Here is a 72,089-nt window from a genome sequence, read left to right on the forward strand (position 1 = left end):
TCCAGGACGGAGTGGAACAAGCGTTAAGAGTGATGGGTGGGGGTCAGAGTCCTGCATACGAGTACGCAGGATCCTCCGTGGCCTGGAAATAGAAAGGACATGTTGGAGAGTTACACTTGTTGGCCAACTTGCCGGAGTGGAGACCCAGGGCATGCTGCAACAAGCTGAATTATTTTAGAAATAAAATGACTTTCTAATGGAATGAGTATAAAGAGTTAATAAAGCTGTGACCGATCCTCACCCATCCAGTTGTAAGAGTTACATTATTGTATTGTCAAGGAAAGGGGGGCGGTAGGGGGGCTGAGCGTCTGGGTTTGGTTGGGGGTCCCCACAGTCTGCCTAGGCTAGATGCATTTAAAAATTCTTATTAGATACATAGGCGGTGCAGCTTGCTTCGCAGCTGGGCTACTACGCCCAAAGTATTGCCTAGGCTAGATGCAGTTAAAAATTCTACGCTGACTAGCAGACACTGAAGATTTAGAGCAGACCTCTGAGCTCTTCAGACTCAACCATCTGTGTTACCCCAAGCCATAGTGTATCTAGTTTCTTACAGTTAAAAAGGGGGGGGAGCGACCCAACCCACCTGGAATTGACGATGCCAACGTCACGTAAGACACAGCAAGGGGACTCCAAAAAGAGTCTCCATTTTTTCCCAAAATTGTGGCACAGACACCACTTAACCCTAGCCCGCCCTGTTAATTGTTTTCTATTTTCTGCAAGATTACTTTAGTTAGAATTTTGAAACTCTAGATATATAGTTGTTTGTCATTTGAGTTTGAGTTATTCCATGTTATTTGCACACGAGCCTAAAAGGCCCCAGGTATATGTAAGTGTAGATTTTTATGGTCATGCGTTCTAGGGTTAAGTGGCATCAATTGGCCCACAGTTGCTTAAAACGGTTGGTGAGGTGATTTTACCAAATCCTCAAGGTTTTAGTCTCCCAAGGATAACACAGGGGTAGAAAAGTCCTTGCGAATCCATGATTTGTTCATTTTTATGAACGTGAGTCTGTCTACATTCTCAGTGGACAGACGTGTGCGCTTATCTGTCAGCACACCACCAGCAGCGCTGAACACACGTTCAGAGAGAACACTGGCTGCAGGGCATGACAAGATCTCCAAGGCGTGAGTGGCGAGCTCCGGCCATTTTTCCAGATTGGAATACCAAAATGAGCAAGGGTCCAGTGACACAGTCATGGATTCGATGTTCACTTGGAGATACTCCTGCACCATCCTCTCTAGGCGTTGACTATGTGTCAGACTTCTTGTCTCCTGTGGCCTTGCAAAGGATGGTCTAAAAAAGTGGTGAAAAGATTCCACAAAATTGCTGTTACCAGCAGATACTGTGTTACTGTTACGGTTTGAGTGATGAAGACTCGACAGTCCCACGGTTGGCAAGTTAGAACTGTGAGATTCACTACGTGCACCACTGGTGTTTTGTGGAAAAGCACATGTAAGATTCTGCAACAGCGTCTGCAGATACTCCTGCATGCGTCAATCCCTTTTTATGGCAGGAATTATTTCGGCAAATTTACTTTTGTACCGGGGATCTAAGAGTGTGGCAACCCAGTAGTCGGGATTACTTCGAATTCTGACAATTTGAGGGTCATGTTGCAGGTAGTGCAGCAAGAAGGCACTCATGTGTCTTGCGCATCCAGGAGGACCAAGTCCTTGTTGTGTTGGTAGCGAGGTAAGAATCATGCTTCCTTCCTCTGCCCTCTCCCCTCAACCTCGCACAACAGAAATGTGATCAAGGTCTCCCTCATCTGATGAGTCTTCCATGCCCATCGCCAGTTCGTCGTCCACTTCTTCCTCGGCTCCTGCACCTTCCTCAACAGTTTGGCTGCTACCATGCGCCCTGGTTAATCCCTCTCCCCCACCCTCCCATGTCTGCCGCCTTGGTGCTGCCAACCGTCTGGACCTTGGAGATGTTATCCCTTCCGCATACGACTCCTCCTCTACTTCCTCCACCTCCTCTTGTCCCACCACCTGACTCTGAATTCTGTTTAGTGTGTGCTCCAGCATGTAAATCACCGGAATAGTCATGCTGATAATGGCATCGTCGTCAGCACTAAACATCTTCGTCGCCATTTCAAAACTGTGCAGAAGGGTGTGTGGCGCCCCTGAGGGTTCAGTCGCCACAGAGTTACTGCATCTCACCCAGAGGTGTGGTATCTCACCCTCAGGTAAGGAAGGCATATGGCTCGGGACCCTAACACCTGCATCCAACACATACCCGCAGTGGGGGTAGGGCAAGATTGCTCCTAAGGGAGAGCACAGTCCCAGGTCCCTAGCTGGTGGAAGGGTCCTATGGAGTGGGTGCTTAGGGGAGCAGCTTAGCGGAGCACATGACAGGGAGAGTATAAATAGGAAGCTATCTTAGAAAGAGCAAGCCAGTCAGAGGAGGAAAAGTGACAGGAGCAGAGGCTCGGCATGAGCTCTGCTCCAGAGGCGGGCCTAGCCTGGGAGGCCCAGGACTGAAGGAGAGAAGAGAAGAGTGGGAGCAGGAAGGCTCCAGGAACCGAAGGGACCCTAGGGCTATGGGCCGTGCAGAAGGCCACCCGTACTACTGCTGCTACCAGGAGGTAGAGGGGTCAGACCAGATAAGGGGAACCGGTCCCTCAACTAGCAGAGAAACAGCAAGGCTCAACTAGAAACCGGAGGCTGCAGCATTTCATGTACTGCAGGTAAAAGTCCACACCAGTCTCACTAAGAAGGTAGCCACATAGGACCCAGGGGACGGAACACAAGTCGCCCGCCAAGGCCCGAGGATACCGGATAGAAGTGTCACTGGGTGTGAGGTGCAGGTAGAAGGCCAGAGAAACGACACACAGAAGGGGGTCCTGCTAAGTACTCCGGAGCTATCTGGAGGTGGACTGAGCCCCTCACTGAGTACGCACAGCACGACGGGTGAGATTGCTCTGGTTCCTGTAATCTGGACTGCAACAACTGTGAGTAAAGATCTTGGGACTGCATCACACGGACTCTGTGTTCATTACTGACTCCCTGCACTACAACCACCATCATCCACCCACACTGCCCTCAAGCTACACTCTTCCTGTGGTGAGTAATAATACCATTGCTGCAAAACCACCAGCTTCAGAGGACTGTTCCGCAGCGGCGGCCCCTTTTGCCCCACTCCAGAGGTGGCGTAGTCGGACATTATAAAACCCATATATACAAATTACCCTTGGATTGACCGCCCTGGATCACGGACCGGGTCACCGCCACAGTGACTACAACCCCCAGCGTCTACCGGCCCGGCTCAGGGTACCCCACGGCCCAGGGGGCGCGTCAACTTCATAGGTCCCTGATCTGAGACCACTCCTGCAGCGTGATTTGCCCCACCTCTGGATCTCGTTGGCCCAGGCTATACGTCAGAACGTATTGCACCAGGGCTTGTCGGTGCTGCCACAGTCGCTGCAACATGGTCAGAGTTGAATTCCACCGTGTCGGCACATCGCATTTCAGCCGGTGAACTGGCAGGCCCAACGACTTCTGTAGAGATGTAAGTCATTGAGCTGCGGGATGCGAACGGCCGAAGTGAGCACACAGCGACCGTGCCCCCTGCAGAAGGCCATCTAGTCCGGGATAGTGGGCTAACAATTTATGGACAACCAGGTTCAACACGTGAGCCATACAAGGCACGTGTGTGACATTGCCCCGGCGATGCAGCATTGTCGCACACGGCCTTCCCTGGTTGCAGGTCCAGTGGAGACAACCATTCATGAAACTGGGTCTCCAGAGCTGACCACAACTCCTCAGCTGTGTGACTCACATTTCCCAGACATTTCAAAGTAAACACTGATGCCTTGAGCCCTGCTGCCAGCATAGTAAGGAGGTGTGCAGGATTCCTTCTGCGCAGTAAGTATGCAGGTGGCATTACCAGACAGGCTTTGGGTGCAGGTGGAGGACCGAGAGAAGGTTGAGGAGGCAGAAGCAGTGGAGGAAGTTCGAGATAAAGAGGATTGACGCACAACTCGTGGGGACGGTAAGACTTGGACAGCAGCCCCTTGTCTTGCTGTCACCATAGTTACCCAGTGCCCAGTCAGCGACATGTAACGCCCCTGTCCATGCCTACTCATCCAAGTGTCTGTGGTGAAATGCACCCTGTCACACACAGAGCTTCTCAAAGAAGCGGTGATGTTGTGTGCGACATGCTGGTGGAGAGCAGGCACATCTTTCTTTGAGAAGTAGTGCCGACTGAGCATCTGGTACTGGGGCACTGAGACGGACATAAGGTCTCGAAAATCCACTGTGTCCTCCAGGCGGAAAGGCAGCATTTCTGTAGCCAAGAGCTTGCAGATGGTGAAATTCAACCTCTTAGCTTTCTCATGGCTAGGAGGAAATGGTCTTTTACTTTTCCACATCTGAGGGACCGATGGCTGGCTGTTGTGCTTAGACGGGGTTGAGTAGGATGTCCCCGGAAAACTGCCGGTCTGTGAGGAAGATGCAGGCGGACATGTTAGATTGCCTTGATCCAAAGCTGGTGCTCTCGATGTCAGAGAGCGCTCAACACCAGCAGGTGTTTCCACTTCCCAATGAACTGATGACCTGCCAATCACACTGGCTGTTGCAGGTAAAGAGGTGGCAGGTCTGCGTCCAAAAACATGTGTGACTGCTGTCCCCCCAGTCACAGAGGATGAAGAGGCCGCGGATGCACAAGATGGGGCAGACGGTGGTTGGCCCAGCCTGCTAGGCCGCATTGTAGCTCAGTGAGCTTCCCACTGCAACTTATGCTTCATATCCATGTGCCGGTTCATGCATGAAGTACTCAAACTATGGATTTTTTGGCCTCTACTTATGTTTTGGTTACAAATATTACAGATAACACGAGTTGGGTCATCCTTATCATTCTGAATAAATGCCCAGGCTATGCAAGGCTTAGAGCCCATGCGACCTGAAGAGCCACTACGACTTGTGGTCAGAGGCAGAGTTGTGGTTGAGGATGCAGTTGTTGACGTGCTTCCAGTACTCCATCTGTGTCCAGGAAGGCGCAACCTAACCTCGTCGTCAATAGCATCTGTGACGCCCCGCTGTGCTTGGTATCACATATCCTAGAAGAGTGTATTGATGGAATCCTCCACAAGAGGCCCCCATAAACATTCACACATCTCCATCTTCCACCTCAGACCAGCAGAGGGAACCCGTTAGGGATATAAATAGGGAAGGTGGAGCTAGGCAGTTCAGTTCCTCTGAAGAGTTCCTGCAGTAGAGAAGCCTAAGAGAGGTCAGTCTGCAGTGGAGCTCAGTCTAGTCTAGAGAACTCAGTTAATAGTTCAGCAGTGGAGCACGAGGTTCCTGCTAACTAGATTCAGTAAGGCATAACCGGAATCCCTGGAGAACTACAAGTCTCAGGATGGCTAAGGTGCTGATACGTAACAGAGCCAGGAGACGCTTAGGCCCCGCATAATGGGAGCGTGAACTCCAAGAGAAGGCCCTACCACAAGGTCAGCCAGCGCAGGACAGAGACAAAGTTAGGCCTAGCTCCAGGCAGGTCAGAAACTTACTACGCAGAGGCAAGAAACAGGAGGCCCTACACCCGCTCATTGGGGAGGATCCTGATATTCACCCTTCACCCTACAGTGCTCCGGGATGTGCCTGAATTTCCTCCAGTAAAAGGTACTGAAGTGACTACCGTGTCCGTTCCCGTTCTTGCTCTGACCCAGCTGGGTCTCGCCTGTCCTGCATTCCCCCTGCATACGCTGCCCTGAGTCCTAGCTCCACCTGTGGGGAGCTATACCATCGAGCAGCCTTATCACGGGTCTCAGTGGACTGCTGCAGTGCTGGTGCTTCTCACCAGATACCACAGGTGGCGTCACAAACTCTTATAAAATTAACAATTATCCACTCTTTTAAAGAGTGACCCCAGGGTACGGGCCAGGGAGCCGACCACCGCGACATCCCCAAGGCCAGGCAAAGGCCCGGGTACCGAGTCATCACCATGTAAGGTGCCCCAGCGAGGTAGTCGTGGGCGAGCTGTAGCCCCCTCTCGCTATGGCACCCTACAGACAATACGTGTCCTCTCTCTGAAGTGTGGCTGTGTATGTAGTGCTCTTCACTTACTTCACGCCATCCGATCGCGGCTGTCTCCAGGCAATTTTCTTCTGGGACCAGGGCAGCAATAATTTCAGAGGACACGAGGTTCTTAACCAGAACTTGGACTTTACTTGGGGAAGAGGAATATTTACAGTATTTACAGTCAGATATAATGGATAAGGCCCGACAGGTAATCATCTCCCTCACAGGCGCCGTTAACTGCTTCAGCCCTGGTTCCCTCTTTAAGCGGAGCATCTCTGTGGCTATAATTCCTGGCCCTAGAGACTCCTCTGTATTAACAGTGAACGGATCCGATATCTCTCCCCCACGTCTTAGCTTGGAGTACTGTTTAGCTTCCTCTGCTGCCTGCAGACCAGAAGTGCCCCGTGTCCTCACTACGCTTTGGTGAGTTTCTACGGCGAGCGAACAGGACTCGTGCTCTTGCGTGGGGAGAACTGCGCACTGGGATCTCACTGTCTGAGGGTTCGGAGCTCCCGTCTACCCTAGCAGCCACTATAGTAAGGCTGTCTCATCAGGTCGCAATCCCTTCTTGTACTACTCTATCACTTCCTGATTCAGGAAATTAAAACAGAGACTTTCCTAATATGCCCACCCTCAGTGAGCTGTCATCACAGAACCTTAACCCATCACTGTCTATAGCTCGGCTAGCAGACTCATCCTGATATCTGCACCCCGAACAGTGGCATCTTGTGGCTGTTTACAGGTACTACAGCCCAGAAGGAACTATACCAGGAACAAGTTCTATATCTCTCTAGGCTTGATAAGGGCACTAAGTTCCCCCTCTGCTCTACCAACCGGACCACTAAAGCTAACCCCCTTAGCTTGGCCTACCACAGTTGGGGAGGTCTGTCTTCAGGAACTCTTCCTTTTACTCTCTCAGTCTCAAGGGAAGGCTACGCCCTTCCCCACTATTACAACCATCCCCTGGGCTAGTCACATCCTCCTCCACCTCCTCCGTTGACCTCATCGACTGGCTGACTGTGGGTTGACAGTAAGTGGGATCTCCAACCTCGTCATCATCATCCTGTGTGTTATCACACTCGTCGTCCTCAAAGCCAACCTCTTCCTGCCCTGACAGAAAAGTCAAGTTGTCGCTCCAATCAGGTATTTGAGTCTCCTCATCGTCTTCATCATTGTCTCCACCAACAGGAGTGACAGTTTGGGAACGAGGGTCTACATTATGCTCAGAACCTTCTTCATCTGGTCCTGGATCCGACTTATAAAGATTCTGGGCATCAGTGCAGATCATTTCCTCGTCTGGATTAACAGAAGATCTGGAGCAGACTTACGTTTCCCAGGCTATAGTATGAGTAAACAGCTCTGCAGACTCAACCATCTGTGTTACCCCATACTCAGACGGGCCGCTGGAGACTTGGGAGCTGTGAGGAAGCAAGTGCGATTGGGGTGACACCAATGAGGACTGGAATATTTGTGATGTTGAAATTGAGGTGGAGGAGAGCCCACTTGAAGGAGCACTTGATATCCGCTGAAGCACCTGCTGTTTTTGTGCCTCATCTGGAATTTGTAGCAATGGGCGTGTCCGTAAGAAAGGGATCGTATCACATTGTCCACGAAAAGAAGTCGACATCTTAGCTTGGCTGGAAGATGGTCTTTCTTCTGCAGATGTTACCCCCCCCACTGCGGGGGGGCTCGACCCACCAGCGGACAGGCACCAGTATTGGGAGAGGGGGGCTGGCCGTCAGGGTCCACCGCGGCTCTGGCACAAACCCGGTGACACGGAGGTGGCACGGGCAGGAACGAACTGGCCGTGTCGGCTTCTCACTTTTTGGATTTTAGAAGGGCATGACATGCCTATATCTGTGTCTCCCCCTCCTTTTACTCCTCCACCTCTTTTCTTTTCGCATGACTATATGTACTTATCACTTTTCCATGTGTTAGTTATGTCTTCTGAGCAGTTTGTCAGCTTTTGGACACCTTTGAAGGTGTTTTCTATGTGTTTCTGTGTGTTTTTGTTTGCCTGCCATTGGTTTTAACGGTGTTCGAAGGTGTTCGACGAACAGTTCGACGAACAGTTCGGCGAACACACGGGTGTTCGACGAACCGAACCGAACTCGAACACTACGGGGGTGGCTCAACACTAGTGAGGAGCAGCTGTAGAATCACACAGAATTACAGGTAGTGTGAGAGTAAAACACAGCACTATTCATGTTATCCTAATAGTTTATGAAGGTATGGTCATTACAATAATTTTTTATCTTCCTGGAGTACCTATTTAATGGTGCTATATAAGTAAGTAAAATAAATAAAATAGTACTGTAAACACAAAGGATTAATGGAAATGTACAAATACATGATAAAAGCACAACTCCATAAATGTCTACTGCATTGTACAATGCAATGCATCTGTGGCGCCCCTGAGGGTTCGACCGCCACAGGGATGCTGCACTTCTTTAATGGAGTGTAGTGTTCCTCCTCTGAGGTAAGAACAGTGTGATGGTCAGGACCCCACCTCCACATCCAACACCACACTTCTCCCACCAGAGGGGGCTAGTAGGCACTAGGTGCTGCCCCTACTGGAGTTGGGAGACTGGGGAACCAAGAGATAGGGGAACCAGTTAGTGGGTGAGGGTGGAGGATTCACATTTTAGTGACACTGTAAATTTCATATTTAATACACAGCCATCTTGGTTCTTGTTCTTTTGATTGTATCTCCCTCCCTGAGCGTGGATCCTGTGTGGACCTGCAGAGGTTGGAGGCACGGCCCTCGTACCCTGGCCTTGGGTTGAGGGTCAGGTTGCAGATAATGTATGTCTCAACCCGGTCAAGGACCATGACCAAGAAGGCCCGGAGCTTAGGAGTGTAGCTCCACCACAAATGGATCCCAGGGAGGATGCAGACGGAGCGGTGTACGCCACCTGTCCGGCTGCAAGAGGGGTACCGGCCCCCGATACCTGACCTTGCTACTCCACGTCCTGGTCAGGGAAGCCCGGTAGGCCCAGAGGATCCCACCGGGTAACGGAAAGAGCGGAGCTGCCACCCGTACCCTTTTTCTGAGTGAAGTTCAGAGGGAGACCCGGCCTATCTACACACACACAGACAGGAAAGGAACCAGTCTGAAGTCTAGGAACACTCTGTTGCGGGGTCCTGATTTAACACTGGACTTACTCGGAGGTTGTCGGACCTTTGTCTGTGGTGACCGCAGAACTCCGTGAGGAGCAGGGAGACACCTTACTACTGCCATCTCCATCGTGAGTAAAAACCCTGGAAGTTAACCCCTATGGCCTCCGGACTCTTATTCTGCACTACACCGCACAACGCAGCACCAGACCTCCTAGACTACTATCCCCTCCATCCTGTCCCTCTGCCCTGAGGCCCTGCTCCGCCTGTGGGGAGTAGTAACAACGATGGCTGCGATAACACCATGCCTCAGCGGACTGCAGCAGCGCTGGTGGCCTTCACCAGGTGCCACAGGTGGCGTAGTCGAGATCAGCCACTCAACCCGTATAAGCCCGTACCATCTCTTTTTTTAGTGTGACAGCCCTGGGCACGGAGCGGGTCCGGGCCACGGCTGCACCCCATCTACATCACAGGACCCGGCTCCGAGTCCCCCAGCTCCCAGGGTAGGGCTTACAGAAGGCGAGCGTCGTCCGAGTCACACACATCAGCAATGAGTTGACGCCATCAAGCAGCATTCTATTGCAACTTTATTAAAATAACGGAAGGGCAGGAAATACAACCTTAATAATAGAATTGCTGTCCTGTCACATGATAGGCTTGCTTGCTGTCAGCATAATGTCAGTGGGTCTGTATACTGTCGAACTGGGATTTCTTTGGTCTAGCAGAGAAAATTATTCTGAAGGGCAACCATATAACTATATAGAGTTAGTGCATGTCCACTTTTAATTGCACTTTTAACTTAAAGTAGGATTGTCTTATATGGCCCATATAAGACAATCCTATGGATATACCTGTCATATAAAAACCATCCACTATTTTCGCTCCTTTTAATCTTCAGATGCTATAGCACTGTCATAATGCAGAGTCTCCAGTCTATCACTAATATATTTACCTTCACAATACTCTTCCCTGGCTCCTGCTTAGTGATTGATACATTTCTCCCTGCCAGGGCTAATGAGCCTAAAGACAGAAGAATGCTGTGTAAAGCAGCACTGGGATAGACAAGAGATCCTGCACAAAGCACTCAAAAAGATAAGCAGTGGGGCCTACCAGCTACATCACTGCCCTGCTGCTGTCTTCTGTAAGGGTATGTGCAGACTCTCCGGAGCCGGCTGCGGCCCCGAGGCGGCGGAGGAGCTACCTCTGGCTTCAGCTCATAATGCAAATGAGCGCCGGCCTCTTTTTTTTTTCTAATATAGATTAGGTCTATGGGGAAAGCCTGCATGCAGACCCTCAGGAGAAATTGACATGCTTCGGTCTGGAAAGATGCGCTGCATGTCAGTTTCCACTGGTTGACCATGGACGCATAGTGGGCATGGGATTTGTATAACTCCCAACCACGATGCTGTAACATTTGGCCGCTGCGAATTGCATGCAGCGCACTTGCGCTGCATCCAATCCGCAGTGAACACTAATCGTGTGCACATACCCTAAGGCAGATGTTTTTTCTGTAGCAGCTCTCTATGCGTAGAGAAGACATGCAGAACAACAAGGTGGGATGAGATTGATCATTTCACCCGAAGAACATTTTTGTCATTCATGTGGTGATCAGCAGCCTATTTAAACTACACAATTATCTGCAAATGAGTGTTCGTCGGAAAGCTCATTCACTATTGTGCAGTATAAATGCACCTCAGTGACAACACTAGTGCTGACTTGTACCTGTCATAAAAGACCTATCTGCTTTTTTGGCACCTTCCTACCGTCAGATGCTATGGCCTTCTCATAATGCAGAGTCTCCAATCTATCCCTAACAGATTTCACACAGTAGTCCCCTGACTTCTGCTTGGGATTGATAAGTTTCTCCCTGTCAGCAATAATGAGCTACAGACAGTAGAAATCTGTGTAAATCAGCATTGGGATAATCAAGAGATCCTGCACAAAGCACTCAAAAAGGTAGGCGGCGGGACTTAGGTAAGGCAGACATTTTATCTACAGCAGCTCTCTATGCCTAGAGAAGACAGGCAGAACAACAAACAATGTGGGATGAGCTTAATCACTTCACCTGAAGAACAAGCATTTTGCTCATTCATCTGGTGATCAGCAGCTTATTTATACCACACAATTATTGTCAAACGAGCGTTACTAGGAAAGCTTGTTCACTATAATCATGCAGTGTAAATACACCCAAGTTACAACACTAGTGCTGGCTAGAGATGAGTGAACCTGAACTTAACAGTTTGAGATTCGTACCGGACAGTTAGTGTCCTGTGTTAAACACCGACCCTCCTTCTCCCGTAAGTGCTCTGCAATGTTCAGAGTTCCGGGGGAAGTGACAGAGAGGGATATTTTTTTTCCAGATTCAAAGTTTGGGTCTTCATTGCTTTCAATGAGGTTTGGGTTCTGGTTCAAGTTAGGGTACAGTTTTGATACCAGTACCGAACTTTCGACTAAAGTTCGGGTCATGTACCAGAACCCGGACTTCCATGGGTCCGCTCATCCCTAGTGCTGACAGATATCTGTAAAGGACATGTCGAATTAGAATCTGGTCATTTTACAATTCCAGCTTTGGGCTTGTAACCTCTTATAAAGATCAAATAAATGTAAAAACATGCATTACTTCACCCAAATGCAAATATTTGTAGGGCTGTAAAGAACGGACTTGTACAAATTTACTAAAGGAAATATTCAGAGGCAACATGAGACATTTTTATGCAGCTGATCTAAGCAGTTAATAGCTATTTACATTACTATGATGTTTTAGTTACTTCTCTTCCTCTTAAAAATTGTTGTCATACTGTAGCTAGCTACTGCTGGAGAGAGCAATTTTGTAGAGTACAGATAAATCCCCAGATCCAGCATAAAAAGAAGCCTGGTTTCTGGCAAATTTATTGAATTGATGTGAGTTTCATTTCAGCAAATATATGTAGAGGACAATTGCCACACAAGCTTAATTGCTATGCAACAGCTTAGAATTCACTTAACGAGTTCCTGTGTGCCATGTTACGCAATTAGCGGAATGTGCCATATGAATCACATTATGTATACAAGCAAATAGCTAAATCAGAATGTTTGACCTGCTTTGTAAAAAGGTACCAGGGACAACATCTGGTTCTTATGGCACACTGCCACATGCGAGTCATACTTGCAGGTTAATTATTGGATAATGTGCATTTCATAGCAATTTGCCAGCCTTTCAAAAAGAAGAGCTCAACGAGGCAGATGTTTCTGTAAGAGTTCATTTAGACGTTTGACAACTCCATAACACTTTGACAAAGAAAGAAGTCTCCTCTTGAAATGCATCATTGCAAAGGAGGAAATGTTCAAAATGGAGGCCTCGTGGAAGGCAATGTGTCATAAAAATTTCTCATTTGATAAAGATTGGGCTGCTGCCATATACTGATGTCTTTTATACTTACACCTGAAATATACATACTTTTCTTAGAGAGGATATGATTAAAATGGTCTGATATGATATGAAACTACAGTTCTAGGCTGTTACTTTATTGAAAAACTTCTAAATGTGACAGCATTCGGAGTGTTAGATCTGCACGTTAGCATGCCCGCTTCTTTTTATTATCTGCTGTTTGCCAGGATTTGTAAGTATCATTCTCTCTTTTGCTGCTTACTGGACCCAAGCCTAGTCAATTTACTTTAGCTCACTGTGGCACTTCACACTTTCTTAAAACACTAGGCTTTCCAATTTTGAAGAACATTTATAGTATCAGAATAATTTGAAACAGGTGCTTAAACGTCTTTCTTGCACTATGCAACAGAAGGCTTATGTATTTTTCATTATACACAGAGACAAAACACAGTACTTAACAGAATGACCATCTGTCTCAAAATTCATTGTGCTTAAAATGGAAGGTGAAATAAAGTTTTTCATTTTAGATCATCTTGATATCTGACTTGCAAAAGAAAAGACATTAAAAATGGTAAAGCAATAGTAAAGTTTTGCGAAGACCTAGAGATTGAGTATTGTCCCTCAGAGAGAATCATTAAATATCTTACATTATCTGCAGACTTCACTGCTCTCATACTAAATTATCAGTTTTTTTTTTCAAACCATGACGACTTTTAGAAATACCTTTGAGGGAGAGTTGGGATTTCTGTAACTGAGTTTTTGTAAACGTGCCCTCAATTCCATAGACTGCACCTTATTCCCAACCCTAAATGTGGATTAACAGGCTGAGCTTCATAGGAGGTCCTAATTCCCCAAAGGCCTCATTCAAACATTCATAAATCATGTATGTGTTCATGACTTAGAACACATACTCATTAAAGTTTATGCTGTTATTCACATAATCATGTTTTTTTCGGGACTGGGTGTCCACAAAAAAAAATCATGGAGACCTATCACAGATCAAAATTATCCATACACGTATATGGGTCCTTGAAAATTCTTGACAGCACACGCATGGCTTTGTACTTTATTTATATATTTTTTTCATATGTGAAAATCAATGATGAAACACTGATAGTAAAAACTGAAATACAGACCAAACACTGATAAAACTCGGATCCAAAACATTTGTGAAACTATGACTGTTTTTTGCGTATGTGAATAATTATGGACTCTCGAATGATTTTTTCTATAAATTGGTAAAGCATCATATTAAAGTTACGTTTACATAAGCAGATTTGTTCACGAGTGTAAGTAAAGCAAGTCTATTGACCCTCATTTAAAGCCCTTGGTCGGTGCAGACTATATAGGTCCCCATAAATGAGACTGTTGTCTGCTGATCTTATGAACACTTGTTTGGCTCATTATAAGTCCCTGTAAAAGGGCCTTTTATTTTGATGATGAAAGGAATCTGTTATTTTAATAGTGATCTATATCTTAAACTAGTTATCTGTGATGTTTATATCAATGGCTTATGCTTTGGATAGTTCACCAATATTTGATTAATGGGGGGACCAACACCTCGCCTTCCTGCCGATCAGATGTTGTGGAGCTGCATAGCATAACTATGAATCAATTGGTGGCTTATGTGCAGCATCCTGCCGCAGCCACTATACAATTGATGGGATTGTGCTGTGCAGCTCCACAACTGAGGTCAACCGGCCACCATCGGCTCCAGGAACAGCACACCCACAGACCAGATATTGATGACATATCTAAAAGATAAGCTCTTGTGAAACTACAAGTTGTTCTAGGAGGTGAAACCTCTGTGCTTCGGTGCAAGGAGCGACCAGAGGGGCGTGACTAAGTGCCTACTCGGACCGAACCAGGTCACACGGCGGCTTAGTCGACTCCGTGAACCAGGGAGGGACCGGGCAGGTGAACCAGGTGCCACTCTGATACCTACCTTGTGTGAGAACAGGTGACTCCCACGGGTCAGATGACAGGAGCTGACTGGTGCAGCGGATGAGCACGGCAGGAAGGCTGGCTGGTGGTCTGGGTAGATAAGCAGGCAGGTACAGCTGATAGCCAGACAGGTGCTCTGGGTAGGCAATCAGCCGGGTACGGCAGATAGCCAGACAGGTACTCCGGGTAGGCAAGTTGGCGGGCACGGCAGGTTACTTGGAAGGTGCTCTGGGTAGGCAGTCTGGTGGGCATGGCAGGTAACTGGCAGGTGCTCCAGGTAGGCAGGCTGGCTGGCACGGCAGGTAACTGGCAGGTGCGTCAGGTAGGCAGGCTGGCGGGCACGCCAGGTAACTGGCAGGTGCTCCAGGTAGGCAGGCTGGCGGGCACGGCTGTAGACAGACTGGCGGGCGGGACTGTTAGACAGACTGGCAGGCAGGACTGACAGACAGACTAGCAGGCAGGACTGACAGGCAGCGGGACCTGAGGGCTGAGGAAAGTGTTAGCACACAAACAACAACTTTGCACAGGCACCTCCATTTTGCCCTAAGCACAGCGTCCGGGAAGCTACGCGCGGTGCGTGCCACAGCAACAGCAGAGGAACAGGAAAACGCCGGACCGGGACTGCGGCGGTGAGGGGAACGGCGTCTCTGCCCAACAGGAGGCAGAGATGCTGATGCTACACAAGTTCCAGCATTGCAGGAACGCCACAGAATTTCATAGCAGGCAGGCAGTATAATTTTATAAAAGTTAACGAACCAAAGGTTACAGAAAGCTGATCTAAAAAGGTCTTCAGATTTGGGTTATGAAGCTACATTCTCTGTGTTTTGCTTGTTATTTTCATTATTCTTGAAGCCAAAGTTCATAATAAAAATTATTAAAAAGGTCTCAGCCTGTTATGTACTTTCCTGAGTGCTGAACTGACATGCCCCACTGTTCTTGCATGGTTACAGATGTTTCTTGCAGATCCGTGAGGCATAAAAGCTATTATATTTTCTTTCACTATTCTTCTTCTGTACTTTCCTTGTAAATTCTGTCTAAAGGTCTGAGACCTTGAGGGGCAGCAAGGTGAATAATGAAAGCTAAATGCAAACTGATACTCTGAGCAAACAGCGGAAATGTTGTGTTTCTCGATTTTGACTTAAATAGTTGCTCATAAATAAAATCGAATGGTGGCCATACAATTCCAATTGAAAGAGACATTTTCTTCTTTGACATTAGTAAGAAAAATTGATTTTATTTTACTTTTATATTTAACATACTGTAGAAAGGTAAAAGACAGCATTATGTTATTTGCTATAGTAGTTCGTAATAGATAGAAGTAGATATGAGCAGATCTTTTTAAATTCAAATTTTCAATTTCTGCATCTCAATGCTGTATGTGACTGTATTGAGCCTATATTAAGCTCTTCAATGCAAACACAGTCTTAGGTTCAGGTAATTGGACTACTATTACTATCTGGCTAGATAAAAACGTCTGGTGACTGGTGGTAACAAACAGTCTATTCAATAACACACTGCACTAACAGACTTTTTAGGCAACTTAAATTAAAGCATAAGTTTTGAAAGTGAAGAAGTAATGGCTTCTCAACTAGGAGTGAATAATAAACCCTTTTTGGGAATTCTCATCGAGTTTGCTATAATTTAACATTACAAAGGCCTTTTATTAAACTGTACAAAAATTATAAATTTTTTAAGCAACAAGAACAGACTCCTTGCTGTGAAAAATCAATGGCTTGTCAGAAAACTTGTGCAAAAATCTATACCTATTTTGGGAGCCGTTTCATGTTTGTTTACCCTCAAGAGAATATGTTCCCGAACAACAGTAAAGTATAGTGAAACAACACACTGGGCAAGCACAGGAGATATGACTAATGGTCAGTGATACCACCAGAAGCTGCATGGTAGAATAATATGCTGGATCAAGAAAGGAGATGTCTGGCAGTGTAGGGCCAGTTTAGGGCCAGAAATAACAGCCCAAAAAGCAGAAGTACAGTATAGCTGGACATGACAAACTAGGAGTAGATGCCCAACTGAGTGATGCCCATTGGCACCAGAGGCAGTAAAACTGCAGTAGACAACAATGAACAGTGAAGCATGAATGAAAGTCAGTATTGATCCATACCTGATTCATTTTAACAAATGTAAGGTTTTCCACATTTGTGGCACATAAACCGGTCCACTTGAATGTGAAAAAGTCACCAGCCATTGTGAATATCTTCTCTGACAGTGCACTGGATGCTGGGCATGACAGTATACCCATGGTGAATTGGGGAAGTTTTTTTTACCATTGGTCTAATTTGCTGACAGAAGTCTATAAGATGGGGGCTCAGGGACAGAGACACAGGACCCAGTCTAGGTATGGCTGAACCTAGCTGTTTAGGCAATGCATCTCTGTTTGCTGAAATGCACCAGGTTGGCTCAATGGCAAATACATTATCTGGTCCATCATGTCAAATATACTGTAGCTGCTTCTGCTGCTGCCTTTGCCTCTTGTTGTAGACCTAATGCTGGCACAGATAGGGGTGCATTTTGTCTTTTCAAGATCAGAGAGGTTTCCCCTGGTCAGTTGTTTAGTCAACAGGCCACCGCTTAATGAAAACTTTGCTGCGTCAATTTGGACGAATTCCCCCTCTTTGCCTGTCATCCCACAAATATTACAGCATACAGCTTTCCATGGTCACCAGCATGATTGAAGACCCATTGGTTCATTGTAATAGCACCACAGCAATGGATGATTTTCATGGTCTGAATCATCATCATTTTTACTTTGACTGTCAGCCTCATCGCCTGCTTGTACCAACTCTATGGCACCCTCTACATTCACCTGCTGCTGCTCTTCCTACTTCTTTTCCTCTCCCTCCTCCTACTCCACATCCTGTAGGATATTAACATGGAACTTGCAAGACCTTAACAAACACTAGGTGGCAATGAACATGCAAATTGCTTTTGTTCCTCCATCTCCCCTTGCATTCTGGTATTTTTTCCAGGATAAATTGGAGGGGAAGGATAAAGTTGATTCCACATTCGTCCATACTGATGAATTTTGTCGCCTCTTCAAAGGACTTCTGTAGGTGTCACACGTCCCTGATAATGGCAGATCTTAAAGTAACCCATACTCCTGTTTGGCTGCTGCATGTACAGTCCATCACTGCTTTACAATGATCCTACAGTCACTTCTACATATGCAGCATCGAATTCCAGTGAATTGCGAATTCACAAATCAGGTGGATTGCTAGAAAACCATTATGTTTTAGTAAAGCTGAGTAAGCGTGCTTTGCCATGTAAACTGGTTGAAATGAACAGACACTTTACTGACCATAGCCACCACCTTGCTCAAGTAGATATAACTGTGAAAGAAATGCTGAGCAATTGATGATGATGTTGTTTATGATAACATCAACAAATTACTAATTGAGTTTGTGACCTGGTTAACAGAAAGAAAAGTGAAGAAAATGGAGAGAATGACAATTTAAAGCTCTGATTGCTGCGGGCATGCTTTTCCCAAATGTGCAAGTGATGTAGCACCATGTGCTGATTGAAAGCCATAATTCCTAGTCCATAAAAGCCAGGTCTTCCATAGCTTACTTTCCTCTTGCAGAGCCTGTTGACTGCCAACCAGTCATCTGGCAGCAATGTGCAACAGATTTCTCACTCAATAGATGCCTATACATATGACTCACCAACACAATGACCAGACCTTTTAGGTGCTGTTGAGCGTCTTCCACCAACAGCACGTGTGGCATCACCTGCTCCATATCTGACTGCAGAACAAGCATATTATGCAAGTGCAGCTACTACCATGGCTCACAGAGCAAGCAGCACAGTTTAAAGTTAGAATTGTCTCCTCATTCCCCTCTAATCCCATGTCATCTGAGTGCAAAGGCTTACTGTTTATCTCTTTAAATAAATCAACTAGAAGAAGTTGTTCTTGTGTAGTATCTTTCTTAGCCCTCTGGGTGCTGTGTGATAGGGGGCTAAGTGGCAGAATAAGTGTCATTTACAGAATTGAAATTCTGCTATATTCAAAATAAAGTATAATGGCAATGGAGGAGGTGGACCAAGGAAAATACTGACTCCAGCTGATTATCCTGCTGTGACTATGTCACGCCAGGTGTGGGGCAGACTTAGTGCAACACATAGGGAAAAGGGAAAGGGAGCCCAGACACTAGGGAAAGGGGGGAAGTGGAGACCTCCTAGTCTGGTCTAACATCACCCTGTCTCAACTATCGTCCCTATATTGCCTCCTCAGCAATTACCACACGCGTGCCTCGCCCTACTCTCCCTGGCGTATGGCTAAGGCTAGGGATTGAAGGAGATGAGCACTAGTCAACCTCCACTAAACTCTATAGACAACAAGGGTGGACAAAACAGGGAAAATGGCTTAGCTTTAGATGAACTCCAATTAAACACACAGCTTCAAGCTCCAGAGAGGACAAAGTACTGCTCCTGCTAATCTTCACAAGTAGAAATGAATATAGTCGGCGACTCCCTCTCAGACACACCAGGTATATATACACCCAGGCAGAGAGCTAATTAGCAAGAGAGAGGTAGCTGCTCGGTCCTAAAGATAACCTCTTAGATAATTGATTATTTGGGAAGGAAACAGCATCATAATGATGTCACTATGGACTACCAATCTTCAAAGTGAAAGTTCACATAAATGACAGAAGGTCATAATCCTTATTAAGCCCTCTTGGGGCTAAGGACTGCAGTTCATGGATCCAAAAGGCTTCTCGTTGTTTTAATTTTTGGATGCGGTTACCGCCGCGACGGGGTTGCGAAATATGTTCAATTATCTGAAACTTAAGTTGCGCAACATTGTGTCCTGATGTGTGAAAATGATGAGGAATGGGTAGTAGTAACTGTTTGCATCTGATGGTGGATTTATGCTTAGATATTCTGTCTTTGATGGGTTGTGTCGTCTCGCCTACATACACTAAACCACAGGGGCATTTGATGAGATAAACTACAAAGCTTGTGTCACATGTGAAAAATCCTTTTATCGGGTATCTCTTGCCGGTGTGGGGATGATAGATCATGTCACCTCTCAGGACGTTGTGGCACTGATGACACTGGAGACAAGGAAATGTGCCCTTTTTCTGTGTTTGTAACAGTCTCTGGCGTGGGCTAGGTGTAACTGAACCCACGTCGGCTCGTATAAGGGAATCTTTTAAATTGGGAGCTCTTTTGAAACAAGGTAGAAAGGGTTTCTGAAATTCAGTGATGGTGGGGTATCCTGTCTTGAGGATATTCCAATGTCTGCGGATTGTCCTGTGTAGTATGTAGGCTGTGGGATGAAACGTGTGCACGAACGGGATGCGATTGGAGTTGTCCATCTTTGGACGTATTTGTGGGTGTTGTTGTTGTTTTAGTAGTTGTGGTGGATAGCCCCGTTCCTGAAATTTAGTGGACATCTCACGTAGTCGCTGGTCCCATAGTGTAGTGTCGGTAACGATTCTTTTGACCCTTTGAAACTGGGATTTGGGGATGGCCCGTTTTACTGACTCGGGGTGGTTGCTAGAGAAGTGCAACAAAGTATTGCGGTCAGTCGGCTTCCGGTAAATATCGGTTTTCAGGAGACCCTGATCGTCCTTAATGACTAGTGTGTCTTGAAAATGAATCTGTTTGGAGTGTGAATTGATGGTGAAATTCAAATTGGGCCAGGCTGAGTTCATGTGGATGAGGAATTCTGCAAGGGTATCGTGGGAGCCCCCCCATATGCAAAAGATATCATCTATATAGCGCTTCCAGAGTATGGAATGTCTCTGGAAGAGAGGATGGGGGTAGATGATTTGTGCTTCAAAGGCCGCCATATAGCAATTTACATAAGGGGGGGCTACGTTCAATCCCATTGCAGTCCCTGTAGTTTGTAGAAAGAACGTATCTTGAAAAAGAAAATAGTTTTTGGTTAGAACCAGGGATAGTAGTTCTAAAGACAGTTCAATGACGGCCGGGTATAGTTGTGCATCCCTCAGCATGACTTCAACTGTACGGATTCCATCAACATGGGGGATGGATGTGTAGAGGCTGGAGACATCAAAGGTGACTAGTAAGGCCTCAGAGGAAATCTGGTGGATTTCCGTGAGGACATTAAGGAAGGCTCCGGTGTCTAATAAGTAAGAGGGGTAAGTATTTTTTCTAGGAAAATTGACAGAGGTGCTAGAACAGAATCGGTGGATGCTACTATGGGTCAGCCTGGAGGTTTAGTCAGATTTTTATGAATTTTAGGTAAGACGTAAAATATTGGAATGATGGGGTGTTTGTTGGTTAGAAAATCACGTTTTCGTGTCAATGATGCCCGCTAGTAAGAAGCGCTGTAGAACTGATGCTACACCACCATAACAATTTTACCCCCCTTGACCGACAAGCCCTCCGCAGTCTACAGGAGGATAAGAATCTCATAATAAAACCCGCCGACAAAGGCAGAGCAATAGTTATTATGGACAAATGCGAGTATATTACAGAAATATTTAGACAATTACAAGATGAATCCACCTATAGAAAACTCCCCAGAGATCCCACCTCCCAAATCCAACAGGAAATAGCATCAGTTCTACAGCGCTTCTTACTAGCGGGCATCATTGACAAAAATCTGACTAAACCTCCAGGCCGACCCATAGTAGCATCCACCGATTCTGTTCTAGCACCTCTGTCAATTTTCCTAGAAAAAATACTTACCCCATTGACTCATAAGAGCCCCTCTTACTTATTAGACACCGTGAGATGTCCACTAAATTTCAGGAACGGGGCTATCCACCACAACTACTAAAACAACAACAACACCCACAAATACGTCCAAAGATAGACAACTCCAATCGCATCCCGTTCGTGCACACGTTTCATCCCACAGCCTACATACTACACAGGACAATCCGCAGACATTGGAATATCCTCAAGACAGGATACCCCACCATCACTGAATTTCAGAAACCCTTTCTACCTTGTTTCAAAAGAGCTCCCAATTTAAAATATTCCCTTATACGAGCCGATGTGGGTTCAGTTACACCTAGCCCACGCCAGAGACGGTTACAAACACAGAAAAAGGGCACATTTCCTTGTCTCCAGTGTCATCAGTGAAACAACGTCCTGAGAGGTGACACGATCTATCATCCCCACACCGGCAAGAGATACCCAATAAAAGGATTTTTCACATGTGACACAAGCTTTGTAGTTTATCTCATCAAATACCCCTGTGGTTTAGTGTATGTAGGCGAGACGACACAACCCATCAAAGACAGAATATCAAAGCATAAATCCACCATCAGATGCAAACAGTTACTACTACCCATTCCTCATCATTTTCACACATCAGGACACAGTGTTGCACAACTTAAGTTTCAGATAATTGAACATATTTCGCAACCCCGTCGCGGCGGTAACCGCATCCAAAAATTAAAACAACGAGAAGCCTTTTGGATCCATGGACTGCAGTCCTTAGCCCCAAGAGGGCTTAATAAGGACTATGACCTTCTGTCATTTATGTGAACTTTCACTTTGAAGATTGGTAGTCCATAGTGACATCATTATGATGCTGTTTCCTTCCCCAATAATGTGATTATATGTCATTCAATTATTCTGTGCTATATACTAATGCGTATTTTCTTTATTACAGATCTGAATCAGGCTCTTCGTCTACCTCTCCTCTGCCTCCTCCCCTCCTGCTCCACGTGCAGTTCACACCCACACAAGGTGACATATGTTAATATGCCTGTGCTAGACGCCTTCTACCCAGTGGAACACAAGGATCTGCGCATCTGCGTGCTCCAGCCAATCACGCACGCTCTCTGAAACTCGCAACGTCACTTCCTGTGACGTCACCGGAGGGCGCACACTACACTCCCGTCCTGCCACAGGACATTGGCCAAATCATCCCTAAGCCCGCCCCCTCCACTATTTCTCCCTGCACGCCACCCTCCTCATCAGCAGACCATTTACCAGCGGTGGATACCGCGACTGTCTGTCTGGAGGCAGCAATTCTCCATACACCAGGTACGCAGGATTAACCAGGTAACCTCCATACCACTCATTACACCTAGCTATACTCACCTTGTGCATCATATCCACAGGACATTCCTCCAAGGGCACTGCACTCCCTATTCCTCCCTCCGTTCCCTTACTCATTAGCATCTGGTATGTCACTATTTTCTCTTTTTTTGTTATACTATAGCTGGTTGTATACCATCATAGAGTTGATCTGTGATACTGTGAGCTTCTTTGTCCATGCTAAATGTGCATACAAATATAGGCACTTATTTTTGACCCAATGTGATTCCTCATGTCTTATGTCTATTCTGTGACCTCTGTATACTAATGTACTTATGTTATACTTATCTCTTTACCTGCAGTACACTGACGAAGGTCTGTAAAAGGGGCCAAAACGTTTGATGTGAACTGCTTAAATAAAATATTACCTATTATTCAACTTATGGTGTGCCGAGATTTTTACTACTAACTTCATGGTCTTGGATTCCTCTCGTGCACCCTGGTCCAGTAGTGCTACGTGTTCTATCCTTAATTACCCTTCTTAGTCATGTCAGTAAGGGGTTTCACAATAATAGAGTAATTTTGCATGAATTTCCTGTAAAAATTAGTAAAGCCCAGAAAACGTTGTAGAGCCTTCAGGTTTTCGGGACATTCCCAGTCAAGAACTGCACGGTTCTTATCCGGATCCAACCGAAAACCCGAAGTTTGACAACAAGTACTCCAAAAACTGCACCTCCTGAACAGCGAAAACACATTTTTCTAGTTTGGCATAAAGTTTGTTATCCCTTAATATCTGGAGCTCCTGCTTAACATGCCCCCGATGAGTCTCAAAATCAGGTGAATAAACAAAAATATCATATAGATAGACCACCACAAACCTCCCCACCAAATGATGGAAAATATAATTTCTGAAATGTTGGAATACCGCAGGTGCTTTGGTCAAACCAAAAGGCATAACCAGACTCTTGAAATGTCCTTCCAAGGGTATTGAACGTTGTCTTACATTCGTCCCCTTCTCTGATTCTAACCAGATTGTAGGCTCCCCTTAAATCCAACTTGGAGAATACCTTAGCTCCCACAACCTGGCTGAACAAATCCAGAATCAGAGGAAGAGATATGGATCACGTATGGTAATTTGAATTAATTTCCGGAAATCTAAACAGGGACGTAGACCGCCATCTTTTTTCTGCACAAAGAAGAACCCTGCCGCCACGGGCAAATATGAGAGTCTGATATGTCCCTTCTCCAGACTTTCTGCAATAAAATCCTTCATGGTTTGTCTCTCAGTGCCAGAAAGATTATACAGACTGGACTTCGGTAGTTTAGCTCTGGGAGTCAGGTTAATAGGACAGTCATAAGCACGATAAGGAGGCAAATCCTGACACCCCTTCTCAGATAAAACATCCTCAAAACCAGACAGAAAAGCATGTAATATTTCCGTAGAGACAGTAGCAATGGAAATATCTAGACAGTTCTCATGGCAGTAATCTCCCCATTCAATAATCTCCCCGGCATGCCAATCCATCAACGGATTATGTTTAACAAGCCAAAGTATACCCAAGACAATCGGAGTGGGAAGATTGTCCAGAACATAGCAAGGGATGATTTCACAATGAACTGACCCCACCCTCAGTTTTACATTATGTACAATCTGATTAAATTCTTTCTGTGCAAGTGGCGCCGAGTCAATGGCAAAGATGGGAATAGGTTCAGCTAAAGCACAGCAAGCAAGACCATGAGTTTTCACAAACTCAGCATCAACCATGCTGACTACGGCTCCACTGTCAAAAAACACAGATTTTTTTCGGTTTTGCTCTCTAGCACCACCTCTGCTGTCAGGACAAAGCGGGAACTGCAGTTTGGCCACAAATGCACCCCTTGTTTATCCAACTCCAGACTACTGAGAGTTAATCGAGTCTCCTTTTGTTTAGGAATTGAAGGACAGGTCCCAACAAAGTGTCCCTTTTTCACACAAAAAAAAAAAGCCCTTTTTCTTGTGATTCTCCAGGGAGATGTATGAAGTAGAGACACCCCCTAACTGCATGGGTTTCTCCACCTCCTCCTGTATTGGTTCACCCCCTGACCGCTCCCCTGGCAGAGGTACACAACCCCGGCAAGAAGGCCCCGAAAAAGGTGGTCGCACCAGTCTATTCCGAAGGCGTCTATCAAGACATATGGCCAAAGACATGGCCGCCTCCAAGGACTGAGGAGTTTCATATACAGCCAAGGCATCTTTCAACCTTTCAGTAAGCCCCTCACAAAATTGACTTTTAAGGGCTGAGTCATTCCATTTGGAATTCGTTGCCCATCTATGGAATTCCAAACTGTATGTTTCCACTCACCAAATCCCCTGCTGAAGGCAACATAGCCTAGACTCAGCCAAAGCAACTCGGTCAGGGTCATCATAGATGAGGGCCAGAGCTCCGAAAAACCCCTCCACAGATTGGAGACAAACCGAATCCTGCGGTAATGAAAACGCCCATGACTGAGGATCGCTCTGCAATAGAGAGATCACAATACCAACCCGTTGATGCTCATTACCCGAGGAATAGGGACGAAATTTAAAATACAATTTGTATGCCTCCTTAAACACAAAAAAATTGTCCCTACCTCCTGAAAACCTGTCCAGAAGGGCAACCTTGGGTTCAGGCTGGACAGGCCTACCTGCAGAGACCCCCATATTGGTGACCTGTAACCGCTGATGCTGCTGCTTAACCTCACAGCGGAGGTCATTCACCTCCAGAGACAGACAGCAGAACTGCTCTGCGAGCTCTTCAACTGAACCCATACCAAAGGGAGAAAGGAAAAAAAAAGGTGCACGTCCAAAAACACACAAAGAAAAAAAAAAATGTCAGTTCCCCTTTTTTTTTTTTCATTTTCAAAACGTGCTCAGCCGGCTATAATGTCACGCCCGGTGTGGGGAAGACTTAGTGCAACACAGAAGAGGGAAAAGGGAAAGGGAGCCAAGACATTAGGGAAAGGGGGGGGGAGTGGAGACCTCCTAGTCTGGTATAGTGTCACCCTGTCTCAACTATCGTCCCTATATTGCCTCCTCAGCAATCGCCGCATGCGTACCTCTCCCTACTCTCCCTTGCGTATGGCTACGGCTAGGGATGGAAGGAGATGAGCACTAGTCAACCTCCACTAAACTCTATAGACAACAAGGGTGGACAAAACAGGGTAAATGGCTTAGCTTTAGATGAACTCCAAATAAGCACATAGCCTCAAGCTCCAGAGAAGACGAAGTACTGCTCCTGCTGAGCTTCACAAGTAGAAATTGAAATAGCCGGCAACTCCCTCTCAGACACAACAGATATATATACACCTAGGCAGAGAGCTAATTAGCAAGAGAGTGGTAGCCACTCTGTCCTAAAGACAGCCTCTTATCTAAGAGGCTGTCTGTAAAGCCAAAAGTAGAGATCTCCTTCAACTCACTGCAGGGCCACTGTCTGTCACCTCTGACACACCCGTGCAAGACTGAGATTAGCATTGTGACATTTTTTCTATTCCACTATGTCCTTCACTTCCTCCTCATGGATATGCTTGCTGGAGGCAAAGGATGCCAAGTGTTACCTGCATTTGGTACTACTACTGGCAGGATGGTTTCTGACAGCAGTGCTGGTGGTGTTGCTGCTGCTGGTAGCTCCCACATTATTAGTTATGGCCTTCTTTTTTCTCTCATGCCGCCATGTCCATTGATAGCGTCACTTTTTCGTTTCACATTCATGTTGCACATAAGTAAAATGTTTACGTCATTTGTAATAATTTTTTTCCACAGGATTTTAAATAATCCTGGAAAAATGTAGAATCTATCAGAAATGCTAGATAGCTTGCATGTGATGTGCAAAAGCCCAAAAAGACTAAATCAGCACCAACCTGCCCCTAATATTGGTGTAGAGTGTATCTTTCTCAAATGTGACAATTTAAACAGGTGTGCCTAAACAGGCCTGCACAGTTAAATGTCTTGTGAGTATTTTGACCACATCATCATGCCTATACATATTTTCCAACTTCAAGCTGTATAAACTTGAATGCCTATTGGTGTGAAGTAATGGTGGGTGTATTTTTGTGATCAGGGAGGGTGAGGCCTAAGGCTATCAACAACCTTTATGAAGGTGTGCAGAATTATTAGGTATCTTGTTTTCCTCAGGAAAGATGGGACAAAAAAGAGATATGACTGACACTGAAAAATCACAAATTGTTTCAAGTCTTGCAGAGGCATGCAGCACTCTTGAAATGACTAATTACTGACATAAATAGTCAACAAGGTCGCAAAAAAACGTGTTAAGAAAAAATACGCACATTGACTGCCAAAGATTTCAGAAAAATCAAATATTAAGTGACCAGGAAGCCATTATCCTCCAGTGCTGTCATATGCCAGAACTGTAGCCTCCCTGGAGAGCCCAGAAGTACAAGGTGCTCAGTGCTCAGAGATATGGCCGAGGTAAGGAAGACTGAAACCGACCATCACTGAGCAAGACACAGAAGGTCAAGACTGGGTCAAGAAATATTTGAAGATAGATATTTCAAAGGTTTTATGGACTGATGAGATGAAAGTGACTTAAATTGCAAATTATTTAAATTCATGGGGACCTGGAAGTTTCAGGAAATTCAACTTAAAGTCGATTTGCATGAGATTGATCCACTCAAGGAATTAGTGTAGGTAAATTAAATTTACAAATCACAACAAGTAAGGAGCAAGATTTGGAAACAAAAGGAAAACACTTGAAAGAAACTACAACATAATATGTCCATGCTCTAAATAATAATATGTATATAATATGTATTCCATAGAGGCCTTAAAGTAAGGTTACATGGAGAGCTGCTTTTCTAATTGATTAGCCATACAGTTTTGGAAGTATTGCTGTTTACCTGCAAAATGGTATGCCCATTAAAGATAATATTCATCAAAAAGATTTTCCAACCCTATTAACTTTTTTACAAACAGTTGATAGTTGTAAAAATTTTATATAATAATATTTGCATAAAGAAGTGGTATTCACCGTACCAATCCCTTGTCACTTTTGTGCTTTTGCTTTTTTGTTCCCCCCACTATGTTTCTGTTCACCCAGTGTCGGCAATGTCGTGTAGACATAACATGTGTCCCCTGCTGCCAATCACTGGCCACGGAAGTGACCACAATAGTGTCGACATTGTTGGGCTACACAGTCATGAATGAATATATAATGTCACTGCTCTATCCCAGAAAAGATAGGTCACGGGGATCAATTGTTCACACAGGAGTGCTAGGGGATTGGTAATTATTACTTATTTTGTTATATAATTGTCAGCTGCTAAAAAAAATCATAGAATTGAAAACCTCTTTAATGGCCACACCGTTTCCCAGGTAAATAATTTTATTTGCAAACCACGTGTCCATTAACTCTCAACTGCTTATAAATTGTAAGCTTGCGAGCAGGGCCCTCACTCCTCCTGTAACTGTTGAAATGTGTTACATTGTATTGTTTTTATTGTCTGTACATGTCCCCGCTTAATTGTAAAGTGCTGCGGAGTATCTACCAGCTCTCTGAATGCTGAGCTCTGCATAACCCCGCCCACACCACTGATTGGCAGCTTTCTGTGTGCACTGTGTATAAGCTGCCAATCAGTGGTAGGGACGTGGCTGGACTAACTGGCAGCAGGCCAAGTAGTCCCCTAGTGATAATCTCCTGCTGATAAAACAGTGATTTTGTGAAAAGTATAGCAAGCAGTCCAGTAACTGACACCACTGAACTCAGAGTCTCTGCCTCTACATCATGCTGCAAAATCCCAGTGACAGATTACATTTAAGTGTCATTTATTAAGACTGGCATTTCACACCACTGACTTTCTCGCCACAATGGTCATGTGCCGTAAATTCCACCCATCACTAAGCAGTGTTGAGCTATGATGCCAGTAGTACAGCACACGATTGCTCTCACCCTTGATTGCCCATTCTCAACTTCTGGCTGCATGTGAACAAATACCTAGAGGACAACTGAAGCATCAATGACAAAGGATAGAAGATGCCTGTAGCATTTTTTTACTGTTGTTTTATAACATTTGCTATTTTTTTTTCTTCACAAATTGGATAACACTTTCTATTACCTGCCATATCAGATGTAAGCCAGCTAGGTCAGATATCTATAGATTAACGATTTTGTTTTTCAGATAAACAAAATACTGTTTTTCCTTTTTTACACAGAACACTTGTAAAATGTGTAGGTGGATGCGGTTATTCATCTCCAATTTGTCGAGCATACTAGATGGCTTACATAATAAGTTCACATTTTCAAAGCCTTTCAAATAACACTTTTTTTTATAAAGTAGAGGTTGTCAACAGCTGCAAATGAAAAACAAGAAACCCATTTTCTGTTAACATCTTATGAGCTATTTTTATAATTCTTTACTTGACACAGGTCTAGTCCCAAAGCAGACTATGATCATAATGTACTCTTCCCTGCAATACATTGTTGTACCTTTGATCCCTTTTTTGTTACTAGAAAGAAAATTGACACAATGATTTATTTCAAAAAGATCTGGTGCCATGAGAAGAAGAATGATTTTCAAGTTTGGACAGTTCACCTTTCTGAGATGTGTCACTGCTAAATTGATCTCCTGTCAGAGAACAATACGTTTGTAAAAAAAAAAAGGTTTGTCCCAAAAGAATAGCATTTACATTTAGGGATATATTTCTAAGAAAGGAATCAGAGTCTGGTAGTTTGGAGAGCAGGTTAAAACTTTCCACAAAGAATCAAATCATTTCGATTGACATTGATTATAACAAAGACACCTAATAACAGATGCTGGTGGATTCTATTCATATTTGACTATGTCCATGTATGTCATTTTGTGGTGGAGTTTTATGTCCTATATTTCCTTAAAAAAATAATAAAAACTTAAAAATAAGTTCTGCACAAGAAAATGTAGCAGAAATACCATCTGTGACCTTAGCTTTATGAACAATAGAATAATTATGTACACATAAAATGTAAAATAGCCAGTATTCCATGTCTGAGGCAATTGCCTTTCTCTGTTTACATTTGCACATCATTATGTCAATATATATACAGTATAAATACATATATATAGCGGGTGAAATAGGTATTTAACACATCACCAATTCTCTAAGTAAATATATTTCTAAAGGTTTGTGTGCTGTCTGGGTGTGAACAAAGTCATATTCTAGCAAGATTTCTACATGGTATTTCATGCATTGCTGCTGTGTTTTTGTTGTTGTTTTTTGGCTCTGTTTTGAATGGTTCAAAGCTTTCTTTTTCACTGTTTTATGGCCCTCTGTTGTATATTGGTTTGTTTACCCTGCATAGCATTGCCTGCTCTGGCCTTGTGCTAATTGGCTAATTACTCAGTTTGGCCAATTGGTGCTGCATGCTAGCAGACTTTTCAATTCATATATATTCAGCTCTGGCTCAGGATAGCACGCGTGCTGGGTCACCCGTGCAACAGACTTTAAGTGCAATAGCTTAAAGTGCGTTTAATAAGCAGTTATACAACGGCAGGTAGACAGGGCAGGAGACAGGTAAGGTGTATAAGATATTCATACAAATATGCTACTTCTTGGTCAGTCGTATTGCATTATGCATTTGTGACACCCCAGGGGTCTGGTTGCCACAGTGATAGAGATGTTATGTCTGAGAGCAGGTGGGAGGTCCTTTGGTCAGGGATCCTGTGCATGCCACACCTCCTGCCCAGTCTTGGGAGGGGAAGAACTTCCCCTATATAAACCCGGGGCTGAAGCAGGGTTAGGAGTCAAGGAGAGTAGAGACAAGAAACAGTCATAGGAAGAAACAGCAGGAGCTCAGTGGGAGCAATACTACTACGAGTCAGGGGCTGGCAGCTGCAGAGCTCGCCCTGACTGAGAAGCTTTCTTACCGGACCCGGCGTCCGAGGCTGTGGGGACTAACTCTTACCCAGCAGCAGAAGCCGACCGGCAGGGGATTTCAGGTCCTCAGGCCCAGAAACCCGAAGGCACGGTCACACGTGTGGGACCAGCACCGCCATCGTGGAGCGGAAGCCAATGGAAGGCCCCGAGTCACCGGCCATACGGGTGAGCACCACACGGTACACTCAGGGACGTGGGCTACTTATATCCGCTTCTAGCAAGGTAGCCAGAAGAGTACAGTCAGTTTGGGAGGCCTACAACTCCGCCTGGTCAGGGGAGATCCCATCTGCTCAAGGACTGACCAGGCCCCGTTCGCTAGCAAGTACTCCGGGAGGGTCTATCGTTGTTACCAGTAAAGACCCTGAATTACACCGCACCGTCTCTGAGTGGTTCCTGCTACCCCCATCTTCCACGTCGGCTGCCCTGAGGCCATACCCCTCCCGTTGGGGGTTATACTATCACGCTGCACAATTCTACACCGGCCTCAGCGGTCTGCCCTGCAGCTCCATAGCTGCAAATCAACGGGTGGCGTAGTCGACACTCAAATAACATCTATCAAGACTGCCACACACTGAGTCTGACTCCCTGGGCACGGACCGGGTCCCCGCCACTCGGAGACTACAACCCTCATCTGATCCGGTTCCGGGTAAGCCCCCGTGCGCGAGACGCTGCGCGACACAACAGGCCCAGGGGCGCGTCAACTTTGGCGTAGTCGGCAGGATTTCGTGCCCGCAACCACCGGGTACTGCGTGCCTGAAAAGCAAAGACTGTTCAAACTTACCAGTGGTGAGGTTTCCCGCCATCCGGCGCCATCTTCTGCCTTCTTCCCGCCATCCGCGAAGTTTTCCCGCCATCCGGCGCCATCTTCGGCCTTCTTCCCGCCATCCGTGGAGTTTTCCCGCCATTGGATGCCATCTTGAGGACGCCGCGCGGGAAGAAGAGGGGTGTGGACTTCGAAAGCGCGCGAGAACTGAAGCCCCGCCTCACGTCCGGACGTTGCGTAAGGTTCTGGAAGGAGCCCAGCAGACGCCGACGTCACCGGAGCGCGACGGAAGGTCCTCAACCCTGACGATCTACTGCGGAGCCGCGGCCTACGGAACAGGATCATCGCAAGGTAGGCCACGGTCCACTAGGGGGGAGGAAGATGTCAGATACGGAGGAGAGCTTCACTGCCTCAACCCCCGCCAGCGCCACCGCTGCTGCAGTTATGCCCTTCACCATGCCCTATATCCCGGGAGCAGCTTGGCTACCCCAGTACTCAGGGGAGTCACATACCCTGCATGACTTTAGAGAAAAGCTGGATAGCCTCTTCCAGGTGTACCCCCTCACAGAAGAGCAAAAAGTGAGCATCCTGGTGGCCCAACTAACCGGGGCAGCTAAAAGGGAAGTAAAATCCTGGCCACCTGGGAGGAAGACTGTCGCAGGGATACTAACCCGGCTGAAGGATACCTTTGATACCCGCACCTCAGCCGAGATTAAGCTTAGATTCTACGGGTGCAAGCAGCGAGCGCATGAGAGTATAAGGGACTATGCACTAAACCTACAAGAGGCCCTGAGGGCCATTAAGCAGACCGACCCTGATGGAGTGGGAAACGAGGACAGGCTGTTGACTGAACAATTTATAGAGGGACTGTATTGTAATGCCCACCGAACTCAGTTGCGGGCGATGGCCTTACAGGATCCCCATCTGAGCTTTGCACAGTTCAAGGACAGAGCCATCCGGGTGCTCCGAGAACCGGCACCGGGTGGCGTTATGACCCACAGGCGCCCAGCTATTACTTACCACCAGGAGGCGGCGCCCTTGTCGGCAGGGCCTGTGGGAGCTGATGCGCAGGCTTTGGACAATGACCCGGCTCCAGACCTACACCATCAGGTCCAAGAGCTAGCTAAGAGCGTTGCTGCGCTAACCCGAACTGTGCAGTCTTTACAGGTTTCCACCCCAGGGAAGATCCAGCTGGCATCCGGACCGGAGGACATCCCGTGGCGTCGACCAAGGAGGACCCCACCGGCCAGAGGAAGACCCAGTGACTGATACAGCGAGGACGGACGACCCATCTGCCGCCGCTGCAATCAACCCGGACATATGGCAAGGTACTGTTCTTTAAACGGGCACAACCTGGGGTAGAGGGCCAACCCCCAGGAAAAAGATCACCAGGCCCATCGAACTGGCGCGACAGATATGTGGGAGGACGTCCAGTCTTGCCTGTGGTACTGGATGGCATTCCCATGAGTGCCCTACTGGACACCGGGTCGCAGGTCACCACCATCCCGTACGTGCTCTTTAAGCAGTACTGGAATGACTCGGATATTACCCGCTACCCTGACGACGACTTGAGTATCATCGCCAGCAATGGCCAGCCCGTGCCACAGATCGGATTTAAAGAGGTGACCATCAAAATCGGTAGAGTCGAACTGGCAGCACAGGGACTGATCATTGTAGATATTGACAAACATGAGAGTCACCCAAAAATAACTCTAGGAACTAATGTAATTGAAAATTGTCTTGCAGAGGTGATTTTCCTTTTACAGCAGGTTGCCAAGAACGCCAGTTCCGGCGAGCAGCGGGTGCTCCAGAAAGAGATCCGGGCACTGATGCGACGGCAACAGGTGGAACTCTCCGGCGGTGAGATTGGTAGCGTAAGAATGTGTGACCCTTTTCCTATTGCCATGCCCCCAAAAAGTGAAATGATGATTTGGTGCCGGGCAGCTATTGGTCTGAGAGGTAGGGATTACCAGGCAATGGTAGAACCAGTTTACTCAGACAGTAGGCCCACCATTTTGACAGCACGGGGGGTGGTTGATGTACGCCATGGGAGGGTGCCCGTTCGCATAATAAATATCGGGGAGAGGGAAGTGTACCTGCCCCGGTATGCCACGCTAGCCAAATTATATACCATTAACCAAAATTCTATACAATCTGTGGAACCCTTGCCTCCATCTCACCCGGAGGAAGGTAACGGCTCTAAGAAAAACATGGAGGACTGGTGTCAGCAACTACATCTGGGTACTGACTCCACTCCCTCACACCAGAAACAAGGAGTCTATCGGGTGGTTCAGGAGTACGAGAGAGTGTTCAGTAAACACCCGTTAGACTTCGGGCGAGTCAAGGGGGTAGAACACCACATCCCCACGGGAGACCATCCTCCTATAAAAGAGAGGTATCGACCCGTACCCCCTGCCCACTACCAACATGCCAAGGGGATGCTTAGAGACATGAAGGAGGCTGGGGTGATCAGGGATAGCTGTAGCCCCTGGGCAGCTCCACTAGTCTTAGTCAGAAAAAAAGACAACACCATGAGGATGTGTGTAGATTACCGGAAAATCAACCGTATCACACACAAGGATGCGTACCCCTTACCAAGGATAGAGGAGTCATTGGCTGCTTTAAGATCTGCTAACTTCTTCTCTACCTTGGATCTCACTAGCGGGTACTGGCAGGTTCCTGTAGCAGAGGCGGACCGGGAGAAGACCGCATTCACCACCCCGATGGGACTTAACGAGTTCACCTGCATGCCGTTCGGACTCTGCAACGCACCAGGAACCTTCCAACGACTAATGGAGTGTTGTCTGGGCCACAGAAACTTCGAGACGGTCCTGTTGTACCTGGACGATGTCATCGTATATTCCAAGACGTATGAGAACCACCTGAAACACCTGGCGGAAGTGTTCGAAGCTCTGGCGAGTTACGGCCTAAAGGTGAAACCCTCCAAGTGTCACCTCCTGAAACCAAAGGTGCAGTACCTGGGACACGTGGTGAGCGCTGACGGAGTGGCTCCCGACCCTGATAAGATCACCGCAATTAAGGAATGGCCAAGCCCCACCAGCGTAAAAGAAGTGCGGCAGTTCCTCGGGTTGGTAGGCTACTACCGAAGGTTTATTCCCGGTTTCACCAAAAAGGCAGCACCTATGCAGGACCTCCTGATAGGCCAGTCCCGGAAGGCCAAGAACCAGAAGCCGCCCTTCAAATGGGAGGAGCTGGAAGAAGAGTCCTTCCGCCAGCTGAAGATGGCCCTCACGGGGGACGAAATCCTGGCGTACCCGGATTATAGCCAGCCCTTTATCCTCTACACCGACGCCAGTAACATCGGGCTAGGAGCCGTACTGTCCCAGATCCAGCAGGGGAAGGAACGAGTAATCGCCTACGCCAGCCGAAAACTGCGACCCACCGAAAGGAACCCCGAGAATTACAGCTCATTTAAGCTAGAGTTCCTGGCCGTAGTATGGGCAGTCACCGAGCGCTTTAAGCATTACCTCGCTTCTTCCCGGTTCACCATGTACACGGATAACAACCCGTTGACACACCTGGACACGGCAAGACTCGGTGCCCTGGAGCAGAGGTGGATGGCCCATCTGTCCAACTACGAGTTCACAATCAAATACCGGGCCGGACGCTCCAATACCAACGCGGATGCCCTGTCCAGGATGCCCAACCTGCCGGACGAAGGAGAAGATCCGGAGGGACTGGAAGAAGTTGAACTCCCTGCGTTCCACCGTCATGGGACTATCCAGTATTCCCACCGGGTAAGGAGTAAGCAGGCTGCTACGTTGAACCCCTTACCTCACTACAACTGGGCGGAAACGCAAGACAGCGACCCTGCGGTCCGACTGGTGAAGGAGATGCTGACTCGCCCGGAGGCTTGCCTTGAACCAGACGCTCCGGAGGAAGCCAAACAACTATGGGCAGAGAAGAGTCGACTGTTCCTTTACAAGGGGAAGTTGTGCCGCAGAATGGTTAACTCCCGGACGCATGAACTACTCTGGCAAGTAGTGGTGCCACGAAGAGACGCAGCCATGGTGATGGAGGCATACCACGACGGAGCTGGACACTTCGGGTGGAAGAAGCTGGAGTTCCTGCTGCGCGAGCGATTCCACTGGGTAGGCATGAGGGGAACCATTGAGAAGTGGTGCAGAGACTGTGGCCCGTGCAACCTGAGAAGGAAGGACCGTGCCAGCCAGAAGACTCCCCTGCAGTCCATCGTCACCTGGCAACCGTTGGAACTGGTAGCCTTGGATCATGTAAAACTGACCCCAAGCAGAAGTGGCTACGTCTACGCGTTAACCATCGTGGATCATTACTCCCGGTTCTTGGTTGTCGTCCCCGTCAAGGACTTAACGGCTCAAACAGCAGCTAGAGCCTTCCAGCAGCACTTTTGCCGTCCACACGGGTACCCGGACCAAGAGCTGACGGACCAGGGACCTGCCTTTGAAGCGGAGGTCTTCCAGGAATTCTGCAATCTGTATGGCTGCCGGAAGATAAGGACGACACCCTACCATCCGCAAACTAATGGACTTTGTGAGAAAATGAACCAGGTGGTAATGGATCTTTTAAAAACGTTGCCCCTGGAAGAACGCAGTCTGTGGCCTGAGAAGTTGCCCGATCTGGTGGACCTATACAACCACATCCCGGTAGGTTCCACCAACTGTACCCCGGCTTACCTAATGAGGGCAAGACCTGGTAAGTTACCTGTTGACCTGGAAATGGGAGTCCTGACACCCGAGGACACTTCACCAGAAACAGACTGGGACACAGAGAGGCAGCAGCAGTACCGGAGAGTACAGGAGAGCGTGGAGCGAAGTCTCTGTCAGGCTAGGGAAAGACAAGAGAAAACTTACAACCAGTATGCTCCCGCTGTTCCCCTGGTACCCGGAGAGCAGGTCTTGAAGAGGAAGAGACGGCTCCACAAGTTGGACGACCAGTGGGAAAAGGACCCGTACACCGTACTGCCCTCAAGCCACGAGAACCCGAAGGTTTGTACCATCAGTAAAGACGGAGGGGAAACCACAGCTATTGTATCCCGGGACCACCTGAAGAAGTGTCCCGAACAACTGAGGAACTCTGAAGAGGAACAAGAAGACCATCGACCCGTAGAGGAAAGGGAAGATATGGTTAGTACTGTGCTCGGGGACTTCCCTCGGTCTTGGACTCAAGTCAATGGTGCAGTTGTGGTACCCGTACTCACCTTCCTCCAACCAGCATCCCAAGCACCTACGGAGCAACAGGTAGAGCTGGAAGAACAGCCGGTCCAGGAGGCAGAAGACCCCACACCCGCAGACCAGGAGGATCAACCCTCTGCTTGCAGTGAGCCTGCCATATCCCTAGTGAGCCAAAGAGCCGGTAGACAGCTGCCCAGTTTACCCTTGACAGCTCCTACACCCTGTAGTTCAGGGCTAGGCAGTCAGCTCCGTAGGTCCACTAGGGCCACTAGAGGCCAGTTACCCGCACGGTGGAGGATTTGAAGTGTATAAATTGTTTTATTTATGTTTACCTGTGTATTGTTGCTTGTGTATAATTTTGTGTTTCTAGTTATTTGTAGGAGTCCTTGGCGGATTTACCGGGAATCCTTGTACATAGTTGGAGCGTAACCCAGGACGGACTAAAGACTGTTAAGGACTCGGGGTAGGACAAACCCCTACCTGGTTACGTCTCCCTGTTTTGGTGAAATGGACACCTTGCTTTTCTTCAAAGACTGCACCCGGTTACGGACATGCCGTAACCATCTTTTCTTATTGTATTATTATTGTTTTTATCTTGTTATGTTTTTCTAAAATATGTTTAGTCCCGGAGTACTAAATTTCACTAGGGGGGAATGTGACACCCCAGGGGTCTGGTTGCCACAGTGATAGAGATGTTATGTCTGAGAGCAGGTGGGAGGTCCTTTGGTCAGGGATCCTGTGCATGCCACACCTCCTGCCCAGTCTTGGGAGGGGAAGAACTTCCCCTATATAAACCCGGGGCTGAAGCAGGGTTAGGAGTCAAGGAGAGTAGAGACAAGAAACAGTCATAGGAAGAAACAGCAGGAGCTCAGTGGGAGCAATACTACTACGAGTCAGGGGCTGGCAGCTGCAGAGCTCGCCCTGACTGAGAAGCTTTCTTACCGGACCCGGCGTCCGAGGCTGTGGGGACTAACTCTTACCCAGCAGCAGAAGCCGACCGGCAGGGGATTTCAGGTCCTCAGGCCCAGAAACCCGAAGGCACGGTCACACGTGTGGGACCAGCACCGCCATCGTGGAGCGGAAGCCAATAGAAGGCCCCGAGTCACCGGCCATACGGGTGAGCACCACACGGTACACTCAGGGATGTGGGCTACTTATATCCGCTTCTAGCAAGGTAGCCAGAAGAGTACAGTCAGTTTGGGAGGCCTACAACTCCGCCTGGTCCCATCTGCTCAAGGACTGACCAGGCCCCGTTCGCTAGCAAGTACTCCGGGAGGGTCTATCGTTGTTACCAGTAAAGACCCTGAATTACACCGCACCGTCTCTGAGTGGTTCCTGCTACCCCCATCTTCCACGTCAGCTGCCCTGAGGCCATACCCCTCCCGTTGGGGGTTATACTATCACGCTGCACAATTCTACACCGGCCTCAGCGGTCTGCCCTGCAGCGGCAGCTCCATAGCTGCAAATCAACGGGTGGCGTAGTCGACACTCAAATAACATCTATCAAGACTGCCACACACTGAGTCTGACTCCCTGGGCACGGACCGGGTCCCCGCCACTCGGAGACTACAACCCTCATCTGATCCGGTTCCGGGTAAGCCCCCGTGCGCGAGACGCTGCGCGACACAGCAGGCCCAGGGGCGCGTCACATTGGTCATAGCAATCTGCTTCTTACTTGTTTTAACTTCTGCTTTCTCACATCTCGTCCGCCCTTTAACACATTCTGTGCTCTCACTCCATATACACTCCTCCCTTCTCCCATGTATAACTCTGATGTTCTACTGACAGTTATCACCCACTCCAAACCGTCCACTTCCACCATACAGCACTCAAAACGTTCATGCAAATCATCGCACCACCTGCTCTTTCTCTTTTTTCTCCTTCTCCTAGTCGCTGGCGACATCTCCCCCAACCCTGGGCCTCACTCCACTAGCATACACCACTCTCCTTCAGCTGCATATAGAAACCCTGCTAATCTTATTAACATTCAGTGCATGCCCTCTCCTATCGCTTTCCATTGTGCTCTCTGGAACGCACGGTCTGTGTGTAACAAACTAACTTGCATTCACGATTTTTTCCTCTCTAATTCCCTTAACCTTCTGCCTATTACAGAAACCTGGATCCAGCATTCAGACACCACCGCAACTGCTGCTCTCTCCTTTGGTGGTCTGAAATTTTCACATACTGCCAGACCCAAGAATAGACAGGGTGGAGGTGTTGGTTTGCTCCTTTTACCACAATGTGCTTTCCAGGTCATCCCCCCAGTTCCCTCACTTATGTTTCCTTCCTTTGAAGTGCACGCTGTCAGATTCTTCAAACCCTTCTCCCTGCGAGTGGCTGTTGTGTATCGCCCTCCAGGCTCCTCCCGCCAGTTCCTGGATCACTTTGCCACCTGGCTTCCTCACTTTCTATCCTGTGACATCCCCATCATCATCATGGGAGACTTTAATATCCTCATCAACGATCCCATCTCCCAATCTGCCTCTCATCTACTTTCTCTAGCCTCCTCATTTGGCCTCTCACAATTTACTAATTCTTCTACGCATGAAGACGGGAATACTCTGGACCTGGTTTTACCCCATCTCTGCTCGCTGCATGACTTTACTAACTCCCCTCTCCTGCTCTCGGACCACAACCTTCTTTCCTTCTCTGTCAAGGACAGTCTCCTCACCTGGGACATCCCCACTTACCACACTTATAGGAATACACATACCATTAATACCCAGAAGCTTATGGGCAATCTCCACACATCTCTAGCCCCCATCTCCTCCCTCTCCTGTCCAGACTTAGCATTGTCAAACTACAATAATACACTGAAGAGCGCCCTTGATGAAGCAGCACCTTCAACACGAAGAAAGACCTGACACAGACAATGGCAGCCCTGGCACACAATGCAAACATGCTTTCTTCAGCGTTGCTCAAGGTGTGCTGAGCGGCAGTGGAGAAAATCTCTTTTAACAGAGGACTTCATCCACTATAAATTCATGCTCAAAACCTATAACTCTGCCCTTCATCTGGCCAAACAATCCTACTTCACCACTCTCATCACTTCACTGTCCAACAATCCAAAACGACTTTTTGAAACCTTAAGCTCCCTCCTGAGCCCTAAAGCACAGACCCCCCACCACCAACCTCAGCGGCGAGGATCTGGCCACTTATTTCCTAGAAAAAATCAACCATATCCATCAGGACATCTCAGCCCAATCTCCTCAGTGCCTGGATCCCCTTCCCTGCCGCACTTCAAGCTCACTAGCCATCTTTGAGCCTGTTATAGAAGAAGTTACCCAGCTCCTCATTTCTTCTCGACCTACAACCTGCAACAGTGACCACATTCCTCCACATCTCCTGCAGTCTCTCTCACCGGTGGTCACCACTAACCTTACTAAAATATTTAACCTCTCTCTTTCTTCAGGCATCTTTCCCTCCTTATTTAAACATGCTATCATAGCCCCTTTACTTAAAAAGCCATCCCTGGATCAGAACTGCACTGCTAACTACAGACTTGCCTCTAACATTCGTTTCATCTCTAAAATCCGGGAACGCTTGGTCCACTCCTGTCAAATCCGCTATGTTAGATAACTCTCTCCTTGATCCTCTACAATCTTGTTTCAGCTCCTTACACTCCACTGAAACTGCCCTCACTAGAGTCTCTAATGATCTACTAACAGCCAAATCCAAAGGTCACTACTCCCTGCTGATTCTCCTGGATCTCTCTGCCGCATTTGACACTGTGGATCACCAGCTCCTCCTCACTATGCTCTGCTCTATAGGCCTCAAGGAAACCATTCTCTCCTGGTTCTCCTCCTACCTCTCTGACCGCTCCTTCACTGTTTCTTCTGCCGGCTCCTCTTCCTCTCCTCGTCTCCTTACTATCGGGGTCCCGCAGGGCTCTGTCCTAGGCCCCCTTCTCTTCTCTCTATACACTGCCCCTATTTGACAAACAATCAGCAGATTTGGGTTCCAGTATCATCTCTATGCTGACGACACCCAACTATACACCTCTTCACCTGACATCACCCCTACCCTAATACAAAATACCAAGGATTGTCTGTCTGCTGTCTCCAACATCATGTCCTCTCTTTATCTTAAACTGAATCTCTGTAAAACTGAACTTCTTGTGTTTCTCCCCTGTACTAACTCAACTCTACCTAACATTGAAATTACATTCAAGGGTTCAACCATAACTCTCAAGCAGCACGCCTGCTGCCTTGGGGTCATATTCGACACTAACCTTTCCTTTACCCCCCTTATCCGATCACTCACTCGTTCCTGTCACCTGCATCTTAAAAACATCTCCAGAATCTGACCTTTTCTCACCTTTGAACCTGCTAAAACTCTTACTGTTGCTCTTATTCACTCTCGTCTGGACTACTGCAACTCTCTTCTGATCGGTCTCCCTCTTACCAAACTTTCTCCTCTCCAATCCGTCCTGAATGCGGCAGCCATCTTGTGTCAGTCATTACACTGGTTGCCCATCCGCCTCAAGGTCCAATATAAACTCATCGCTCTCACCCACAAAGCTCTCTACAGTTCTGCACCGCCTTATATCTCCTCTCTCATCTCTGTCTATCGCCCTACACGTGCCCTCCGTTCTACAAATGGATATGAATAGCGGTACCAGAGCGCCAATAACAGGGCAAAAATATTAAAAGGACTGATTTATTAATATACACACAGCGCGTTTCGGTGGACACAGCCACCTTCATCAGGTGTGACAAGCAGCAAACAATTGATCCTTATATACATTTGACTAGGTATACAATTACTTAAAAGGGGCGGGGCCAGATACAGAGTAATACCTCTATATTAACCCCTTGAGTTCATATATGCTCAATAGAGTAAAAAGGATTGTTATAAAATAATGCCTAATGAAGCATATAGGGTTCTTATAAAAAGGATTCGCTGTAAAAAAACAACAACTTGTGAATCCTATAATCTTAATACTTCATAGGATATATTGTCATCTACCACCCTATATTTTAGATTATATAAAAAAATAATAATAATTTTTACATACAACATAAAACAATGCATAAATATAAAGTATAAAATTACAATCAGTTTCTATCATTATAATTAGGAAAAGTAGACGAAGAAAGGAAAGAGAAAAAAAAAAAAAAAAAAAAAAAAAAAAATTCCAAAAAAAAATCCCCCCCCAAAAAAAAAAAAAAAAAAAAAAAAAAAAAAATAATAATAAAAAAAAAAATAAAAAATTTTTTCTTTAAATTTTTTCTCCCTTCTCTCTCTCTCCTCCCTCCTCCCCTCCCTCTCTCCTTTCCCCTCTTCCCTCCTTCTCTCTCTCCTCCCCCCTCCTCCTCCATATAAAAGATATATATAATAAATTTGCTAAAATATGAAAACAATTATTTAAAAAGTTGTCTTCTCTATATTAAGGTTCAAACCTTCAGGAGACAAGGTTCCCATTTTGAAAATCCAATAATTTTCACGTGTAATGAGACGATTTAGTCTATCAGGGTGTGTATCAACTATATGATCAATGATAGTTAGTTTCAGATTATTAGGATTTTTCTGATGTTCTTTTAAGAAATGATTAGAAACGCTATGTAAAGGGAAGCCGTTTCTAATATTTTGGCGATGTTTATTTAATCTGGAGTGCATTTCCTGGATAGTGCGGCCAATGTATTGCAGGCCGCAGGTGCACTGGAGCAGATAGATCACATATGAGGACTGACATGTAAGTCTAAAGCGAATGGGATATATCTCTCCAGTGACCGCAGAGACGAATGTTTTGGCTCCGTTATCAATGGATTGACAGCATAAGCATTTAGGGACATTACATTTATAACATCCATTATTGCTAATAGGAACTGAATGGTTCGGTCTTCTACCAATTGTTGTATTACTAGGGGCTATATAGTTTCCTAGATTTTTACTCCTCCGATATATGACATGAGGAAATTCCGGTAAATGACCAGTTAATATTGGATCATTACTTAAAATGAACCAGTATTTTTTTAATAAACTGGATAACACTTGCGTAGGTTTACCATAGGTAGTAATCAGATTTAAACTGAAATCGCTGTATGGCTCTTGGCTGGTATTCTTGGATTTGTTGATACACAGGTTCTGTGATAGGGATCTAGTTTTGGAGAAAGCATCCTCTAATAATTTCCGGGGGTATCCCTTAGCTCTAAAACGTTTTTGTAAAACCTTAGATTCCAGAAAAAAATCCGAATCATGTGTACAATTTTTTCTGACACGCCAATATTGACCGTATGGAATATTTCTAATCCAGCTGGGTAGATGGCCACTGTCAAATTCAAGATAGCTATTTACATCCACTTCCTTAAAGTGGGTAGATGTGGATATTTTACTAAAGATACAGAGTAATACCTCTATATTAACCTTACTACAGATACAGAGTAATACCTCTATATTAACCCCTTGAGTTCATATATGCTCAATAGAGTAAAAAGGATTGTTATAAAATAATGCCTAATGAAGCATATAGGGTTCTTATAAAAAGGATTCGCTGTAAAAAAACAACAACTTGTGAATCCTATAATCTTAATACTTCATAGGATATATTGTCATCTACCACCCTATATTTTAGATTATATAAAAAAATAATAATAATTTTTACATACAACATAAAACAATGCATAAATATAAAGTATAAAATTACAATCAGTTTCTATCATTATAATTAGGAAAAGTAGACGAAGAAAGGAAAGAGAAAAAAAAGAGAAAAAAAAAAAAAAAAAAAAAATTCCAAAAAAAAATCCCCCCCAAAAAAAAAAAAAAAAAAAAAAAAAAATAATAATAAAAAAAAAAATAAAAAATTTTTTCTTTAAATTTTTTCTCCCTTCTCTCTCTCTCCTCCCTCCTCCCCTCCCTCTCTCCTTTCCCCTCTTCCCTCCTTCTCTCTCTCCTCCCCCCTCCTCCTCCATATAAAAGATATATATAATAAATTTGCTAAAATATGAAAACAATTATTTAAAAAGTTGTCTTCTCTATATTAAGGTTCAAACCTTCAGGAGACAAGGTTCCCATTTTGAAAATCCAATAATTTTCACGTGTAATGAGACGATTTAGTCTATCAGGGTGTGTATCAACTATATGATCAATGATAGTTAGTTTCAGATTATTAGGATTTTTCTGATGTTCTTTTAAGAAATGATTAGAAACGCTATGTAAAGGGAAGCCGTTTCTAATATTTTGGCGATGTTTATTTAATCTGGAGTGCATTTCCTGGATAGTGCGGCCAATGTATTGCAGGCCGCAGGTGCACTGGAGCAGATAGATCACATATGAGGACTGACATGTAAGTCTAAAGCGAATGGGATATATCTCTCCAGTGACCGCAGAGACGAATGTTTTGGCTCCGTTATCAATGGATTGACAGCATAAGCATTTAGGGACATTACATTTATAACATCCATTATTGCTAATAGGAACTGAATGGTTCGGTCTTCTACCAATTGTTGTATTACTAGGGGCTATATAGTTTCCTAGATTTTTACTCCTCCGATATATGACATGAGGAAATTCCGGTAAATGACCAGTTAATATTGGATCATTACTTAAAATGAACCAGTATTTTTTTAATAAACTGGATAACACTTGCGTAGGTTTACCATAGGTAGTAATCAGATTTAAACTGAAATCGCTGTATGGCTCTTGGCTGGTATTCTTAGATTTGTTGATACACAGGTTCTGTGATAGGGATCTAGTTTTGGAGAAAGCATCCTCTAATAATTTCCGGGGGTATCCCTTAGCTCTAAAACGTTTTTGTAAAACCTTAGATTCCAGAAAAAAATCCGAATCATGTGTACAATTTTTTCTGACACGCCAATATTGACCGTATGGAATATTTCTAATCCAGCTGGGTAGATGGCCACTGTCAAATTCAAGATAGCTATTTACATCCACTTCCTTAAAGTGGGTAGATGTGGATATTTTACCCGAATTGTCTATATTTATCTGAAGGTCAAGATATTGAATATTACTCTCAGATATGGTAGAGGTAAAGGAAAGACCCCAGTCGTTAGAGTTTAATTCATCAATAAATTTGGCAGCCTCCACAGTATTTCCCCTCCATATAATAAACAGATCGTCTATAAAGCGGCGGTACATAACGATGGATTTATCGGCGCCGAGGGATTGCGCGATGTGGATAGACTCGAATGCCCCCATATATAGATTTGCATAACTGGGGGGAAAAATAAAGTACCTCCGTCTCCAAGACTTCTCTCGTGCTGCGCCAGTTCTCTGGAATGCACTACCCCAGGCAATCCGACTGATGCCTAGCCCCCATGTCTTCCAGCGCGCTTTAAAAACCCATCTCTTTAAACAAGCCTACCACCTTAACTACTCAGTAAATTAACTTTACCCTGTTCCCTCCTTCTAAATATTATTCAGAATCTGTTCCCTACTCTTCATCTGTCTCCACACCCTCCATGCACGTGATAACTGCACTCGGTACTTGAGTATTGCACTTAAACATACTGGCTGATGACCGGATCATACAGCTTTATATGAAAATCCCTATTTATTTTAATTGCCAGACCTGAAATAGCAAGCACTTTTCACCTATTGTGTCCCCAATTCCTTGTAGAATGTAACCTTGCGAGCAGGAACCTCACTCCTAATGTAACTGTTTAAACTGTCTTAAATTGTATTGAATTTATTGTCTGTACATGTCCTCGCTTAACTGTAAAGTGCTGCGGAATATGTTGGCGCTATATAAATAAAAATTATTATTATTATAAAGGTGCTATTGACATGAAACTCTCATCAGATGTCGGTAACAACCCATCCAATTCACATAGGCAATAAAATCAAATAGACATCCATAAATTAAGTTATGTGTAATAATGTGGAGTGACACAGGGAAAAAGTATTTGAACACGCTTACTTAAATTTATTAAACACTTCGTCCAAAAGCCTTTGTTGGTGATTAAAACTTCAAGACACCTTCTGTATGGATAAACTAGTCACATACATTGCTCAAGTGTGATTTTGGCCAATTCTTCCACAGAAACACTCTTCAAATCCTGAAGGTTCCGTGGGCTTCTTCTATGAACTCTGAGCTTTAGATCATTCCATAAATTTTCTATTGGATTCAGTTCAGGAGATTGGCTGGGCCATTTCAGCAGCTTCATTTTCTTTCTCTGAAACCAATTGAGTTTCCTTGGCTGTGTGTTTGGGATCATTTTGTTGCTGAAACGTTCACCCTCATTTCATATTCATCATCCTGGTAGATGGCAGCAGATTTTTATCATTTTTATCAAGAATGTCCAGGTACAACATAGGAACATACTTTTTGTTCAACAATGGAGTCTGGTGTGGTGAGGGCCATGGAGGTTGAATGCATTACTTATGTATCTGTTGATTCCAGATCTTTCTGTAGCTCTCCACAGGTGGTCTTTGGCTCTTGGACAACTTTTCTGATAATTCTTTTCACTCCTCTGTCTGAAATCTCGCGGGGAGCATCTAGTCGTGGCCGGAGTATGATCAAATTATGTTCTTTCCACTTCCAGATTAGAGCCCCAATAGTTCTTACTGGAACCTTCAGTAGTTCAGAAATTCTTCTGTAACCAATGCCATCAATATGTTTTGCAGAAATAAGGTTGCGAAGGTCTTGAGACAACTCACTCGTTTTACGCATCATGAAATGTATCTTGTGTCTCACCTTTTTACAGGCCATCAATTGAACCAGCTGATATCATTTTTCACTAAGTGGCAGGATTGCTTTTTAATTACTGATAGATTTCAGCTGGTGTCATGACTTTTCATGGCTTTTTGCACCTCTCTTTGCACCTGTGTTTAATACTTTTCCCTCTGTTATTGCTCATTATCCACATAACCTAATTTATGGACATCAATGATTTGATTTCTTTGCCTGTGTGGATTGAATGGGTAGTTATTGAGAACTTCATGTCAATAGCACCATTAGAAATATATATTTACTTAGAAAATTGGTGATATGTTCAATATTTATTTCACCCACTTTGTGAATATATATATATATATATATATATATATATATAGATGTATACAGTACAGACCAAAAGTTTGGACACACCTTCTCATTTAAAGATTTTTGTGTATTTTCATGACTTTGAAAATTGTACATTCACACTGAGGGCATCAAAACAATGAATTAACACATGTGGAATTCTATACTTATCAAGAAAGTGTGAAACAACTGAAAATATGACTTATATTCTAGGTTCTTCAAAGTAGCCACCTTTTCCTTTGATGACTGCTTTGCACACTCTTGGCATTCTCTTGATGAGCTTCAAGAGGTAGTCACCGGAAATGGTATTCACTTCACAGGTGTGCCCTGTTAGGTTTAATAAGTGGAATTTCTTGCCTTATAAATGGGGTTGGGACCATCAGTTATGTTGTGCAGAAGTTATGTGGATACACATCTGATAGTCCTACTGAATAGACTGTTAGAATTTGTATTATGGCAAGAAAAAAGCAGCTAAGTAAAGAAAAACGAGTGGCCATCATTACTTTAAGAAATGAAGGTCAGTCAGTCCGAAAAATTGGGCAAACTTTGAAAGTGTCCCCAAGTGCAGTTGCAAAAACCATCAAGCACTACAAAGAAACTGGCTCACATGAGGACCGCCCCAGGAAAGGAAGACCAAGAGTCACCTCTGCTTCTGAGGATAAGTTTATCCGAGTCACCAGCCTCAGAAATCGCAGGTAAACAGAAACTCAGATTAGAGATCAGGTCAATGCCACACAGAGTTCTAGCAGCAGACACAACTCTACAACAGCTGTTAAGAAGAGACTTTGTGCAGCAGGCCTACATGGTAAAATAGCTGCTAGGAAACCACTGCTAAGGACAGTCAACAAGCAGAAGAGACTTGTTTGGGCTAAAGAACACAAGGAATGGACATTAGAACAGTGGAAATCTGTGGTTTGCTATGATGAGTCCAAATTTGAGATCTTTGTTTCCAACCACTGTGTCTTTGTGCGACGCAGAAAAGGTGAACGGATGGACTCTACATGCCTGGCTCCCACCGTGAAGCATGGAGGAGGAGGTGTGATAGTGTGGGGGTGCTTTGCTGGTGACACTGTTGGGGATTTATTCAAAATTGAAGGCATACTGAACCGGCATGGCTACCACAGCATCTTGCAGAGGCATGCTATTCCATCCGGTTTGCGTTTAGTTGGACCATCATTTATTTTTCAACAGGACAATGACCCCAAACACACTTCCAGGCTGTGTAAGGGCTATTTGATCAAGAAGGAGAGTGATGGGGTGCTACGCCAGATGACCTGGCCTCCACAGTCACCAGACCTGAACCCAATCGAGATGGTTTGGGGTGAGCTGGACCGCAGAGTGAAGGCAAAAGGGCCAACAAGTGGTAAGCTACTCTGGGAACTCCTTCAAGATTGTTGGAAGACCATTTCCGGTGACTACCTCTTGAAGCTCATCAAGGGAATGCCAAGAGTGTGCAAAGCAGTCATCAAAGCAAAAGGTGGCTACTTTGAAGAACCTAGAATATAACACATATTTTCAGTTGTTTCACACTTTTTTGTTAAGTATATAATTCCACATGTGTTAATTCATAGGTGTGATGCCTTCAGTGTGAATGTACAATTTTCATAGTCATGAAAATATAGAAAAATCTTTAAATGAGAAGGTGTCCAAACTTTTGGTCTGTACTGTATATACACATATATATTCTATATATATATATATATATATATATATATATATATATATACATATATATATATATATATATATATGTATATATATATATACATATATATATATATATATATTTGAAAAGAAAATGGAACAGCACCGGGGAATTAAAATGATGGGTGCAAGGCATCCCAGACAATATTCCAGTTGTCATGCAGATATATTAAAATAAAAAAGACAGGCAGGCAGCCCTCCAAATGTGAATCGCAGAGGATTCTTTTTGTGAGATAAAATATTTCACTGCCTGTTTTTAACCAATATTTTACCTAACAAAATGACTCCTATGCAATCCCCTGCTGTAATGTCTGTATACTCTCTTTTGCTTCCTCCCCTGCCCAGGAGCTGTGGTATGTTCCGTACACGGTCAGACACAGACAATTTTTAAAATTAACTTTTGTTCGTGGGAAAACCCCTTTAAGTGTTCAAGGACTGACATTGAGGACATTGAGCCACCTTTTAAACACAACTAATAGAAATGATTTTTAAAGGATATTACAGATCATTATGTGTAACAATTATAGGGGGTGAGACTTTGAATAAAACTAATTTTATTTTTTTATTTTTTTCAATAGAATGCATTATCACCCTAGTGTGTGTGTGTATATATATATAGATATATGTATATCTATATATATGTATATCATGTTTATAAATATATATTTTTAGACCAGTTATACCCCATGACAATGGTATTCCCTAATGGTGGTGGTCTCTTTCAGTAGGATAATGGCACACTGCTGTTCAGGAATGATTTGAGAAACATAAACAGATCAACCTACAATTTCTCCATCTCAATCCAATTAAGCATCTTGTAAAACAATCATTGGAGGCCCCTGTTCACACCTTACACGACTTAAAGGGTTTATCCAGGACTATTTTTTTGCTAATTGTCTAAAAACTAACAGACAGGTTGCTGCTAACTACTTGCCTGTTCTACCAAGCTCTGTCACAGAGTGGTCAGTGACCTCTCCTGCTGGCAATTCAGCCACTCCTTTACAACAGAGCAGATTTTCTTTTTCTGGGCTGCTCTGTCAATGGATTGTGACTGCCAATGTCATGCTGATTGACAACTAGCTCCCCGCAGTTAGACATCCAGCTGTCAATCAGCATGACATGGGCAGTCATGCCTTGTCAACATAGCAGAGTGGAAGAGAAGTCTCTGCTCTGTTGATGTGACATCAGCGGAAGCCACTGAATTGCCGGCAGGAGCGGTCTGTGACCGCTCTGTGCTGACAGAGATCGGAACCAGGCGCAACAGACAGGTAGGTAACAACTATCTGCCTATTAGATGTTAGGGCCACAGTAAAAAAAATAGTTCTGGATAAACCCTTTTGAAGGATCTGCTGCTAATTAGTGATGAGCGAGGGTGCGCGTTTAACCTTTTTGCCAAGCACGCTCGGGTGCTTTCCGAGTATCTTCGGCATGCTCGCATATATATAGTGCGAGTCCCTGCACCTACATGATTTATGGCTATTATGATTTATTGCCTATTTGTTAGGGAATCCTCACTTGTGTTGAGGCTAACAGTCATAAATCATGCAGACGCAAGAACTCGAATTTAATATGCGAGCATGCCGAAAATACTCGTTAAGCACCCGAGCGTGCCCTGCGAAAGGGTTAAACGAGCATGCTCGCTCATCACTACTGCTAATATCGTAGTGTCAGATACCACAGGACACCTCCAGAAGTCTTTACGAATCCGTGATGGTTTTGGCTAACAGAGATACAATGATATATAAATATATTTAGTTTATTGTATTCCTGGATTATTATTACACTCTTTTTTTGCATGTAACTGATATCTTAAGATCCCATATTGCTACACTCATATAGATGGGAATTGGGCTTGGGGTTGCAGACATTTCCAGCAGTGCAGAAAGACTTTTTGCTTGACAGCAATTGTTTGCTTACACACTCATAGTCAGTTCTCCAAACAGAAAAATCCCCCTGAGCTAGAGCCTCAGAGATGAGCTCATAAAGACTGAGTTTTTACAGGTCATATAACAGTAATGGGAAGTTCCCAGTGTACTTTTCATTTTGGATTTATTATATTATCGCATAAGAACCACATTTACCCAATACTGATCTTTGTAACTCTGTATTCGTGATACAATATATATCTTTCTTCATAAAGCTTAATGATTCAGGAAGCAAAAAGAAACATTTTCTTGTGTTTTGCTGATGTTATTTGCTGTAATAATGCATTCTGCAAATACATACATTAATTAATGTCTCACTGAAGTATCAGCAATTAGATTGCGATAAAACAGCTGAATAAACATAGCCACTTCTGTCCATGGTGCTGAAAATATGCACATAATGATCTATCTCGGATGCCTCCACTGTAGTTCTGTTGAAGCACAGTTACAGATGCCGTGATAGAAAATCCTTGGCTTCTTGGTGCATAGTATCAGGAAAACTGATAATGTTGCTGTATAGCAAGAAACACTAATGAAGCCGAAACTTCGCTACAGGGCTAACAACACCAGTGAGCTGCTTACATGCACTCTATTTCTGCAAGGTTTGCTTTATTTAAGGTTACTATGAGAAAACGTTAAGATTAGTGTTGAGCGAGTATGTTTTGTTAACCCTTTCGCCGAGTATGCTCGGGCGAGCACCGAGTAGTTACAGCTGCTTGGTGTTATGTTTAAATCACTCCTGTGTGCATGATTTGCGACTGTTTGACAGCTTTATTACATGTGAGGAATGCAAAAGAAACAATCATTCCTCGCATGTAATAAAGCTGTCAAACAGTCGCAAATCATGCACACAGGAGTGATTTAAACATAACACCGAGCAGCTGTAACTACTCGGTGCTCGCCCGAGCATACTCGGCGAAAGGGTTAACAGAACATACTCGCTCAAAACTAGTTAAGATATAATACATGACATAGTAGAAGTACAAGTAACTGGTGGATTGCTGAACGCGTTGTTACAGTAAATGTGATTGTGTCAGTGTTTAAATATAACAATGTCATTTTTGGTTGGCACTCGTAGCTATAAAACCGTGGGTCTCTGTGGTAGGGAACATCCCTCAATAGTGCAAAATGCCACAGTACTCGCTTACATATATTCAATTAAAGTTTTATCGATAAGTCTGGGTGTGGAAATAGAAAGGAAAACCAACCATTTGGTCTATCACAGACCTTGATCATGGCCTATGTCCTATTGGTTGTTAGTATACTAATAAAGGTAAACCTTGTGGTCGAGCAGAGGGCCATAGTTTTCCTTTCCTACCACTCTCTATTTTGTATTCCGCAAATCACTATTGGCCTGCAGCCTACTGAATGGCAGAGGTACGGTCAGGATGTCCCAGCGCAAAGTGTTACAATTACATAATATCGTCGCTTTGCCCGACTGTGCAGGTGGACTCATTAGGTTAGGTGGTTAAATTAATTATTTTTTGTTTTTCATTTTCTGACACACTATTACTTTTTTGAGGGGGAATAAAGGAGGCATTAGTACATATCATACATTAGGGATGTCTCAAGGGCCATTATAACCATATGAGAGGAGAGTCAGGCTACATGATAACTATAAATACGGTGAATTAGGGGTCATTTTACCTGTACATGAGGGACTCTCATTGGGGCACTATTGCTATTTGTTGGGAATTCAAGGGACATTATTACCATACATAGTTGAATCGGGATGTTATAACTATATATGGAGTGACTCAAGGGAATTACTACTATATGTGGTAAACTCAAGGACATTATTACTTTAAATGGGGGACTTAAATGGATGCTATTACTATATGTGGGAAACTCAAAAAGCATTATTACTTTTGTTGAGTCCCAATCAAAGGGGCACACATGTGGCAGTATTATTTTCAAGGGGGAAAAGTGTGGACACTATTACTTTATAGGGCACTCATATACGGAATTGATCATTTCTATGGGACAATTTTACCATGTAGGGGGCACAAAGGAGGTATTTTACTTCATAAGGGGCACAGTGGTGGGCATTATTACTATGTGGAGCAATATGAGGAGTACTTTTACTGTACCGCACATTAGGTGCAGTAGTAGTAAAAAGTACAACAGCAGCAGGCTCAGAACTGGGGTATCATCAGGATGAGTAGTTTGTGTAGGCTGGGATTAGATTGGAGTTCCGGAAATATGAAAGTCAAATGTGTCTTTGTTGTGAACTCTGTAGACGAGTTGTGGCAAGAAGACACATTCATGTTGGTCTGGCCAGCCAGAAAACATGGGAGACATGAACAACTCTATCATGAGAATGTTATCAGTAAGTCTCTATATATTAGTGAACTATTTATAATGCTTATTTATATAGCGCCATCATTTTACAGACATTGTCATCGCTGTCCCCATTGGTGCTCACAATCTAAATTCCCTATTAGTATGTGTTTTGAGAGTGGAAGGAAACCCATGCAAATACGGGGATAACATACAAACTCCTTAAAAATGTTGTCCTTGGTGGGATTTGAACCCAGGACTTCTAACCACTGAGTCACCATGCTGCCTCACCTATATGTTCTGCAGATCTGGTTTCTACCACTATACAGTCACTGTATAGTGGTCATATTGGTCTTAGTCTTTGTACAATCATTTTTTTCAGTAACAGTATAGTCATGTGCTGAGGTTGCCCTTTGCCCACTATGATTGGGGTACACCACTGTTGTTGAAAACATTGTTTACCTAAGTTAGGGGCCCAATCAGATGTGTTTTGTCCCCCACTCCCACTCAACCTCATCTTCAGTACCGAACCCCTAGCTTCGCCTCTGGTTCAATAATAGCATATATGCATCATAACCTCAATTATTCTGTTTGTGGAATTTTAAAGTGGTCCTACATTTTGGAAATTTGAATTTTTGTATGTTATACAATTTTAATGCAGAATTTATAGTGTTTTTACTCAAGAATGGAAAATAGATTTTGGATGCAATTTTATTATTTGACTTAGCAATTATAAACAAAGTAGATTGATTGTTGTTTTTTTTTATGAAACTTTATCATTTTTTATTAAAGTAAGATTTTACTTGGCACATTTTCACCCAGTGAATGCCTACTTTTACATCTATCAAAATCTACGTGAATTGGATACAGAGCTGTAATGAAGTTGATATGTTTGAGTTGAATTTAAAATGAGTTTGGAAATATTGGCTAGTGTATTTATGCAGAATGAACAAACATGTACAATAAACCCTTTGTCTGCGGGTGCCACACACTCTTGCATGTCTGAATGCTACTCCTAAGAATGTTAATGAATGTCTTGAAATAGCCATCATGCAAATCTGGGCTCTCATTCAATACTTTTCTTCATCCACTCTGAATTACTTAGTGCATTGCAATTACATTTTAATGTAATACAATTTCTTACTTTACAGAAATAAAGCAATGACAATCTTTCGGAGCGGCTGTAGAAAATGCAGAATTCTGCTGGACTAATACCTACTACAAATATTTCTACGAACAATACTGATTGAGAATAAGAAATACTTAACCAGTCTATTAATCATGCTTTTATCTTATTTTATTGCAAATGTTATTGTTTTCCTTTAGTTTGTAGCTAAGCTGTTGATGCTATGGCGCAAAAGACAACTTGGATATGGTAAATCTTGAAAGCCATCTTAAAATGTGATGTATGACCAATAAAAACCTATACTTATTATGTAAAACTGCAGTATGTTGGGCTGATGGTGAAAAGCATTTGGCCAGGAAGATACTAGCTTATGTAAATGGACACTTGTTTCAGTAGTTTGGTTTTAACCTTTTGGCACATAGCTAAAATTTTTCAGAAAATGTTCACAAACCTGGTGAATTTGAATTTCGAGTGATTCAATAATCTCAATGTAGATTTCATTATTTTTAGTGAAAAAGAAACTCTACATTTTGTAGTGTATTTAGGGTTTGATACACTGGGCTACCAGGAGATATCACTGAAGATCTTAGGCTCTAGCATAATAATGAGCTCCAAAAAGCAGAAGACAAACCCATTTGGTGCATTACAAAAAATAATGGTACTAGTGTGATTATGTAGGGGTGCTTCTTGATCTTAACATCTGACATTACTTGAAGAACTTCTGCCCTGGAACAGAAATGTCTTGGGTTGTACAGCAAGAAAATAATGCAAAACACTAAAGCGACTGTACTTCAGATTAGAAACAAAATCAATTTTGGACTCACCCATTGAAATTCACCAATATTGCTTTGCAGAACAAACCTGTCAGCAAGGTTTGGCTAAAATCCCTCAACATTAGCGTACATAGCCTAAAAAATGTTGTATATTATCTATAACACATTTGTGATGTTTTCCATAGCTATAGAAAGAACATCATATAAAAGATAGGAAATAGATGTAGTACTGTTCTCTCTTTTCATTCCACAGAATCATTGGAAATGGTTATTTTTGAGCTCTCTGCCTCATGATACTACTGAGAACTTTTGAGTCACTTGGCATTATTATACTGCCCATATCTGTAATTGCTCTTTTTTAATCAATTGCATAACAACAGTATAATTTTCTATATTCCTTTTCATGAAGATGCCAAATCTTATATTGCAGCTGGTTTAATTGCAATGAAGTAGCCTTCCCCAGCTGATATTTCAGTCCTGTAATAACAGTTCTAAAACAAAGCTGGTGTACAATTAGTTGTCAGTGAATCTTCATCATATGAACTGTGAGGTTGGCCTTTAATGCGGGAAAAAAATCCAATTCACGAGTCAATCAGCTACAACTTTCGAGCACAAACAAGGTTCCATTCCAATCATATTTATTGCATTTATATTTGTTTGCCTCATGCAGCAATCTTTCTTTGCTGGGAAATGACATATTTTAAATTGCTTATATGATGTATTCTACTGTGGGCTAAAAATCATGATACATTGTCATCCAAATGTCATTTGCACATTCAGGGTAGTTGTTTGATAAAAAAAATGTATTTTTGGTAGTAACTCAATTTCCAACAAGCTGTCAAAGCAAAAATTGTTTTCCAAAAGGGCATTATATGCAGTATGTTCATTTAGTCCTTCCCGGAATTCTGCTCTTGTATTCTGCGATAGTGCCTCTAAATCTACCTTTCGATAACAGTCTCTGTTTTCCTCACCTGACAGAGAACATTTTAAGACTATTATGTCAGAAGTCTTGTTTTTTATACACTCAAAACTTTGGATATTGCAAGAGTTCAGAAAATAGCGCTCTGCAATTTGCATTTCTACTATACCTATAATAGCACTAAGAACAATGAGGAACATAGTACATGGTGTATAGCATGCAGATGGTTTGCTGCACTTTACCTGCATTATGGATTTGTAAACTCCACAACACTTTGCCCTCATCTAATTTTTTATTCTAATATAATTCAAGATTAGACAGTCTGCCATGCCTTCTCTATTCTCCAAAGCAATCCAGCATTAGCAAATGAAGTGAAAGTTCTCATCTCATCTAAGTCTGGTCATACATATTAGATGAATATTGGCAGAACCCCTCGATTTTAGATGGAGTGGTTGACCATCCAATTTGTATATTAATGTCCTGTTCGGGAGTGATACCTATTTGTCGAATAAGCAGGGGCATAGCTATAAGGGGTTGCAATTGCTCTGGAGCCTAGGGGGCCTAAAAGGCCCCTTTGGCCCATATGAATAGACCATTGCTATTAAAGACTTTCAATAGTTGGAGGCCCTGATGGAACTATTGCATTAGGGCCCACAAGCTTCAAGTTACGCCACTGCGAACAATCATATTAGAACTCTGGTGAAAAGTCATTGTTTTCACCTAAAACTTTGAAAATACCTGTGCAAAAAAACTATGTACCCTTCTAGGTTTAGTATATAAAAATAAATCGTATAAATAGAGCTGGAAATGTTCCAGAAGCTTTGGATAAAAATGCCTTCTTGAGAGCCAAATTGCTACACATTGTGTACTCTGTGATCAATTCAGTGTTACATTTGTGTCTGTTTTTTGACTAGTTTTTGGTGTTTTTGCTTGTTTTTCACTTGCACTTAATTCTTTCTTTAGCTTGCTCTTTTTGAAGTCTATTTTACACGTGTTCACCTGGTTCTTATTTAGTTTGCTACTGTGGGTGGAGTTTAGGGTTTCCAAATGTTATTGCCTAATTTATCACTTGCAACTTTTTGGAAAAGTAGCAAAATTTGTCTTAAACTCTAGTTCCCCTTCCTGGAGTAATTTTGTGTATGCCTGATATTTTGATGCAAATTTTGCATTATCATACCAAATGTGTAACTTTTTGCATTAAAAAGTCACAAACAAAATTAAGAACAGAAATGAACACCTTTTTTTTACATAAACATTTTCTAAATATGAAGATGAGACAGTTTCAAAATCAATGCTTGTTTTCCCTTTTTTGAATTTAGAACTGCAGAATTCTCTGCTGTTGACCATTTACTATATATAATTGTAAATACTGTACATATATCAATGGATAGGTAAGTAAAAAGTATCCAGAGGCTTAGTCCCCCTTTTAGTTGGTATGATACAAGAAAGAAAGAAAAAAAGAAAGAAAAAAAAGGAAGATAAAAAAGTGAAGATATCAGTTTAAATCCAGATCCAAAATGATTCAAAAAGATTTAGTGTTAAAAATGTTGATAGTCTGCCCATGTACATAGTGATGATTTAGCACAGTGTGTTTGTGTTACCGTTAGTGTTGAGCCACCCCCGTAGTGTTCGGGTTCGGTTCGGTTCGTCGAACACCGGGATGTTCGAGGAACTGTTCGTCGAACTTTTCGTCGAACACCTTAGAACACCGTCGAACACCGTTAAAACCAATGGCAGGCAAACAAAAACACATAGAAACACATAGAAAACACCTTCAAAGGTGTCCAAAAGCTGACAAACTGCTCAGAAGACGCTCTCTTTAAAAAAGCCGGCCGGCAATTCAGCAGCGGCATACACCGGTACCCGACAATTTAGACAAGAAGGAATAGAGCATCACACATAGATTAGATAGATAGAAACATGTCAGTCACATATATAAGAAGTACAGTGACAGTGTTGGTTACTGTACTTGTCATTTAGTGTAAAGGATTTATTAAAAAAAAATATTAGTGCTTTCATGCACCGTCTCTTTAAAAAAGCCGGCCGGCAATTCAGCAGCGGTACCCGACAATTTATAACAGAAAGAATAGAGCATCACACAAAGATTAGATAGATAGAAACATATCAGTCACATATATATGAAGTATAGTGACAGTGTTGGTTACTGTACTTGTCATTTAGTGTAAAGGATTTATTAAAAAAAATATTAGTGTTTTCATGCACCGTCTCTTTAAAAAAGCCGTCCGGCAATTCAGCAGCGGTACCCGACAATTTAGAACAGAAAGATAGGGCATCACACATAGATTAGATAGATAGAAACATGTCAGTCACATATATAAGAAGTACAGTGACAGCCCCCAGCTGAATACCTAGCCTTTACTAGCTATTAAAATGGGGGACCCCCCCAAAAAAATGACGTGCGGTCCCCCCTATTTTAATAGCTAGCAAAGGCTAGGCAGACAGCTGGGGGCTGACATTAATAGCCCAGGAAGTGTGCCATGAATATTGGCCCCCTCCCAGGCTAGAAACACCAGCTGTCAGCCGCCCCAGAAATGGCGCATCCATGGGATGCGCCAATTCTGGCACTTAGCCTCGCTCTTCCCACTGCCCTGTAGTGGTGGCAGTGGGGTAATAGGGCTGGGGTTGATGTCAGCTTATAATGCCAGCTGACATCAAGCCCAGGTTAGTAATGGAGAGGCGTCTATAAGACACCCCCATTACTAACCCCATAGTCAAAGTTAAAAAAAAACACTAACACCCAGAATAAAGTCCTTTAATTGAAATAAACACACAATTCTTTATTGTTCTAAATTAAACCATACTTACCATCACGCCCATTCCAGCTGAAGCCAACGATCTCCTGCAATAAAAGAAAAATAAGAAAGCAACATCATCCTTACCTTTCGATGGTTCCCAGGACAGCTCCAGCTCTGCTACATCGAGATGACAGGCTGGACCGCAGCAGAAAGCTGCCATCCAGCCTGTCATCCCGCACACACTGAGAAGCGCAGGCATGCTTGCGCTCCTCAGTGTCAGGCTGTGACGGCATACAGATGAGCCGAGGTCATGTCCAATGAACTCAGCTCACCTCATGCACGTCACTGACAGCGTGGGAAAATTCTCCTGCATTCAGCGCTTCAGCGTGAGAATTTTCCCACGCTGTCAGTGACGTGCATGAGGTGAGCTCATGTCCAATGAACTCAGCTCACCTCATGTACGTCACTGACAGCGTGGGAGAATTCTCACGCTGAAGCGCTGAGTGCAGGAGAATTTTCCCACGCTGTCAGTGACATGCATGCGGTAAGCCGAGTTCATTTGACATGAACTCGGCTCATCTGGATGCCGTCACAGCGAGACACTGAGGAGCGCAAGGAAGCCTGCGCTTATCAGTGTCTGCGGGATGACAGGCTGGATGGCAGCTTTCTGCTGCGGTCCAGCCTGTCATCTCGATGTAGCAGAGCTGAAGCTGTTGTGGGAACCATGGAAAGGTAAGGATGATGTTGCTTTATTATTTTATTTTTATTGCAGGAGATCGTTGGCTTCAGCTGGAATGGGCGTGATGGTAAGTATGGTTTAATTTAGAACAATAAAGAATTGTGTGTTTATTTCAATTAAAGGACTTTATTCTGGGTGTTGTGTTTTTTTTTAAATTCTTCACTAGAAATTCATGGTGGTCATGTCTAATATTGGTGTGACCCCATGAATTTCGGGCTTAGGGCTAGCTGATAATACCAAGCTGGCCCTAACCCCTTTATTACCCAGTGAGCCACCGCACCAGGGCCCTGGATGAGTTGGGTACAGCTCCAGAAGATGGCGCTTCTATGAATGCGCCATTTTCCGGGGTGGCTGCGGACTGCAATTTGCAGAGGGGGGGGCCCAGAAGGCTTGGGCCTCCCTGCACTGCAGATTCCAGCCCCCAGCTGCCTAGTTGTACCTGGCTGGACACAAAAATAGGGCGAAGCCCCACGTATTTTTTTTTTAATTATTTCATGAAATTCATGAAATAATTTAGAAAAAAAGGCCTTCCCTATATTGTTGTGTCCGGCCAGGTACAAATAGGCAGCTGGTGGTTGGGGGCTGCCCGTTCCTGCCTGCTGTACCTGGCTGGACACAAATATAGTGCGAAGCCCCACGTCAATTTTTTTAAATTATTTCAGGAAATTCATGAAATAATTAAAAAAAAATTGACGTGGGGCTTCGCACTATATTTGTGTCCAGCCAGGTACAGCAGGCAGGAACGGGCTGCCCCCAACCACCAGCTGCCTATTTGTACCTGGCCGGACACCGCCCAAAATAGCTCGAATTTGAGATTGGCGAACAGTTCTAGTCGAACACCGCTCATCTCTAGTTACCGTATAGGTGGTGAAAACTACTATGAAGTGCTGTCTCCTTTTAGAATAAAGGAAGGAAAGAAGGAAGAAAGAAAGAAAGAAAGAAAGAAAGTATAACAATATGACTTAAAATGGTTTTCCCATGAACAAAGTACATTTTAATTAATAGATCTTGGAAAAAAAGAAGTTCAACAATTGGATGAGTTAAAAAAATTGTTCCTGGGCTGAAATAAATGTTCCCCTGCTATGTACTGTGTAATGGCTGTATCTGAAGGAACATGGTATGATCATACCACATCTCCTGGGCAGAGGAGGAAGCAAAAGAGTATACAGACAGGACAGCAGGGGATCACAGCTGCTGTTTTTGGTGAGGTAAAGCATTTCCCTGCCTGCTTAAAAAAATGTTTTACCTCACATAAATAATTAGGTGTGATCCGTTGCTGTCCTGTCTGTATACTCTTTTGCTAGCCAAAATATGTGATATATTTGTTCTGACTATGAACTGAAGCAGCTCTTCACAGTCAGACACAGCCATTACACAGTACACAGCAGGGGCAAACTGATAAGATTATCTCAGCACAAAAAAAATTATTTAACACATCCATTTGTGGAACTTATTTTTATTGCAAGATCTATTAAATAAAATTTACTTTGTTCTTGGGAAAACCCCTTTAAACATCCCCCTGCATCATGACTATCCAAGTATAATATATATCAATGCATATTCTTCAAAAATACAGCTATAATAAGTCAATAAAACATGTATACAGTATAATAATAATACATTAGTGAGATTACTATTTTTAGAGCAACAATAGATACTTGTAATAAAATTATCTCCTTTTAGTTTGTGTAGAGGTGCCACTCCACTAAAATGTTGCAAACTATTGGTAGTAAAACAACTCTTTGGCCTTTTGTTTGCACCAAATTCATTATTGTATTTGTGACTTTTTAAAGTCTATTTGAAATATGATTGCCTGTTTCTTTTCCTTTGGGGCGAAGTTTAGTAATTCCAGATGTTTTCAGCTGATCCATCACAAAAGAGTAACAAAATTTGGCGCAACTCTACTCCAGTTGGTGTAGTTTTATGCACATCTTCTCAAAATGTTGCATGTTCCGCGACATTTTGTAAAATATGTGACCTTTTGACCAAATGATTAATGACAAGGAAGAAGTCTATTTTTTGACTTTGCACCAAATTCATGAACCACCATTTTGAATTATTTGGCAGAATAAATGTCATCGAATACCACAACATAAGAAAAAAGAAAAGTGACTTAAAATCCCTGAAAATGATGAATCAGGGCCTTTCTTTTTTATACAGAGATACACAAAAGATTGTTGTTACCTTCACTTTAAGTGGTGTACGAACACTCAGTGGTTGCAAGCTTATTAAATGGGATGTTGCAAAAAAATTAACTATAATGTTATTTCTTAAGCAATCTCTTTGACGCTGCTTCCAGTCTTTGCTGACTGACTGCTGTGGTGATGTCACAACCACAGCGCTGCAGGCGATAACAGGGTTCAGCCTCTCATACCGTGTATATCGGCAGAGATGCTAAGCCCAGCGATTGGTTGCAAGGTTGTAGATGTGACATCACTACTGTGAGCAAAGACTGGAGGTAGTGTAGAAGAGCTTGCACCGGAGCAGAGGAAGGTAAGTTTATAGCTGTTATTTTCTCCTATGAGTCTATGAAGAAAATAAAAATAAATTCCTAAAATTATCTTTAAGTTGGTACCGGAAGGGGCTTACATTTTAGTTGCTTTGCTGACTAAATTGCTTCCTTTCTGTTTTCTTCAAGGATTCTTGGTACATCCAGAAATGTGGCATTTTTCTACCTTTTGTTTGTTTTGTACCTATTTTTGTACAGTGCATATACATTAATGTTACTAGTGGTTCCAATACAGTTTATCATTCCACTTACCTAATCAGTATGCATGTGACATTAGTGAGCTGCGCAATTAGATTTTTCCCAAATCCATAATTACAATGACATGACGGCCGCTGTGCAACTTTCTTGGTGAAGTCAGCTGTTTAGAAGGACACAAGAGAAATGTCACTTTTCATATTGTATATTTCCAACGCAGTTATATCTATCATTGTAATTTACAGTTTTATTACAGTGCTCTATTTTCAGGGGATATTTCTGATATTAACACTTTAACATTTCTTGGTAGTGCTTCAAAATAATTACAAATTTCCGAATAAGGTTCCAAAGGTCTTTTATGGATGATTTAAAGTCAAATGCACATTGCACATAATTGTGTTATTCTTCATTTTTCATTACTTTATTAAAGCAATAATAGTAGCATGTCACAATGAACTGCAGGACTTCATTTTTGCTATCAATATTGCATTTTTATTCAGCAATAAATGGTACTAACGTTTGGTCTTGTTTTTGCCAGTTTTCAGTCTAATTGCTTGAAAATGACAGATTTTAAACTCTTCAGGTGATACATTGCTCTGTGAGCTGAAATCACCACGTATTGTCAGCCAATTACTCTCTCTAACAAAACACTTTAAGGATAAATTGTCTGTTGCTTGGCACTAAATAACACAAGCATTGTTAATTTACATGACATGTTTAGATAGTTATCCACATACTGTAAATCCCACATAACGCATCTCATCACCTTAGGATCCCTACACCGTAGGTGATTAAGTATGGTTCTGTGATAGGATTTCCAACTTCAATCATGATTATCCAATAGGTAAAAGTTTAACACAAAAGGAAATATATCCCTAAAGGACATGTGATCCTATCTTCTTCAGACCAAAAGCTGAAACTACACATGTATCAGCCAAAACCAGGATGGTTGCAGCTCTATGTTAATAGCATAGTCTATTCTATTTATGCAGTGTGGCCACACTTATTTACGTTTCTTGAGGGGCATGCTACATTGAATAGTGGTGGCAAGAAAAGCTATTGCCATAGCTCTCCACCCGTGATGTTGGCAGCTGAGACATCTACCACTCTGGCAAAAATTAAGAGACCACTGAACAGCATTTTATTGGAAAGCATGAAAAGACTGGTGGAAAGCATGGAAAGACGCATGAAAGCTGTGATTAAAAATTATGGTTATTCCACCAAATTTTGATTTCTGAACTGTTCCTGGGTTAAAACATGAGTAATTTGAGGTCTGAAAGCACTATTTCTTTTTTAGTATTTTGACGCTTTATCATTTGCTGCAAATAAATAGAAATTTTTTAGCTTTGAGTTTCGGAGACATATTGTCAGTAGTTTATAGACTAAAACAACAATTTACATTTTACTCAAAAATATACCTATAATGAGAAAAATCAGAGAAAATGAAAATTTTGCAGTGGTCTCTTAATTTTTACCAGAGCTGTATATGTCATATATAATGTTTTTATGAACAAGGCAAAAGAAGTTGATTCACAGCTGTTTAAAATTAGGGTGCTATTATGGGAACATGGGAACAATTTTTTTTTGGACATTTGATCCATTGGTATATTTTCATATTGAAGTGAAACCTGCTGCACTGATGTCTTTTTGGATATATGTTAACTCTTTCCTCTGGTGATCGCATTGTTGAATTTGATCTCTTCAAACTGAATATTTTTGGACCAACAAGTGGAACTTGCCTTTACACCAGCCTGAACATTTCTTGGATGCAACAAGATAAGTCCATTGATTTTTATTACATGTATACATGTTTTTTCTGACTAGCAGCGTTTTTTTCTCATTGGATTTTCTTTATTTGGGACATTGTCATTTTTGTATCCATCAGCTCCTCTAATATCATCTATATTTCCTGTAACTGTTTTGGTGATTACTGGACTATTATTTTGCTTTACACTGGTCATCTGATATGGCTTTTTGAAAAAACTCTGGACTTTATATTTATTTCAAGATTTAATTGGACTTTTTTTTTTTTTTTTTGAGTCTTACATGACTCTGCATGCTGGTGGACTACATTTCCATACACCTCAATTTTTTTGACTTATTGGGGTGTTAGTATTACTGTGGACATTTAGCTTTCTATATGCCATTGATGTCATTATTGGATATTTGCTGAATACGCTACTGAGGACGCTGTTTGCAAAATTCATGTGTACTCGTTGAATTGCATTATTAAGGTTCCTTGGGGACTAGGTGAAGGATAGCCGTGGTACAGTGGGGGCACTATTTGAATATTGGGGGCTGATATACTCCACTGCCAGAAAGGGATTAGTCTATTATCCCTTATAGCGTATTATTTACGGCCTAGCTGACACTATTTCTATTCCTTTTTCACCTTTATATCCCTCTATGTCTCCTTTCTTATATGTTAGTTTGTCCCAGCTGTACTATTGAGTACATTATTTTAGTGTGTTTAAATTAAAAGTTAATTTTTAATGGGTAATTGTCTTTTTTGGTAGATAATTAAAATTAGGGTGCTACACAAGTATTTGGGACAATAAAAAAAGGTAAAAAAAGACAATACTCGTGACTGTGTGCAAACCTGTATGAAGATATTAAATATTTATTATAGATAAAAATACTGGACAAGCATTAAAAGAACCATTAAAAATCGGGAACAAAAATCTATCCACTATGGCATAAAATAGATATAAGTATGTTGAGATGCAAAGATTATGATGTAAACCTGTAAGACAGTTTCAGATAGTCATATCATACAGAAAACATATCTATGTAAATGATTAATACGATGCCTGAAACATTGTGTATTGAATGACGTTAGGATTCTGCGAACGTCTCAATGTTCACCTAAAAATTCGTTGGACTGTTCGTCGAACATGTCCAAACCCCATTGAATTCAATGGGAGGTAAAACCAAACACATAGACAACACCTTCAGGGGGGCCCAAAAGCTGCCAAAACAGCTCAAATTAGGGGCAGACACCAGGAAAAGTGGCAACAATTGACCTGGAGTACAAATAATATAATTGCACAGCATGGATGCAGGGAATAGGGCTTGGACCAGCATGTGTAGCTTAAACATTGATCAGTAACAAGTGAATGAGTGACAGGTGCAGGCCTGGTGCTCTGAGAGCCCTGCCAAATTCAGGCAACACACATGAAGGAGACCCAACTTGGAGTCGAAACATTTCAAAAATTAGGGGCAGATACCAGGAAAAGTGGCATCAATTGACCCACAGTAGAAATTTTATAATGGCACAGCAGAAGTCAGACTTAGGCCATGCATGAGGTATCAGGGTCTGGGCCAGCATTTACAGCTTTAAATTTAAGTTCAATTTAAGACAAGGTGGGTGAGGGACCAGTGTAGGCCTGCTGTGCTGGGAGCCCTGATACCTCATGCAATAGTGTGTCACCCTGGCCTGGATGCCACAAATGTATAATAAAGCTGTGTCTGATAGCAAGGGGGAGGTTCTCTGGTCAGGGACCATTAGCATTCAGCACCTCCTGTCCCAGGCCAGTAGGGGGAGCAGGCTGCCCCTATTAAAGCTGGAACTGGGGGCAGGGTTAGAGAGTTCTGGACGACCTGTCTCTGGAGTGAGAGGTGTCCCAGAGAAGGGAGAGCCAGTTCAGCTGAGGCTGAGGAGGACGAGTGGCAGCAGAGGAGCCACGAGCCAGGGACGGAAGGCGAGGGAAGCCTGTCCTGGCTGAGAGAGAAACTGATCTACTGGACTTTGGTGTCCGAGGCTGTTAGGATTCCAAGTCCTACAGCAAATAACCAGTCCGCAGGGGATTGTATGTTCCTTGGCCTAAGAAGCCCGGAGGTTCCGCCACAGCAGAAGGGACCAGCAGAGCTGCACCAAGCCAAGAGTAGAAAGGGGCGCAAGTTGCAAGCCATACGGGCGAGAAGACATGGTGAGCTCAGGAACGTGGGCTGTTACACCACAAGGAGGGAAATAGCCAGAAAGAGCACAGGGAGTACGGTAGGCCTTCACCCTCACCCTGACTAGGGCCAGCTATCCACTCATTCTCAGACATCCAGGCCCCCTCCAAGCTGGGACTGTTTTGGGGTCGTCTCACCTGTTCTAATACAGACCCTGAACTGTTTAAGAGGCCTCCGTTTCGTGGCTATTGCGGTCGGAATCATCCCCTCCATCATCCATCTATATACTGCCCTGGGGCCATACTCCTCCCGTGGGGAGTTGTACTATTCAGTGCTGCACATTTACATCTGCCCCAGCAGTCTGCACTGCAGCGGCGGTTAACCCTGACCGTAATCCACGGGTGGCGTAGTCGGACATTTAAAACCCTACAAATAGACTGCCACAACGTTTGGTCTGACCACCCTGAGCCACGGACCGGGTTGCCACTACTACCCCCAATATTGCCCTGTTGCCCGGCTCCGAGTGCCCCACGGCCCAGGGGGTGAGTCAATAGCTCAAACTGCTTTTCTGCTCAGCCACACTCAGGTGGCACAAACATCTGTTTTGTAGACTACTTTTGATAGAAAAATGTAATAGTAGATAGTATACTATCTATAGATAGTAACCCAGGTAGTTGACTGAAGGTAAGTACATGTCTGGCAGTCTGGGAGCCCTACTGCTACAGGCAACACACATGAAGGCAACCAAACTTGGAGTTTCCACATTTCAAAAAATTAGGGGCAGACACCACTAAAGTGGCATCAATTTCCTCAGAGTAGAAATGGTATAATGTGGACTGACACCCCTTCCACTACAAGAAATACATCAGATGGAGATCCAACCAGGAGTCTCCACATTTCAAAAAATTATTGCCATACACCACTAAAGTGGCATCAATTCCCCTAGAGTACAAATATTATAATGGGGTTCTGACACCCCTTCCACTACAGGCAACCCACCAGATGGAGACCCAACTTGGAGTTTCCACATTTCAAAAAATTGTTGGTAACATCAGCAGCAGTAGCAACAGCAGACACAGAAGCCATGACAAAGGAGTCACAGATTGCAATAACGTAAGATCAATGCAGCACACTAAAAATTACACCATCGCCTAGTCTACCCAGTCTGTGACTGGGGTGCAAAAGTCATTGGAGATCCATGATTTGTTCATCTTGATCAAAGTTAGGCGGTCTACACTTTCAGGGGACAGTTGGATGTGCTTATCCATCAGTACACCACTAGCAGCGCTGAAGACACGTTTGAAGAGAACGCTGGCTGCCGGGCATGACAAAACCTCCAAGATGTGACACGTGAGCTCAAGCCACTCTTCCATTTTTGAAGACCAAAAGGCAAAAGGATCCAAACCACTCCTAATGACATTGATATTGTGCTCGAGATACTCCTGCACCATCCTCTCCAGTCGTTCACTATGTGTCAGACTTGTACTCTGCTCTTCTGGTGCACGGGCTGGTTTAACAAATGTGTGAAACTACTCACAGAAATTGCTTTTACCACTTACACTGCTGCTGTTAATGTTTTGTGTTGATGACTCGACGTTCCGGGGCTGGAAGTCTAGAACTGCGAGGCACACTGTACGGTATGCCTCACTGCTGTCTTGGGGAAAACCAATCTTAAGATGCTCTACAAGCGTGTTTCGATACTCCAGCATGCACGCGTCCCTTTCCAGGGGGGGCAAGCATCTGGCAAAATTTTCTCTTGTGCCATGTATCTAATAAAGTGGAAAGCCACTAGTCAGCACTATTTCTAATCCTAACAATATGGGCATCATGTTGCAGATAGTGCAGCAAGAAGGCGCTCATGTATCGGGCACTTCCATGAGGTCCATGTCCATGGTATGTTGGCGGCGGGGTAACACTCAAGCTTGCTTCCTCCATCCCCTCCCGCCAACCATGGAAAACAGAGAGGGGATCATTATCCTCTTCATCTCCTGACTGTTGCACGCCCATCATGTCTTCCTCCTCCATTTGTTCCTCGGCTCCTGCACCTTCACTCATCATACCATGAGCCCCCTTGATCGCTGTAATCCACCCTCCCTTGGCACCTGCCTATGTGAAAACAGTCTGGAACTTAGAGATATTGTTATCCCTTCTGCATCCTCCTCTTCTTCCTCCTCTTCCTCTTCTTCCTCTGTGACCACCACCTCATAGTAACATAGTAACATAGTAACATATAGTGGTGGCCAAAAGTATTGGCACCCCTGCAATTCTGTCAGATAATACTCAGTTTCTTCCTGAAAATGATTGCAATCACAATTCTTTGGTATTATTATCTTCATTTAATTTGTCTTCAATGAAAAAACACAAAAATAATTGTCTTAAAGCCAAATTGGATACAATCCCACACCAAACCTAAAAAAGGGGGTGGACAAAAGTATTGGCTCTGTTTGAAAAATAATGTGATGCTTCTCTAATTCGTGTAATTAACAGCACCTGTAACTTACCTGTGGCACCTAACAGGTGTTGGCAATAACTAAATCACACTTGCAGCCAGTTAACATGGATTAAAGTTGACTCAACCTCTGTCCTGTGTCCTTGTGTGTACCACATTGAGCATGGAGAAAAGAAAGAAGACCAAGGAACTGTCTGAGGACTTGAGAAACCAAATTGTGAGGAAGCATGAGCAATCTCAAGGCTACAAGTCCATCTCCAAAGACCTGAATGTTCCTGTGTCTTCCGTGCGCAGTGTCATCAAGAAGTTTAAAGCCCATGGCACTGTGGCTGACCTCCCTAGATGTGGACGGAAAAGAAAAATTGACGAGAGATTTCAACGCAAGATTGTGCGGATGGTGGATAAAGAGCCTCGACTAACATCCAAACAAGTTCAAGCTGCCCTGCAGTCCGAGGGTACACCAGTGTCAACCCGTACTATCCGTTGGGGTCTGAATGAAAAGGGACTGTATGGTAGGATACCCAGGAAGACCCCACTTCTTACCCCGAGACATAAAAAAGCCAGGCTGGAGTTTGTCAAAACTTACCTGAGAAAGCCTAAAGCGTTTTGGAAGAATGTTCTCTGGTCAGATGAGACAAAAGTAGAGCTTTTTGGGAAAAAGCATCAACATAGAGTGTACAGGAAAAAAAAAGAGGCATTCAAAGAAAAGAACACGGTCCCTACAGTCAAACATGGCGGAGGTTCCCTGATGTTTTGGGGTTGCTTTGCTGCCTCTGGCACTTGACTGCTTGACCGTGTGCCTGGCATTATGAAGTCTGAAGACTACCAATAAATTTTGCAGCATAATGTTGGGGTCAGTATGAGAAAGCTGGGTCTCCCTCAGAGGTCATGGGTCTTCCAGCAGGACAATGACCCAAAACACATTTCCAAAAGCACTATAAAATGGTTTGAGAGAAAGCACTGGAGACTTCTAAGGTGGCCAGCAATGAGTCCAGGCCTGAATCCTATAGAACACCTGTGAAGAGATCTCAAAATGGCAGTTTGGAGAAGGCCCCCTTCAAGTATCAGGGACCTGGAGCAGTTTGCCAAAGAAGAATGGTCTACAATTCCAGCAGAGCATTGTAAGAAACTCATTGATGGTTACCGGAAGCAGTTGTTCGCAGTTATTTTGGCTAATGGTTGTACAACCAAGTATTAGGCTGATGGTGCCAATGCTTTTGTCTGGCCCATTTTTGGAGTTTTGTGTGAAATGATCAATGATTTGATTTTTGCTTCATTCTCTTTTGTGTTTTTTCCTGGCAAGCAAATTAACTGAAAATAATAATACCAAAGAATTTCTGATTGCAATCATTTTCAGGAAGAAACTGAGTATTATCTGACAGAATTGCAGGGGTGCCAATACTTTTGGCCACCACTGTAGGTTGAAAAATGACCTAGGTCCATCAAGTTCAAACTTCCTCTCCCAATTGTACTTCCTACACTAACACTACACTGACTTACTAACTAACTGGCACTAGGCCTCACAATATATTATTATTATTATTGCCATTTTATTATTGCTACACTACTACAGTTAAAAATGTACCTGTTTATAAATTAATATTTTAATTAGTTTAATAGTTTGTATTATTTTTGTGATTTTAATGATGGTATTACTAAATTCCCTATGGCTAAATCTGTTGATCCAGAAGAAGGCAAAAACCCAGGACACATACAGCGAATTTGTGTCAGTGGGAAATAATTCCTATTCGACCCCGAGAAAAGGCGATCAGTCCTAGAACCCTGGATCAAACCTAATTATGATACTAGTTATGTAGTAGTTACTAGTACCGTACTAAATATACTACTATACTTGTAACATTTTGTCTAGTTTAACTGTAACCCACAATGTTATGTGTATCGAGGAAATCGAAATATGAATGCTGTTATAGTGTCTGCCATTACTATCTCTTGTGGTAGGGCATTCCATAGTCTGACTGCTCTGACTGTAAAGAACTCTTTCCTGTTTAGGTGCCGGAATTGCCTTTCTTCCACCCGTAATGAATGCCCCCTGGTCCTTAGTATGGTCTTTGGAAGGAATAAGTCATGTGCTTGTCCTTTGTACTGACCACACATATATTTATACATGTAAATGACATCCCCTCTGAGGCATCGTTTTTCTATGCTAAACAAGCTCAACTTTTTCAACCTAATTTCATATGAGAGGCCTTCCATCCCTTGTAATAATCTAGTTGCCGCCTTTAAACTGACTCTAACTTCTGAATATCCTTTTAAAATGTGGAGCCCAAAACTGGATCCTATGTTCCAGATGTGTCCTCACCAGTTATTTATAAAGGGGCAACAGTACATTGGGATTGCGGGATTTTCTTTTTCTTTTTATACATCCCAAAATCTTGTTTGCTTTTGAGGCTGCTGCTTGACATTGAGTACTGCTATGCAGCTTACTTGTAACCAGAATACCCAAGTCCTTCTCCTCTTCTGTAGTTCCAAGTATACTACCACTTAATGTATATGGAGCAATAGGATTTCTCCGTCCTAGATGCATTACGCTACATTGTGTACATTAAACCTCATCTGCCAAGTGTTTGCCCATTCAATCATCTTATCCAGATCGTTCTGCAGTATCGTAATGTTAAGATCAGATTTTAATATCCTACATAGTTTGGTGTCGTCAGCAAAGACTAACACTTTACTCTCAATCCCATCCCCAAGGTCATTAATAAAGAGGTTTAAAAGAATCGGTCCTAGCACATATGCCTGTCGCACCTTCTGCTAACTATATCCCAATTAGAGAATGTACCATTTATGACATTTAGCCAAATCCTTACTCTTCTGCATATAGTTCCCCCAAGTCCTTGCTTCTGTAGCTTTAGTATAAGGCTGTTATGTGGTACAGTATCAAATGACTTTGCAAAATCCAGATAAATCACATCAGCCGCATTACCAACATCCAGATTTGCACTTACCTCCTCATAGAAACACGGCATGTTAGTTAGACACTACCTATTTTTCATGAATCCATGCTGATTATCATTTATTATATTATTCTCTGCGATATAACTCTGCAGGTCATCTCTTATGATGCCCTCATAAACTTTGCACACTACCGATGTCAGACTTACTGGATGGTAGATACCTGGATCCAACCTCTTACCTTTCTTAAATATCGGTACCACATCCTCCAATCCTGTGGCACTCCTATTTAGTGATGAGCGACTGTTTGGGTTCGGCTAATTGAGCTGAACGCCGAACAGTTTTTTAAAAGTTCGGGTTCGGGTTCGGGTACCAGAACAGTACCCAAACCCCAAACATGGACCCCATTCATGAGAATGGGGGAGCCGAATATCCTTGGTTTACTGTGCTGCCACTTGAGTGACAGCGCAGGAAACAGAGGCTCTGATCGGCAGTAATTGCATTACCGCGGTCAGAGCGCTGTGGCATAATGCTGACAGGTATCAGCATGATGCCACAGCTGTGACCGTGACCCGCGGTAAAAAGCTTACTGTGGGTCATAGGCGCCGGCTGATGATACTACTACCACCATTAGCCAGCGCCTGCTGTCATAGGAAACAGTGAACGCAGGCACCGCTGGATGGGCGCAGTAGTCTCCTATCTGCCGGCGCCTGTGCTCTGTTGAATATAAAAAAAAATGTTAAAATTAATAAAAAAAAATTTAATAAAAATAAAACACATTATACTCACCTACACCTTGTCCCCGATGTTTGCCGCCCCTGCAAAAAAAAAAAAAATAAAAAAACACCATATACTCACCTTATACCCTGAAGCCCATGACCACCTGTAATAAAAGTAAAATAATAAATCAACCTCATCCTCACCTGTCCGCCGCAGTCCAAATAGCAATGGTTCCACAAAGATCCCATGAAGAGAACTGAGTTCAACTCATTGGCAAGAGTGGGACAATACTCACTGCGCATGCGCTGACCTCATTTGCCGGCAATACACTGAGTCAGTGCATTGCCAGCTGCTGAGCAGAGCGGGCACATTTTACAATGTGCCCGCTCTGTTCATGGGATCTTCGTGGGACCCTCGATATTTGGACTGTGCAGAAAGGTAAGGATGAGGTTGGTTTATTATTTTATTTTCATTACAGGAGATTGTTGGCTTCTGCTGGAATGAGCGTGATGGTAAGTATGGTTTAATTTAGAACAATATAGGGTGTCTGTTTTATTTCAAATAAAATATTTTATTCTGGGTGTGGGTGTTTTTATTTTACATTTTACCTTCACTATAGATTTAGTAATGGAGGTGTCTTATAGGCGCCTTTCCATTACTAACCTGGGTTTGATGTCAGCTGGCATTATAAGCTGACATCAACCCCAACCCTATAACCCCACTGCCACCGCTACAGGGCAATGTGGCAGAACGAGGCTAAGTGCCAGAATTTGTCGCATCCTATGGATGCACCATTTCTGGGGCGGCTGAGGGCTCCTGTTTCTAGCCTCGGAGGGGAGCAATATTCATGGCCTCTTCCTACGCTATTAATATCAGCCCCCAGCTGTCTGCATAGCCTCACTGTGCATGCGCTGACCTCATTTGCGGGCAATACACTGAGTCAGTGTATTGCCGG

The sequence above is a fragment of the Phyllobates terribilis genome, unplaced genomic scaffold (genome assembly GCF_046119375.1).
Source record: "Phyllobates terribilis strain yellow unplaced genomic scaffold, ASM4611937v1 Scaffold_3__8_contigs__length_932513732, whole genome shotgun sequence".
Taxonomy (NCBI): Eukaryota; Metazoa; Chordata; class Amphibia; order Anura; family Dendrobatidae; genus Phyllobates; species Phyllobates terribilis.